Below are 72,089 nucleotides of genomic sequence, written 5' to 3' on the forward strand. Positions count from 1 at the left end.
GGCAGATGCGGATGAAGGATCAAGTCCAACAATGGGTGGCTAATGGATTGTTGGATAGAGGCTGATGATGAACTAAATCCAGCACTCTATCTCTTGAAAAATATAACAGGTATAAAAAAATAAAGTTATACTTTCACCACGAGCTATATATATAATTTTTGGTGTAATGGTAAGCGTTTGTTCTATGACCATGGTCCAGGATTGTTAATAAAACAAGCAATTCAATGTTACATTATATTCATGAGTGTTTAATTTTTAATTACCTTCATTTCTTCAATGAAGGATGGGAAGCCACCAATGGACATGAAAGTCATGAAGCCTGCAATGAATCCACCACACGCCCCCCTCGCCAGAATCGCATCATGGTTGGTCCCAACGTTGTAAAACACAGTGCCAACACATGTAGACACGATGATATACACAATTATTCTCAACCAATAATAACCGAAATCTCGAGACATGTTTGTGAATGATCTTCTTATCAATGTCTCGAGCTGCTTCCACCAACTTGCCTGGCTTCCTCCCAATCCTTCTATTCCAACTCCATTCTATTATATCACACGCACATCATAGTCACTTTTAGCAAATAATTAATACGTATTATGTATAATATCTCTTACCATGGATGATATCTCTTCAACTGCGGCTCTAGTTCGGCTGGCATACTTTGAATATCTGAATTTCTGATGAACCCTTGCTCTAATCTCCGCAGTATGGAAATATATAGTTGAACCCGACGACCATTTGGGATCCTAGTATTGTAAGAACGAGGGTATTAGGATGTCATGTAATGTTCTATTAGGGAGGGTGCTGAACTTAGCCCTTCACTAGCCTCTGTCCAACATGTTCATGTATTATTTGCATATGAAACAATGAGATTTTGCATAGATATATGCATGCATGCATGCATACCATATACGTACTTTTATTCTTCGAGACCCTATAAGCGTTTCAGTGACATTATCGAAGTCGGAATTTATGCAGCGAAGAAAATGATCAGAAGGGCTTCTTCTGCTCGGACATGGAAATCCAGAATCTGCAAAGAACTGAAAACACAACAAACTGAACAACAAATTATTGAATTTCCGACCACCTGAAAGTGATCTTAAATCGAGTTGAAAGCAAAAAGTGGTTGGAAATAGCAACAAGGGTTTTTCCGGATACCAAAAGTCGTCGGAACAAGGCTTTTGACTTGATTTAAGATCACTTTCAGGTGGTCGAAAATTTCAGAATTTCCAGTAGTGGAAAGTCTTGTAACGTTATGACTACCAAGTCATCAATAGTCTGAACAACTTGATGGGGTGTCCCGGGGATTAGAAAAAGAATTGTTTTGTACCTCTACGGCGGATTTGGCTTCTCCAAAATAAATAGTTTGGCCACAAGACAAGAGGCAAAGATCATCGAAGAGGGCAAAGACGTCACTGCTGGGCTGGTGAATGGAGCAGACGATGGTTCTGCCGCCGCCGCACGCGGCGTTCTTGAGAACCTGGAGGACGAAAAACGCGGCGGCGCTGTCTAGGCCGCTGGTGGGCTCGTCGAGGAACAGCATACGAGGTTGTGTAAGGGTTTCTAGGGCAATACTCAGTCTCTTCTTCTCCCCGCCGCTAATGCCTCTCAGGTGCCAATTTCCTATCAGCTGATCAGCGCATTCTTGGAGCCCCATTTCCATGATTACATTTTCTATGATTTCCTGTACCTCGGATCGTCTAAGGTTGCTTGGTAGCCGTAGTTGAGCCGAGTATGTTATTGTTTCTCTTACCGTAAGTGTTCCCATCAATAAATCGTCTTGTGTCACATAAGCCTATTAAATTAAATTGTAAATCCATTCATCTACTCATATATATAATATATAAATATAAATGCCCAATCTAATTATTAACGACTTTTAGTTGAGATGAAGCATATGCTTCAGTTTGGTATCAGAGCCAACCTCATGCCAAAGGTCATGAGACTATGATCCACGTGTTGTTTAGAGCTAGTCAAAAGTAACTGACTCGTACACGTGAAGAAGTGTATATGTGATTAACTTAGCCTTTTAGTTGAGATGAAACGCATCCTTCAATTTCGATTCAGTTCGTTGAATATGATACTTACAACTGCACCATTGTTGAGCCTTGTTTTTCTTCCATTAAGGATGACATTGCCAGTCATTACAAGATTTGTAGACAGTCTACCTGCAGATTAGATGTGCCAACTTTTAACATGATGTTTAATTTTATGATGAAAATTGAATTGAAGAACAATATTATTTACTCAAAATTTTTGTTACATTATTGCAGTGAAATCTCATTAATTAAAGTGGTTGATGGAACAAGAGAAGGAATTTATAGCTTCTTATCTACCCATCCAAGATACTAATGGGAATGGTAAAAAATTTAATACACTTCCATAGGTAGCTCACTTTTTCAGTTTCTATTTCCGTCTACCCTCACATGCCTGACAATAGTCCATTTTGACTGATTGGTTATTTTATTAATAAATCGATGGATTTGGTTTATAAAATTTTTAAAGAAATTCTAATATATATATTTTTTTTTTAAAAAAAAAACAATATCTTAACTCACTAGGAATATATAACTAAGTGTCTCGAACAAACAGCTCGCTCAAGTAATTCTTAAGTGACAAATTATGAGCAAAGACTATTGAGTCAACGTAATTTATCACATACACTAATCCTGTTACGCGGAGGTATGGAAACTCATGCGAGGAATTTCACTTTATGTGGGCAAGAATTTATAACTAAGTTTATGTCATGCATGATATTATTTCCCAGTAATCTTATGTATTCTCTCAATATATGTTACTTTATTGATAAATTAAAATTTAACTGAAATTTTTAAATTAAAAAAAAAAAAGTTTTTTGTACTCAGTCACACACGATGTTGGTAGTTGATTTGTTAGTTGTAAATTATAAATGTGAGTCGCTTAGATTTTAAATATTTGCTTATTAAATTCCGTTAGATATGGACAATGTCAAACAAATTAAAACCTGAAAATAATGAAAATTGTACTTAATATCTCAGTCTAAAGATTTTGTGCATGACACGTATAGACTTTTAGCTCAGTAGCATGACAGAGGCTTATGGAATCCTCTGAACTACGATGTAAAATTTGGTACACTATTTTAATTATTGCACCCACTCTAACTAACCATGTAAGCTGTCAAATTTCTTAACTATTACAAAAAAAAATAATAATAATAATAATAATAAAATACTATAGATAATCATGTATGATCACAACTTTTTAAGGAATGACAAACTCTCTTATGAGTATAAATATTACACTTCACTCATAAAATTTTCAACCCCAGCCTAACTCTACATTATTTTTTATTAAAAGTATCACTTTTTTTCAAGATCTTCTAAACTCAAGCATTCAAAACTGAGCTAGGGTTAGAGAAGATACATATATAGTTTGTATATAATGAAGTGAGAGGTTAAGAGAGAGAGAGACCTGCCAAAGAATCAAGAAGAGTGGACTTTCCAGAGCCAGAAGGGCCCATGATGGCCAAGATTCTAGCAGGTAGAGCATAACCAGTAACCCCATTAAGCAACCTTTTTGTTGGTCCATCTCCAAAGTTTGGAATCACCACCGTCACATCTTTCCAACCCAAATATGCACCGCCGCCCTTCTGATCATAATCTCCAACACTACTATTGTTTGACAAATCCCCAGGGTTTTCAAGATCCAACAACTCAGAACTGCCACCTTGAGAGAGAACTGCTTCAATCTCCATTTTTTTATATATACTTTTTTATAGCACAGATGAGAAAGCTCTACGATTTCTCTCTGAAGCTTCAAGGCAAGAGAGAAGTGTGAAAGAAGCTCTGATCTCTTGCCCATTTAAAGCAAGCTCTGAAAGTCTGTTTGAGGGATAAAGATAATTAACCCATAGGGGTGGAAATAATGTGGAATAATTGTTACCACCAAACACGCCTTTAATGCTGCCATATGTGATAGAATGTTAAGAGTTGTATTTATTCATCGTATATGCAAGGCTTTATACGGATTACAGAATCATAAAATAAGAAGTGGTTATACCTAAACCACAAGACTAGGCAAAGGAAAAATATTAATAATAAGGAGCCTAATACTAAGTCTTAACACGCCTTCGCAAGATTGAGGCACCGTCAGTGAGCCCAAGCTTGGACCAAAACGCAGCAAACAAACGATAGTTAAGCGATTTAATCAACAGCTCAGCAACTTGCTCAATTGATCGAACATAGCTAACACGCAAAGCACCAGAAGTAACCTGCTCACGCACAAAAAAAATAGTCCAGCGCCAAGTGCTTCATTCGCGAGTGAAAAATCGGGTTTTTATATTACACACATACGAGGCACTTAGGTTATCAGTAATTAATTGCGGTGGAGAACGCAGACGAACACCAAGCTCACACAACAAACTCTGTACCACAAAACTTCAGCAGCGGAATTAGCAAGTGCCCGGAATTCAGCTTTCGTGGAGGACCGAGACACAAAGCGTTGTGTAGTAGACTTCCAGGAGATAATATTGAAACCAAAAAACACATAGGTCGTGGTGGATCGCCCCTCGTCACCAACACCACCCCAGTCGGAGTCCGAATACGCTACAAGAGAGAAAGGGCAACCACGCAAAAGTATAATCCAAAGTGCAACGTACCCTTACATGTCTCTCACTTGATCAATTTCTTCCCTGAGTGTAGTTCAATCTTTCCACTCTCTCTAATGACTACAAACCAAATCAACACTTGCCTTATCCATCCCCTTGTATGCTTAGGTTGAAATTATTTCATACATGAAATTCATTACATAATAACCACATTCAGTACCGCCCTGTTGTACATATAGAGCACTACAAAAAATTACAATACAAGTAATAAAGGAAAAAGTGTCCAATAGGCCTCTGAACTTTATTCAAAAAGTCAGTTAAGCCCTTAAACTTTCTAAAGTTACAATTAAACCCATAAACATGTTATTTTGAAGCATTTAAGCCCAAAAACCGGTTGATAACCTGTAATTACAGGTTACCTAGGGTTTCGACGAGCTTTCCTACACTTTCCGATAATAATCACCGGCAATCGATGATCGAACGATTGCTGATCGCGTTGGAAGAGGCGACCAGTTAGTCTGCCTTCTCTTTCACCTGAGTTGGTCGCCTTCTCTGGCAAAGGAGAAGGCAAACCAATCAGTCGCCTTCTCTGGCAAAGGAGAAAGCAGACCAATCAGTCGCCTTCTTTGGCAGTTGGAGAAAGCAACCAGTTAGTCGCCTTCTCCTGTCGCCGGAGAAGGCGACCAACTGGTTTGCCTTCTCCTTGGATTTATATATGTGTCAATTATATTAGTAATGTCATTACATAATGAATTTGTAATAGAATCAAGCCAGTAAATTTCAGATTTTCACAGTTCCACAGTACAAACACAACAGAGATTTTGGCAACCATCCCAGCCTGGAAACTGGAAAGGTTTAATTAATAGATGGACATTTTTAGAGTAGTGATTAATTTCTTCTTTTTCGCAAGCAAGCCATACTGCCCGGAAAGACGAGTCGCTATCAACACATTTCCAATACAATAGAGATGGCATTAAGATGATGCGACGTTACACGTACGTGGCAACGTGACCACCTACGACATGCGACGTTTCGAACTGTTTGTAATCAATTATATTTCCTTTTTGTTTACTCGTACTGTGTCTTCTTGGCTTAGCTCGCTGCGTCTCACATCGCTTTCATACAATTACTGCTACATGAGAGGATCGAATATCTTTTGGAGGATCATCTAAGACATGAATGCATATCTGCCCTAATAGGGTTACATGGATATTGATTAACAATCTATTTTATTTTTGGTTACTTGACTGTTACATTATTTTCATATTTGGTTTTCGATCCATTTTGATTTGTTTTATTTTTAGCTTTATAAATTTTGTTAACATTAACAATTTATTTAAAATTCCAAATAATTAAATGACATATTGGTCATTTTGTAAAATTTTTTCAAATTCCATCGCCTGAATCTTCATATATGTGCTACTTTTACTACAAAACTCTTACTAAAATACTTGTCTATTTTAATTGATGAGGAATATATGTGAGAATCAAAAATGACAAGTAGGAGATTACTTTGTAACATTTTTCATATATTATTATTATTATTATTATTATTATTATTATTATTATTATTATTATTATTAAGTTTATTATAATAATAATAATATTAAGTGATTTTATGAGGTGCAAACTATTAGACTGAATAAGTATTAGAACTTAGTTTAGGTAATTGGTTACCTACATTGATGGGATGTAGGTATTTAGACTCTTAAGTCCTCTTACTGCTTAGTTGACACTCATACATCATCTAGAGTACTGAGAGAAGTGAGAGAAATGCTATCTGGTTTACGGTAATTTCACAGCAGCCCGATGAACTCCTGTCCAATAGACAATGGAGGCAACCAAGAACGCACGTTATGGTTGGAGGTTAGTGGGTTTATGCTTTATTGCCACGTATTAAATGTGTAACGTGGATTATGTGCTTACATTTGGTATCTAAGCCAATTCAATCTCTGCCTAGTTTATTTTGATTGCATAATCTATAATTTTTTACACATGATATATACTTTGTTATATAATTCAGAATTCATGTGTATTTTTTTGCAATCATATTTGTTTGGACTGCTGAAAATATTTATGTGTAAATTTTCCGCATTAAGAATTAAAAAAAAAATACAAATTTTTTTTGCAATTGGATTTATGTACTCCACTGTTTCATCGCCATTTTTTTTGGCCCTTCGGTTCGCCGGATTTTGGTTTGCCCGTGTTGGGAAAATCCCACTATCTGTGACAAATCAAAATCACAGAACCGACAAGAGCGCAAATACGAGATGGTACGAAATAGCCAAAAATAAAATAACAGATACAAGGGACACAAGATTTACGTGGAAACCCCAAAACCACGGAGAAAAACCACGGGACTACCACCACCAACAATTCCACTATAACAAATCTTGGGTACACAAGTTCAGGCTACCACATGAGCCATACATCCACAAATCATCAAATACACCAACACTAGGCCAAATATATATATTCTAATTCACAGGCTAAAAGGAATAATATCTCGTACCCAAAATATTCAACCACCACGAGCAAGGTGAACAGAATACAAATATTACGAGATTACCCAAAAGATGCCTGGAATAAATACAAGCTGACCTCATAATATTTGATGAAGATAATACCCAAGAAATCGGCAACCCTTCCGCCGTTGCTGCACGAACTGCCGCGAAGAAGAAAGAAAGAAAATGGAATTTTTCTTCTTTTTCTTGATGCCTTGCCGAAATGAAGAAAGAAGAAAGACAAAGTTTATTTTCTTTCTTTCTTTCTTACTGCCAAACAAGTGTGTAGAATAATGTGGGTGAAGAAATCTTTCTCTCTATTGCTCTGTTGAAGAAATGAGCAAAGCATCCCCTTTTATAGATGGGTTTGCCGACATAAGAGGGAGAAAGGGGGAGAGTGCATTTTGAAGGGAAATTATCTTCAAAATCGCATCCCATCAACTTCAACCCCAAACTCCTTTTCTCCAAACTTCCACCCCTTCAACTTCTACCCCATTGACAATTAAATAATTGTCAGAAACACTTCCTCAAGAAGCCATCAAATATTATAGTGAATATAAAATTGGCTTGGTCCAAATTGAGCTATTTACCACATAGGAGGAAAGCCCCAACCCAACAGCCCGTGGCCGAAGAAGCTGATTGACAAGTGGATCGCCCTTTTTTGGACCCCCGATCGCCCCTCATGCCTTGCTCTGAATTCAGCTACTGCCAGCCACCTCTTGCCCCTGCTACCTTTACTAGACTGGAGTTTTCTTAAATTGTAAATTTTGTGCGACGAGAGGGCTTGTACGGGTGAAAGTGGTTTGCGTTGGTATTCTTTTGTGTCTTTCCTAGTTTGAAAGAATTTCAAGTCTTTGAAACGTTAACATTGATCTGAGGATTGAGGAGGGAGATGACATACATATTATATATACATACCGCTCCTCATATTCATTTTACAGCGTCTCTTTCAAAAACACCCATCCACACCATGGATATTGAAGGGCGGCAAAGGCAATTAGTTCCTGTTCATCCCCGCCGTCGCTGCGCATTTTTCCCTTTCCTAGCTATTCCGCCACGGGAGGATCCCGTGATGTTGCATCATTTGAAGGTGGATAATTTATTTTTATTTTTTTCTCCGTGCGCGGTGATAGTTCAAAAGCTTATTACCTTAATTAATAGAAACTCTAAATTTTGGTAGTTGTTTTTTTATAAAATATACTAATTATTTTAAATTGATAAATATAATAACTACAAATTAAATAATTTAAAAAAAAAAAAAAAAAAAAGCCTTGGTGGACCAGATCATGCTAAGATTTTTTTTTTTTTTTTTTAATTTTTAGCCCCGCCAGTCCAATCCAAATTTAAATGGGGTAGTATAGTCTAGTCTAAATAGTAACTATAAACATATGACTAGCCGGCTCAGTCATTCTACATAAGAGAAGGATACAATTATACAAAGTAATGAAGACTAAAAACCTATAAAAAAATGGTCATGTTTGGTAACATAGTTAGCTTATCAGTCAATTTTAGTTTATTTGACCATTATTAGTTGTTTGACTTGGTTAAACAGTCAATATAAGTGGTTTGGTTTGCCGGTGACCAGAGATGACGGATTGAAGCCGATTGGTTATGGTTCTCCGGATTTTAGCACACCGGCAAACCATTATTGAGGGAGGAAAGGCGCCGGAATTCTTTTCATTCAGAATTAAAAAAAAAAAATTTGCTCTCCGGTTGTTCTCCGTTTTTTTCCGGTGATGACGGGTGGTTTGATGGCGCCGGGAGCACGTCGTGCTTTGCAGAACGACGACTGACGGTTCGTGACGCTGGTTCGTGAAGAGGCCAGGCGGTGGTGGCGAAACCGAGCTTTCCCGGTGATGACGTCGTTGCTGTCTCCTCCTTCAGGCGACCGTCGATGGCCTGCGCTGTTGCTATTCCGTTTGCAGTTCATTGAAGCATCTCCATGGCTGCTGCGCGTATCTATGATCGAAGATACACTGAATTGTAAGTTTAATATGTTAATATATTACAATTTTTCCTTTTGTTGTATGTAACTTACTCTTGCTTGTAGATCCCATAATTGACTACTTTGGTGCCAATATAGAGCATTTTGATTATTAGCATGGAGATCATAGCTCTATGATATGTCTTAGGCAATTGGTTAAGTCCCTTAAGTGTGATGATATAGGAAAGTCCAATTTTTGTTTAAATATGGGGATGCTTTTGTCTTAAAAAATCAAAAATTTAAAAATTGAACACTAAATATATATATATATATATATATATATATATATATATATATATATATATATATGACCTCATTTATGAGATTCCTAAAACTCTAAAAGCAAAGAAGTTGAAATATTTTTTGAAGAGTTAATACTCAAAATGATCCTCGACTATAGTGATTTTTTCAATTTCGTCCTAAACGACTTTGATGACTCAATGTAGTCCCAGAATTTTGTGTTTTTCCTCAATGTAGTCATCCGTTTGTTATTCCGTGAAATTGATGTTAAATAGAGGGACAACTAAATCATTTCAATATTGGCCTCTCTTTTTTCCCAAACCTACAAAGTGCGAAATCCCTCTTTCTTTTACGAATTACTCTCATACCACATGTCTCCATGTGTATGTCCGGTTTAGTGGAGGAAATATGAGAAAACTTTATAAAATGACCAATATGTGTTTTAATAATATAGAAATTCAAAAGAAATTGTTAATGTTAACAAAATTTATAAGTCTTGGACAAAAATTGCTACTTTACATATATTTAAAGGTGAAAATTTGTATAGCATAGTAATTCATGGATTGCATTTACAATATGGGTACAATTAATCGACTAAAACTCCTATTCTCCTTTATTTTAATATAAAATAGTATTTTTTTTTTGAATGCTACTAGCTCTATTACATTGTAGTATCTGTTCATATACTTTCTCAACCTACTGAAACACAGAGAGCTAATAACGCCTCCACTGAGGCTCGAACTTACAACCTTCCAAATGGAAGTCCAACCCGGATACCATAAAATAGTATTTTAATTTGATGTAAGTTATAATATTTTAGAACAACTTAACAATAGCTTCTACCATGCCGCAACAATGGTTCTTAAAGCTAGTTTTGGTGATAATGAACCAAAATCGATTTAATATCCTAAAAATAATATTTATATATACACATACAAGTATATAAAATATTATTGGATATTTATCTGAAATATATATATACACACAAATATATATAAAACGGACCCAAATGTTATATATACATGTATATCTACGAAAAAGATATACCAATATATATCAACCAAAATTGAAACTAATAATCCTCAGATTTTAAGTCCAATCCAACGAATATATCAAAAGAGGGAGAACGGATTTTTGCTTAAAAGCATAATCCAAAACAAGAAAGAAGGAGAAGAAGAAAGATTAGTACGAGTTAGGCGAAGTGCCTTTCTTTCCTTAAGACCTTATTTGCCACCTCCCAAGAGTGCTAGGAGCGTTGTGGCCTAGGTTTCCCAAGATAAAACGTACAACGGTTCGACGTTTGAGCACCCAAACAAACGAACCCGGCGAACAAGAGCACGGGCAAAACACAGCTTCAAGAATGGAGTAGAAGCAGAAGTATTTTGAGGCTGAAAAATTATTTTTCCTTGTTTGTTTAAAAAAAAGCTACTGCTCAACTCCTTCTTATATTGGGAATGAGGAGTGAATAGCCTTTATTATGGCATTTAGGGGCATCCCTACAACTCCTGTAACAGCAACCATTAACATTGGTTTTATTCAAAAATTAAAATTGAAATTAATTCAAAGAATTAATCCCATAACAGTTGAATTAAATCCCAACAGTCACAAACAGGAGCTTCAGGCCGAACTTTCGGCCTAAGTAGTAGTTTCGGCCACTACACGAAACATTGAAAGTGAAACAATTGTTTCATGTTTCATTTCGTGGTGGCCAAGGTGGCACACGAAACATGAAACAATTCTTTCATTTCGTGGTGGCCATGGTGGCACACGAAACTGTGAAACAATTTCACCAGTTTCATTTCGTGGTTGCCTGAATTGGAAAATGAGACCGAAATGAAACATGAAACAATTCTTTCATTTCGTGGTGGCCAAGGTGGCACACGAACTGTGAAACAATTTCACCAGTTTCATTTCGTGGCTGCCTGAATTGGAAAATGAGACCGAAATGGTAGCCTGCAAGGCCTGCGTGCCCGCAAGCGCGGGCGCACACGAGATAAGCCTTTTCGATCTCATTCTGGGATTTGATTTGCATCCCCACCCCCTTCGTGCCCACGAGATAAGCCTTTTCGATCTCATTCTGGGATTTGATTTGCATCCCCCCCCCCCTTCGTGCCCGCAAGCGCGAGCGCACACGCACACGAGATAAGCCTTTTCGATCTCATTCTAGGATTTTGATTTGCATCCCCCCCCCCTTCGTGCCCGCAAGCGCGAGCGCACACGCACACGAGATAAGCCTTTTCGATCTCATTCCCCCCCCCCCTGCGTGCCTGCAAGCGCGAGCGCACACGCACACGAGATAAGCCTTTTCGATCTCATTCTCCCCCCCCCCCCTTCGTGCCCGCAAGCGCGAGTGCACACGCACACGAGATAAGCCACTTTGACCTGACCTAAAATGGAAGTGGACCCCACTGATAATTGTACCACAAAATAGCCACTTAATATGTCATTTTATGCCATTTTAAGCTATTTTTTTCCAACAATCCCCCACATGAATGAAAAATTGATTTTCAGGGTATTATGAAATCGGAAACAACTGTGTTCAACGGTCGATCCCTACATAGGATAGGTAGGGATCACTATACCCTTTGAACCTTCCCTTGTGAAGACATGTTTACTCTACTGGCTGCACGGTAAAACGCAATGTCTTTGAACCGACTACCGTTTGTGTAGACGATAACATATCTCACACAGGAACCTCCCAACCGTGCTCTATTCTCATGAGTGTGCCCATTTTGGTCGTGGGTCACCGTCCTGGTTCTGCAAGAGTTTGTGAAGAATTGTGCCCATCAATTCTCCTTTGAAGCGACCCTCACTTCTCTCTCACATAGGTGATTCTTTTCCGAGTATCCCGCATACTCACGCATGTCAACCGACATTCGAATCACTAAAGCATTATCATGCTAACCTCGTGCAGGAGTCACTGTTCTAACAAGGAGAGGTAGGGAGTCCGAGACCCCCACAGTGACACGCTCCGTTCCATAATTTAGTTGTCCCATTGAACCTAGGTTCCAGCTATGTTGGGTATCCACTGTAGAACTTTTAGTCTAAGGGCTTTAGACCCATTCCTCGTTCCAACTTCTCCACACCCGTTTGCTTACCCTCGGGTTAGCGAGTTAGCGGCTGCTACGTTATCTTTTGATATCACGTAGTTAATAGAGATAACCCCTGTTGTGAGAAATCGTTTAATGGTATTCTGTTTACGACTTATAAGTCTAGACTTACCATTCCATATCTAACTCTGTACTTAACCAATTTGGCTTGACTATCACAATGCACACAAATTGGAGGTACGAGTTTCCCACTAGGAAAATTCTCGAAATAATGGCATAGCCATTCGGCCTACTCGCTCGCGGCACGAGTGTAAGGCTCTCAACTTAGATCCCGTCGGATCTTAGCTACCACAAATCATTTTGAGAATTTCCGTCCAACCGACTGCACTGGCCTACGTAAAGACGTAGCCTTTGATGGACTTAGCGTCCTTTGATATCCGTGCTATACTTTCCAAGTACGGCTAGATATCCAACGTTGTGCAGTCCAAAGTCACGAGCATACCTTAAGTATCTCATAACTTCTATTGCCTTCTAGTGCGCAACACTAGGGCTACTCGTATGTCTACCGAGTTCGTTAACCGCAAAGGCAATATCCGGCCTAGTACAACCCATTTGATACAATTAAACTACCAATAATCTGAATGTATTCTCCGTGAGAAGTACAATCTTCGTGATTGTTGGCTAGTTGTACGTTAGTATCTAACGGTGTCCAAGCCACTTGATTAACATCCTTTGGAAGGATTTAATCAACTCAATGAGATAGGCCTAACACGAGACCATACGGTCTTCCCATGATTTCAATCTCGAAGATTAAATCTGCCAAACTCACTCGTCTCATGTCAAATCTCAAATTTAACATGACCCTGGTAGAATTGATCATGTGATCGTTACTGCCCATGTTGAGATTATCGTGTATAGACAAATAGTGATAACCTTGTATATCGTACGCATTACATAGACATTTGTCACCTTTGTTTATACTAAACTCGTTACTCATCATTGTATGATCAAAACTTACATGCCAAATACTAAGGCAATTGTTTCGAACCATACAATGATCTCACCAATTACACACTTTCTTTTCACATCGTGGAACCACAAACCCTCAGGTCGTTCCAATGTAAACTAAGAAAGCGATATATCCATTTTGATGAACTTCCAAGTCTCGCTAAACGGCTTTGGCAAGTATCATACTAATGGATTTTATTCTCATCACAAGAGAATATTTATATCGAAGTAATTGTGGCACTCGCGTTGCATGTAATCTACAATTTCAAGCCCAGCCATTTTGCTTCAATATAACCAAATCGTTTTATCTTCCATTTAGGATCCCGAGGTTTTACAACCTGGAGGAAAAACAACCAGTTCCAAGTATGATTCTCTAAGATAGAATCTACTTTACTCTCGGTAGCCTCTTTCGGGTTGGTCCATTTGTAAAAGTCACCACTTCTACATACATTCGAGGCTCATTTTCTAACAATCATGTCAGAAAATCTGGCTTATTTTCTAGTAAACAAGTTAGAATATGTGCATCACATTCTAGTATGTTTGTTAGAAATCTGGACCAAAGGATTGTTCCAATCCTAGCTCTCTTGCTACGTCTAGCTTTGAGCACGGGTTCTCTTTCATACCCTTCAACCATAGCTATGCCGAAAGTTCCTTTCAACGTGCTAAGTCCTTTATTGAACCTTCACAAAAATACATCTTTTAAAGAACGATGAATTTCTTGATTCAATTTATCGTGTTCTTATGTACGTCCAGAACATAGGACACGTGTAATAAGAACCAAAACACACCTTTGGCAAGACACCCCCACATTTCAGGCATTAGTAGGAAAACTTCCTACGTACCTATAATTCGTAAGAATTTCATGCGGGTAACCTTATTTAAAAGGTACTTATTTGTCCAAAGTATTGTCTCACCCTACATACCTTGAGGTGGACCCGAACATATCAACGTCTTGATATTTATGTTCGGCAACAACGTTCAATTGAGGTGAATACCGTGTCGCACGCTCGAGTACGATACCAATGCTTTCACATAATTCACCAATAGGTGTTTCTTGTTCACCATATCGATTGTTCGTAACCGCATTAATCCACGATTAATTTGGTTTTTCTCTTTATTCTTATAAAGAATAAACATGTGTTACACGTTAACACATTGCTAACATATTAGCCCTCACGAATCCATTCGGGATTTGACCGAAAGGCCACAAACCTGAACCAGTGCTTCCGAAATTGAAGCACGAATCAGTGCTTAGTAATGAAGTACGAAACATGCTACACAAAGCATGAATCACTGCTGCAACTTAAAGCACTGATCTCAAAGCAATCTTTCATTGCTTTAAATTATAAACAGACAACAACCTTTCGTTGCTTAATTTATAATTACAGTGCTACTTAGCACTAGGATTATTAGTTAATTACACAATTAACCAAACCTCCTTTCGTGCTAATCACATAGCACTTTTACAATGCTAAATTTAATTAGCCTTTTTTCATAGTGCTAATTCGACATTTTGGACGTCCAGTGCTGTTAAGCGCTCCAATTAGCACAATGCTAAATTTAATTAGCGTTTTTCGTTAAGCTCATGCTTAATTTTAACGTCCCAACAATTTGTCTCAAATCACATTTCATACTAGTATAATTTGGAATTTTGATCAAGTTAATTATAACACAATTAACAAGAACAAATCAACCAAATTTCCGACTAGTTGAATCAAACTCATATAATCGTTCTCAGAATATTATATAAAATATTCAACACTTGAGCTGTGACGCTCATGATTATATAGTTATCCCAATTTTTGACAAATTGATCCTATTTTGAAATCTGTATTGTTCAACATGAACTAGAACCGAAGTCCTTTTACGGGATTTTAAACATGCAACACGTTTGTTACATTTCGTTCCGGTCGTTAAGCCATTTTAGCATTTTCCACATACTGCTCCGTGATGCACCACGCACCCATATTGAATTATTTCATACATTTGACATTATTCTAACAAATAATTCGTATGTACCAAAATTCAACTCAATGCAAAAATTATATTTTTTATTCAAATAAAAATATTACAAGGATACTACAATATTTATTCAAAATAAATAAATAGGAAAAACTACATTGGAAACAAATTCCTTATTCCTATCTCGTAGTAGTCCTTCAACCCGTGTGCCTTGTTCCATTTTCTAATCGTCCACTCCACGAAGGGTGGTCCATAGCGCACATCGGGGGTACCTCGGTTGTGACCTCACTCGTCCAACCATCCACATGTTTTAAACATAGCGAAGTTATCCTCAACCTTCTCACCAGGATGACGGTTCGCTTCATAGTGGCATTTCTCCTTCTTCTCGTAATCTTCTTGAAAGCTAAGCTTCCGCTTACCTTTCCTTTGATTACGATTGAAGTCATTGGTCACACTACAATAGTCCTCAAACCATGTAGTGATCACAGCATCATAGGATCCTTCATGGCTTTCAGCCGATCCAGTAGGCAACACAATAGGTACCAATTGTGTGCCATTAGCCACTAGTCGACCGGATCGTGAACCAAAGTTCTCCAGAGCACTATCGTGTGATTTAGCAACTCCCATGGAAACATCATTTCCAAAGTTGCTGCCATCAACTGGCATCACGGAATGTGCAAAATCGTTGCCGTTCCGACCATTTGAATGTGCACCTCCGGCAACATTCACGGATCCAATACTCTTGGAGTCCATCGACTTGTTCATTATCAAAAGATTATAAGGTTTTAAGATTGTTGGTGATAATGAACCAAAATCGATTTAATATCCTAAAAATAATATTTATATATACACATACAAGTATATAAAATATTATTGGATATTTATCCGAAATATATATATACACACAAATATATATAAAACGGACCCGAATGTTATATATACATGTATATCTACGAAAAAGATATACCAATATATATCAACCAAAATTGAAACTAATAATCATCAGATTTTAAGTCCAATCCAACGAATATATCAAAAGAGGGAGAACGGATTTTTGCTTAAAAGCATAATCCAAAACAAGAAAGAAGGAGAAGAAGAAAGATTAGTACGAGTTAGGCGAAGTGCCTTTCTTTCCTTAAAACCTTATTTGCCACCTCCCAAGAGTGCTAGGAGCGTTGTGGCCTAGGTTTCCCAGGATAAAACGTACAACGATTTGACGTTTGAGCACCCAAACGTACGAACCCGGCGAACAAGAGCACGGGCAAAACACAGCTTCAAGAATGGAGTAGAAGCAGAAGTATTTTGAGGCTGAAAAATTATTTTTCCTTGTGTGTTTAAAAAAAAAAAAGATACTGCTCAACTCCTTCTTATATTGGGAATGAGGAGTGAATAGCCTTTATTATGGCATTTAGGGGCTTCCCTACAACTCCTGTAACAACAACCATTAACATTAGTTTTATTCAAAAATTAAAATTGAAATTAATTCAAAGAATTAATCTCATAACAGCGGCCGAAACTACTACTTTCGGCCACTATACGAAACATTGAAAGTGAAACAATTGTTTCATGTTTCATTTCGTGGTGGCCAAGGTGGCACACGAAACATGAAACAATTTCACCAGTTTCATTTCGTCGCTGCCTGAATTGGAAAATGATGAGACCGAAATGGCATAACCTAACCCGCAAGCGCCAGCGCACACGAGATAACCCTTTTCGATCTCATTCTGAGATTTGATTTGTACCATCCCCCCCCCCCCCCCCCGAGTGCGAGAGAGAGCCTCTATGCTATACAATTTAATAAGCTTAAAAAGAGCTTATGTATAAATAGTGGGGCAAATCATCTTCCCAAACCAATGTGGCACAGAAGCTCACTTTTTCCCTTCATTTTCCAACTCAAATGGGTCTATTTTGAGAATCAATATCTCATTCACTAGTCTATTCCTTCAAGATTCTTTCTCCTTACACTTCCCAAACTGGCGAAAGGAGAGAAAAAGTGCGACTTTTTCCGCGCAAGTCTTTCGCCCGGCTTTTCTGGCGCCGGCGAGCCTCGGCCGGCCGTTCTGATTCGGTGAGAAGCCTCGACTCATCGAGGCGAATAAGGTGATGGGTGATCGACTCCCATTCACCATCCAGGAGACCCTGCAGGAGCTCCTAAGCCATACGCAATATTTGCGTCGCGAAGGTCTGGTCTTTTCCGAAGAGGCGATCAGGTGCTTCAAGAATGGCGATCCACTCCCAAAGCTTTCTAAGGCGTTCGCCAAGCCACGGGCATCTCAGCGCAATCAAGATCGGCGTGATCGGACGCCATTGGAGAAGCCCGATCGCGGACCTAGGGTCTCGGCCAGCCACTCGTCGCCGGCCATCCATGGCTCTGTTGGTCTCTCTTTGGAGTTCGGAGATGCCCAGGGGCTTCAGGGGAGAGATCGCGATGCTCAGAATCGTGATCGGATGCCGGCCGGCGATCCGGCGAGAATTGGACCTTCGACTTTTGGCGCGACGATTCCGATGGAGCAACGTCGCGATGGACCTTCTGGGCTTGTCGGAGACAGGAAGGGGACTCATGGCGAGGATCGAGGGGCTCAGGGTGAGGTTCGGAGGTCGACGGAGAACTCTGGCCGTGAGTCCAAGGTTTCGTCCAATCCGCCATTAATGGCGGTCCAACCTTCTGATGGCCATCTCACACATCTCGGAGCCGTGCAGGAGACGCCGGGGGTTGATCGGAAGGTCCAGGAGCCCAATCGGAGTGCAATCGCTACCCCGGCGATTAGTGGTCCCTCGACTTCTGGCGCGTCGATTCTGGCCACTTTGCCGGTGAATGAAGGTCATCTCAGGGTCAAGGGTGTGAGAGGGGTTGGAATGGAGCAGAGCCACCGTGATCAGGCTGCGGGCCAGTCCACGGAGGGGCGAGATGCATTGTGCGAAGTCGTCTGCGGGGAGATTCGCGTTTGCGCGAACACGGCCAAGGGTTTAGGCCTTCGCTCTGGTGGGGCTGTGATCTCAGAAGAGTGGAGGGAGGGGCCATGTGAAGGGCGGAACTCAGAGGTTGGCGCATTTAGCCGTGACGTTGTGGCTGGTGCTAAGGCCGTAGACAGGCCGAGTGCGGCGGGCCATGGCCTGTGCAAGGCGGAGGAGGGTCAAGCGTCAATGGTGGCCATCTCATCTGCGCAGCCTAGGCCTGGCATGGAGCATGGGGACTGGACGAAGGCGGCTATCATTCTTGCGTCTGTGAACGGAGACTTGGAAAAGGCGAAGAAATTGGTGGAGCCGGATGACCTCTGGGATCTACTTCGAGCAGGCATGGAGATGGAGGATGAGGGTCGCTGGTCTGGTGGTTTTCCTCTCCAGCCAAAGTCTAAGGCCCTCCGCGTCAAGAAACCTAAGATGAAGAAGCGCCGGGAGCCCTTGGTGACGGCGGTGGTCTCTCGGCCAGTTGCTCCATCGCCCAAGGGAGGCAGGAAGATGATGGGGTCCATGCAGCTTGATGGACCCAAGGTGGTCAATGGTGGTCCTGCTGCTACCGGAGACCAAAGGGGAGTGCAAGAATATTTGCATGTCTCCCGTGCGCATCGAAGGAGAAAGAATAGGCCACGGGTGAGGCCATATGGTGTCTCCCATGGCTGTGATGGAGTCTCGGCAAAGCAGCACCATTTACCAGGTAGTGCTCTAGCTCCTTTGTTTAGCTTAAAGGGTGGGGGTGAGCAGTCATCATCTAGGTGTTCTAATTGGCAAACTCAATTGGAGCAAGCTAGTCATAGAACTCTAGGTGATGTCTTTAATCGGCTGAGTCATATTGATGAAGCTGGTCATAGGGATAATGCTCAAACTCCACATGGCCTTAATGTTAATCATATGCTGCTTGATAAGGGGAAACGAAGTGTGGAGCCAGCCAACACAAGTGGTGATATGGCTAAAGGCCAAAATTGCCTAAGTAGTGCAGTTTCTTTGAAGTCATCTTGTGTTGGTGGGCTCCCTGCTTTGGGGGTACAAGACTGTGGGGTGGATGGCACTAAGGTTGCTACTTATGGTCGTGTACCCCATGGTGTTTTGGAGCCGGGTCAAAGCAGGCAAGGCTCTATGGATGCTATCTTAGACTTAGCTCTTCCCTCATCTAGTTGCAATGACAGTAATATATGTAGTCAAGGTGCTAATCGCATGCTTGATGCGCCAAATTGGAAGGGGAGACAAAGTGTGGGATCCATTGGCATGGATGGTGGGGGGACTAGCCAATTTGGTTTCATTGAGGCCATGTCTGAAACCGAAATACATGCGGATGGATTGCATACTTTGGGTTCTACCTTAGATGTGCAACGTGGTAAGGGTGATAACGCCCAATCTCTTGGTAAGGCCGAGAGCTTGCCCAATCCTAACTGTCTATCACACAATTTATGCTTGATTTTTGGGTGGAACTGCCCATTTTTGATAGACAATAAGGTGGGTTTGGTTGCTAATGTTGGTGTGGACAATATGCCAACATTAGACCACATGCCACCATTTGGCAATTTGGCTTCTAGTCAAGCAAAGTTGCTAGGTGATGTTTCGGCAGGCTTAGTCTATAGCACAATTGTGCATACTCTGCCTCTGTTTAAGGGGGGAAGCATTAATGCAAATGGTGATACTGCCCGTGAGGATCAGGGGGCAGAAATTGCAAGCGCAACGCATAAGATGGCTTTCAATGTAGAGGCCTCAATTCCGGAGGTTAATGGTCATTCACGGCTAAGTGGTGACCAAACGGCAGCAGGTATGCCTTTTACTCCTCTTTCTTTTGATCTCAACCTAAGTATGGGTGATGTACAAGATGCCCCACTTAGACATCCTAATCGGCAAGCTCATAATGGGCAAGCTGGTCATAGGATTCATGGGGGTGATAATCCTAATCGGCTAGTCCTTGGGGAATTGGCTGGTCATAGGACCCATGAGGGTGTTATTTTGGGTACATCTACTGCACTTAGAGGGCAAGATATGCTATATAAAGAAGGGGGTTTTGTAGCCAAATCCCTAAGTGAGTTTCTCCCTATCTTGCCTAGTTTGGGATGTGCCCCGTCCATTGCAAGCCCCACGTCCAAGGCCTCGGCTTTGGGTGGTTTTGGGGGGAATGGATTTGGGCAAGTCTTAAACGCAAATATGAGCCTAAATGGTGGTAACATGGCAAATACTAGCCAAGGGATGGGGCTTAACACCCCGATCCAATTTGGTCAAATTGGTGCCATGTTACCGGCATCTAGTTGTCCAGCTGGGGATATTGTTGGTGTGAGCGGTTTGAATGCTACACGAACTGATGTGCTTACACCACCATTGGACACCCCACAAGAGGGTGTGGTTAGGGGCAAGCAAAATTCTTTGCTAACCCCTAACAACACCCCAAATCCGAGGCATGACACCAATGAGAATGGTGTGCATGTCTCGGGTTCTGCCTTGCCCAATGCCATGCCCAATGCTTGGGCAAGGCTTGCTTCTCTGCATGCTAAGAATGCTAAGAATTCCACCCCAATGGTGGCAACACGTTTGGATAATACGGCCCAGGTAAGTAGCTCTGCATTGGCCGTGAGCTCAGGTACGACCCCAACTTTTGCTAGTTTATTTGCTTCTACGGGTCTGCCAGCTCAAAGGGTTAATGCAGATCATGCCCCGGGACTTTGTATCTCGGATAAAATGGTTGAAATCTATAAAGGGGAGGCCTGCATTACCTTTGAGGATAAAGAGGTGCAACAAATGAATAAAATAGGGGAGACCCTACTTATTGGAAAATTCTCTTATGGCAGGCCTGTGCTTTCCGTTATAAGAGAACATTTTGCCAAGCACTTGAAGTTGAAAGGAACTGTGAGTATTGGCTTAGTGGACCCACGCCACATGTCTCTTGCATTTTCTAATTCGGAAGATTGCATTAACACGTTAGTCAAGGGTCAAATTCACTTTAACGGAAAGTGCCCAATGCGGCTCTTTAGGTGGACAATGGACTTTGACACAAGGTTTGAGACGTCGTTGGCCCCGGTATGGGTGTTATTGCCTAACCTTAAGGCCAATTGCTTCTCAGAACCTTGTCTCAAGCAAATTGTCAAACCTATTGGAAAGTTTCTACAGGTGGACACGCCTACAGCTAAGTTTTCTCGGCCTAATGTGGCTAGGGTGAAAGTTGAGATTGATTTGTTGAAACCCCTATGCCGCAAAATGTTTATTCGATTAGGGACTGCGCGTCCGGATCAGGAGGCTGTGGGGTTTTGGCAAACGATTGAGTATGAGCGTGTTCCCCCGTATTGTTTAAATTGCAGAAAACAAGGTCATATGGCTAGTAGTTGTCGTGTCTTTGGTGGTGGAGCACGTGCTCCACGCACTACGGCATCACATGCGCCAGCACCAGTGGCTGATGCTGGCCCTCTCCCTACGGCTAATGGCCCTCGGGTCGAACCGCAGGGGGGCGGTCAGGACCGGGGCTCACCTATTGTGCTGGATCACCGGGATATGATTGCTAGCCAACGGAAAAAGCAAAGTAATAAAGAAAGACAGTTAAAAGGAAAGGCCCCGATGGCTAACAATAGTCAGGGGCTAAGTGCAGGAGCAGGTAATAAAGTGTGGCGGGCCCTACCTACTAGTCGGACCAACAACCCGGTGCCGGTTAGTAATGGGTTTGCCGCGCTTCAGGATGAGAGTCTAGCCTCTGAGGAGGCTGTTGTGGGGGTTTCGGGTGGTGGTGATTTGCCAGCCACCCCGATTGATAGCAGGATATCTGTTGGTATGGCATCGCCCAGGGTAGGGAGTGGCCAATCACTTGGTTATCTATCCACTATCCCGGAGGTTGATGAGGATTTTAGCTCTTCAGGAGAGCGGGCGGACCTGCAGAGCCCGCACCAGGTATCTTTCTCTTTTACTCCTACTCCGCATCCTACCCCTAAGGCTCCTTGGGGGCCTAGGAGGGGGGGGGGGGGGAAGGCGTGGTCAGATACCGACGTCCCGGTTGCAGATCGTGAGCCGGAGGAATGGGCCTCGGGATCTGAATCAGAGTCCGAGGACCTAGGCCTAGTAGGCATTGGCTCGGTAAGACGTCGGCTTAGTCACACCAGAAAAGGGGGGGGATCCCTCTCGTTCGGCTCCGGGAGTTTTGTCGTCTGTATGAGACTACTCGTCTGGAATGTGAGGGGAGTGTTCTCCCGGGGTTCTGCTCGCAGAATCCGTGTACTGTTGAGAATGCATGCACCTTTTATATTATGTCTGCTCGAGCCTTTCAGTTCGCCTGACTGGCTTGAGTTTTTCAGGATTCGTTTTAATTTTGATAATGTTTTTGCTTCTGATAATAATAAAATTTGGCTTTTTTGGAATAATGATTTGGCAGTAACATTTGAGAGTCAGACTGAGCAGTGCGTCACGATTTCTTGTGTGCACTCTACGGTTCTCACGCCTTTTTGGCTCTCATTTGTTTATGCCAAAACCAAGGAACACCTTCGGGACCCGTTATGGGTTGAGCTGAAAGCTGTATTTTCTATGATTCCCGGGGGGGTTCCTTGGTCAGTTGCAGGAGATTTTAATTGCTTGTTAAGTGTGGACGAGAAAAAAGGTGGGCTTCCGTATCCACATCGGAAGACTACTGATTTTCAAGAGTGTGTCAGTGCGTGCGACTTGATTGATGCGACCTATTACGGTTCCTGTTTCACCTGGTGGAATGGGCGACGTAAGGAGGCGGCTATATGGATGCGTTTGGACTGGTTCCTTTATACTTCGGTGTGGGAATCGGTGTTCAGAACATCTGTACGGCATCTGTCAAAGTCCACATCTGACCATAGTCCGCTTTTAATATCTTGTGATTTGTTGAGTACGCAGGTGGTATCGAAGCACTTTGTTTTTCTGAACGTGTGGATTAAACACGAAGATTTCTTGAGGGTGGTGCGTGATAGCTGGCAGGTTCCTGTTGAGGGGGCCCCTATGTTTGTGATTGCCACCAAGTTGAACAGGCTCAGTAAGGTTCTGAGCAGGTGGAGCAAGACTGTGTTTGGGGATATTTTTGTGAAGCTCCGTGAGTATGAGGATAGTGTTCAGACCCTAGAAGCTGCCTTACAGCAACACCCTGATGACGAAAATACTTTGTTTGAATATAAAAAGGGTGTTGCTCTTTTACAAAAACAGATTGCAATTGAGGAAGAATTTTGGCGGCAAAAGGCGCGTATCACCGAGGTCCAGGATGGGGACAGAAACTCCCGGTTCTTTCACTCCGTTGTTAAGGAACGCATGCGTAAGCTATATATACACAGGGTTAAAGATAGTGGCGGTGTGTGGTTGGAAGATAGGCAGGGGATTGCTAATCAGGCAGTTTCTTTCTTTGAGCATATGTTCACCGCGGAGATTGGGGGTTTTGATTTGGCTAGATTGGAGTGTGTCCCACGACTGGTTACAAAGGAAGATAATGAGTTATTGACGGCCGTGCTAGAGGTGGAGGAGGTGAGGGCGGTGGTAATGCAGATGAACTCTACGAGCGCAGCAGGGCCGGATGGTTTCTCGGAGGCCTTTTATAAGGCCTGTTGGGATATTATTCAGGATGATGTAGTCAGTATGGTTCGGAGTTACTTTGCAGGACGGGAATTCACCAGGGCTATCACGCACACATCCATTGTCCTTCTGCCGAAGAAGCCGAGTCCAGAAACCTTTGCAGATTATAGGCCTATCAGTTTGTGTAACTTCAGTAGTAAGCTGATCACGAAGCTCATGGTAGTTCGGATGGCTACAGTTTTGCCCCGGGTGTTGTCACCGCAGCAGAGTGGGTTTGTAACTGTTCGGTCTATTACAGATAATGTGCTTTTGGCGTCCGAGATGTGCCATGGATTGAGTTTGCAGAACCGGGACATAGTGCTTAAGCTGGACATGGCTAAGGCATATGACCGGGTATCGTGGTTTTTTCTGACTTCGGTGATGCGCCGCCTAGGTTTCAGTGAAGTCTGGATTGACATGGTGTTCTGGGCTGTGTCTAATGTTTGGTATTCAGTGATAGTAAATGGAGTCAAGGAAGGCTTCTTTACATCTACGCGGGGACTCAGACAGGGGGATCCATTGTCCCTGACTTTGTTTGTGATTACAGTTGAAGTCCTGTCCGTTTACCTTGCCCGGGTGTATGATGGCACTACGGTGCCTCGGTTTACACAGCCGCCAGGGACACCACATATACATCACCTGGCCTATGCGGATGATGTAATTATTTTTAGCACGGCCAGGTTGGGAGCAATTCAGGAGGTAATTAATGCTTTGAAGGAGTACGAGGAGATATCGGGACAGTTGGTGAGCTTTCAGAAGAGTGCTTTTTACACGCACCCTCGTACTCCAGCTCGTGAGATTGATGAGATTCGCAGGGCAACAGGTTGTGTACATAAACAGTTTCCATTTACTTACTTGGGTTGCCCTGTGTATAATGGCCACAAGAAATGTATATATTTTGCCTTGGTGGTTGATAAAGTGAAGGCTAGATGTTTGAGTTGGCAACGCCGAGTGCTTTCAAAGGGCGGGAAGGCAATTTTGATATCCTCAGTCTTGCAGGCCATACCATTGCACTTATTCTCGGCCTGCGCACCGCCTAAGCAAGTCATTCGGGACTTGGAAAGATGTTATGCTCGCTTCTTCTGGAAACAGTCAGGCGGCGCCCGGTATCATTGGAGTTCTTGGAAAACTCTTTCTCGTCCTAAAAAGGAGGGGGGAGTGGGGTTCTTAGACTTGGATTTGATGGTAAGGGCGGCCAGTGCCAAATTGTGGTGGAATTTCCGGACAGAACACACGCTTTGGTCAGATTTTATGAGGGCTAAATACTGTCGCCGGGTTCACCCGGTTGCTAAGTTAGTCCAGACTACTGATTCACACACCTGGAAGCGGATGTTGACAGTACGTGATGAGGTTGAGAGGGTTCTGACTTGGCGGTTGTTCCAAGGCCGGGTTAATTTCTGGTGGGACAACTGGTCAGGTCTGGGCCCGCTCGGCGGACTTTATCCACACCAGGGGGTTTCCTACTCCAGGGATTTGCTTCTGGACTATGTGCGGGATGGTAGGCTTGATCTGGCTGGCCATGATGACTTGGCTTATGCAGGGATTAATGCGGACTTGTCCCGAATGGGGCAGGGTCCGCGTGATATCCCGCTCTGGACCATGGCGTCCGATGGTATGTTTTCTTATTCCTCTGCTAAGGCCTTTCTTAGGCCTGCTCTGCCCACTGCACCGGACCCTCTCTTAGCTAAGTGTTGGCGCAAGCACCTCCCCTTTAAGGTGTCCTTCCTGGCTTGGAGAGTGTTCCGAGGGCGGCTTCCTACGGATGACATCTTGGCTCGCTTCGGTCATGTGATCGTTTTGAGGTGTTGGTGTTGTCTGGCCCCGGTTCCTGAGTCTATTGATCATATTTTTTATTCTGGGGAAACGGCAAAAGCTGTTTGGAGATATGTTTTGGCGTCCCTCGGCCTCTATACGCGACACCGGAGTCTTAGGACTTTAATTGTGGGATGGGGCCGGAGGGGGACGCGTAACCCTCTTTTGTCTTTTGTTGTTAGCAGGTTGCCGTATCTGGTATTGTGGGAGCTGTGGAAGCACCGTAATGGGTGCATGCATGGCCGAGATACTCCCAGCATTCCACGAGTGATGCATGGGGTAGCAAAGGGGGTAGCGGAATGTCTGTTTAGGCGGTGGCCTATGCAGCATATCCTGCCCTCTAATTGGAGGACTGTTGTGGCATACTTGGAGGCACATGTGCCGAGGCGTGTTGTTAGGACGGTCAGGTGGTCTCCTCCTGCTGCCGGTGCTTTAAAGATTAATTTATCTTTGTCTTTGGCAGTAGGGGGGCTGCAGCCGTGGTGCGCAACCAGGAGGGTGGCTTTTGTTATGGGGTTGCGTGGTCTGGACAGGGGGAGCACGCTCGGGGCATGTTCCGGGTCTTGTTCTCCTGTCTGGAATGGTGCCTGGCCGGGGGAAATACAGTGTTGGATATAGAGTCCACTTGGGCGGAGTTGGCTAGCTATGTTGATGTTTCTGTGCGCCCGCAGTGGGTTCTGGATAATGTGGTTTCCAGGCTTCGTTTCCTGTGTTCCTGTGGGGTAGTTACTGCTGCTGTGTGCCCGACTAGGGCCAATCTACCTGCACAGGCGTTAGCTGATTGGGTGGTTGGTAAGCCGGGGGAGGCCGTCTTTCGGAACCTCAATGATCTGCCGCGTAGGGTTCGTTCGTTAATGATACATGATGATGTGCCCTATGTGTTTTTTGAGATTGATGATCCCCCGTGATTGTGTTAGTACTTCCTGCTGTATGTTTTTTTGAAAGTGAAAAAAGAAGTAATGAAAAGAAAAAGAAAAGAGAAAAAGAAAAGGAAAAAAGAAAGGAAGAATGAATGAAAAAGAAAAGAAAAAGAAGAATGAAAAGAAATGGAGTGAAAAAGAAATGGAGTGAAAAGAATTGGAGTGGGAAAGATTTAGAGTGCAAAAGAATTGGAGTGAAAAAACGAGAGTTGGAAAGGCAAAAGAAAGAGTTGAAGTGAGCTTTAAACAGAGAGTGTGTGAGGTTTTTGGAGGCCATGAAGTCCTGTCTGCAGGATCGAGCCTCAACGTAAGGTGTTGGCGGTACAACATGGCACCCTAGTCCGGGCTGAACGGTGCACCGGGCAGGACTAGTCAAATCCGTTGACCTGGTCAGGCTTGCTGCTGGCCAATAGTAGCTGAGCTCCTTCTGGACTCCGGGGGGGACGGGCTATTATTTGGCGGTTGCTTTTTGTTCGCGTCAGCCTGTTAAAACCTTAAACACTCGCCCGAGGTAGAAAGTTGAAATAGTTGGGTCATGGGAACAGGATACTTGCTTGTTCTATCTTGTTTCTATTTTTGCAGGTGCTGTTTCTCTGACCTCCGAGGCGTGTGCTGGTCTATAGGCTTTTTTGGTTTCGCCTTTGCACGCATTTTTTGAGATAGACCAGGCCTCAACGTTGGTGCAAGCGGTAAGAAATTGCATCCTAGCCCGGGCTGAACGGTGGCCGGGTAGGGTTTTTCAAATCCGTTGACGGTAGTCCAGGCTTGCTGCTGGCCCATAGTAGCTAATCCCGTTAGGGTTGGTTATGGTTCGTGCTGGTGCTGCTCGGGAGTTCCTGCTATTGGCTGCCTTGTGTTTTGTTGTTTTGATTATTGGCCTGTGATTTACCATGTATCAGTTATGTATCTATTTGACTTAGGCCTGCGTGCCGCTGTTTCTGACTATTGTTAGGCCTTCTATCATATTTGCTGGGTGGTATATTATTGCTTTTTACAGGGCAATCAATAGCATCCCAGGAGATGTTACAGTCGTGGTTCGGTTAGGTTGCATTATAGTGCAGAGTCGCTGTGGTGCAACTTGCAGGGGGAGTGCTATGGCTGTGGCATGCAAGGTGTCTGTGCCTTGCTATTGAGCTTCATGTTTATATGGTGGACCGTGAAGCAGTTGGGTTGCACGTTTATTATATTTTGGAGCAGCTTCGCAGTTTACTTAGCTTGAATTTATATTCAGATGGTTTATGCTCTATTATGCATTCTAGTTAGCAATAACTAGTATGGGACTTGGGGCGTTTATGTTAGAGCCCCGGGGGCCTTCTTTATGTAATCTCGTTTTATTTACTTTACTTAGATTAGTTAGTTGGATTTAGGCCATGTGAGCCTAAGTCCTTTCTGGATTATTGGCTTAGGCCATTTTATTACTTAATAAAGTTCACTTAAAAAAATATATATATATCTCATTCACTCATTATCCGTTTTGAGCGTACAATATATCAATCTCTTCGTCTCACTACGAAGAATCCGAGTCCACTTTGACCCGACCCAAATCAGAAGTGGACCCCAATGATAATTGTACCACAAAACAGCCACTTAATATGTCATTTTGAGCTATTTTTTTCCCAACAGCTAGAAATAAAGTGCTTGCTCTGAAGGACAACAACGATGTTTGGGTCTCGGATAAGAATTGCATGAAAGCCATGATCCAAGAATATTTTGTTCAGCTCTATTCGGCAGGGCCGTCCCTGGGCAAGTCTGCCCAGGGCTGGCGCACAATTTGGGGGCCCCTTAATTAAAAAAAAAAATATATATATATATATATATATATATATATATATATATATATATATATATATATATATATATATATATGTATTAGGCTTTAAGCTCAACACGGAAGATTACAGTCTATGAACAAAGCCCAAAGCATATAAAACAAAGCCCACATACATTATATTATTGTAACAAAAATGGCAAACCTATTAAATATTAGTATATTATCCTAATCTAAAGCAATTGTTATGCTGTGCATCCATATACACCGTGCATGGTGCATACAGATGCAAAAACGACATCGTTTTGACGTTTAACTTAAAAAAAAAAAAAAAAAAAAAAAAATTGCATAACTACACATTCATAATTTCATAACTATACATCCAGAATTACATAACTACACATTCATAATTTCATAACTATAAATCCAGAATTGCATAACTACACATCCATAACTTCATAAATATACATCTAGAATTGCATAACTATACATCCATAACTTCATAACTATAAAATCCACAATTGCATAACTACACCATGCATAATTACACATCCATAATTTCATAACTATAAATCCAGAATTGCATATCTACACATCCATAATTTCATAACTAAATATTCAGAATGAATGAACTAAAAAATGAACAACATAATGTTGAAACTGATTTTTTTTAAGTAGAACACGCGTTTTGATGCAAAACGACGTCGTTTTTGCACCCGCATGCATGGTGCATACGGATGCACAACAAAATTTGCCAATCTAAAGGCTAAAGTATTAAGTACAACAAACAGAAAGAGAGACCGGTCAGACTGCATACACAAGACGATCGACGTCAAGTAGCTAGCCTAGGTATTTGAACAAAGACGAGACTCATCAGAGACAAAACTACAACAAATAGCTTACTGCCTAGCAACATAGGTATTTGAACTTTTATTCTTTTAATTTGAGGGTGCTATTATTTGTGAATTCTATGTATTTGAATCAATTCAAATATTGGAATATTTAATTTGAATGTTTGTGTATTTGAACTAGATTAGGTAATTCAAATTTGGGAAAGCCGACATATATATTCTACTCGTGTGCTGTTGATTCTTCAATTCTTAAACTCTCAAGTTCTTCAATTCTCTTGATAGGTAATTAAAATTACGTATTATTTTACAATTCTTGTATTGTTTTATTTACATGACTTAATAATTTTGATTTTAGAATAATATATTCAAGAATTCGTTTCTTGATTAATTATTTATTTATAGAGTTTCTAAATAAATTTTTATTTTTTCCTTAGGATTGTACGTTTCTAGCAAATATTCATCTGAGTTTGAGAAGCGTAAAAAGAAAAGAAGAATTGAGCAACTAACTCAATCTCAAAAGGGGGCTCTTGAAAAATTTATTTAAAAAAAAAAAAAAAAAAAAAAAAAAAAAAAAAAAACTCAAATAGATGAACAAAAAGAGAGATGAACAATGTGGTGATATTGACGGAAATGAATTATATTGAGCTAAAATTGCGTCTAAGTGTGCACGACGCATGTCCCTTTTTAAATGAAATTTTAGATTTATTTTTTATACAATATTTATATTTTAAATTTTTAACACAACTTTTTGAACAATTATTATTTATATATAAAAGTTACTTGAAAAAGGGGGGCCCAAATCAAAATATTGCACAGAACCCCAATTTTTATTGGAACGGCCGTGCTATTCGGCAGAGGCTGCGGACGATACGAGTAGAACGCAGCATAATGCCTTTCCTAGAATTGATGAAGATCAATGGAGATTATTAAATAAGGAGATTGGGGTTGACGAAGTCAAAGAAGCTCTTAACTCCATGCATTCGCTTAAAAGTCCTGGGCCGGATGGGTTCACTGCGTTATTCTACCAAAAGTCTTGGGATACTATTAAGGAAAGCCTCGTCAATTTGGTAAGGGGTTTCTTCGAAAAAATCGCAAATTATATCGTGCACCGCGGTGCATGATCGATCATGCACCGCGCATCAAAACGACGTCATTTTGTTTAACGAAAAGAAATAGAATGTTCGTAAAAAATAACTCTGTTCTTCAATTTCATTTTGTATATACTGCAGTTTCAGTTCAACACAACAACAGTTTCATTTTGATATAACTACAGTTTCATTCAATATTTATACACTCAAATATGTGAAAATGTTATTTTATTTTATATACACTATAGTTTCATTAAAACACAACTACATGATCATTTCAATATAATTACAGCTTCATTGTACAATATACACACAAATATGTGAAATCTTATTCAGTTTCATTTTATATATACTGTAGTTTCATTTCACCACAACTACAGTATCATTTTGATATAACTGCAGTTTCATTTGATAATATAAAAATAATACGTGAGACAATATCGGTTTAAACACACTGTAGTGTCACTCCATTATAACTGCAGAAACAGCGCCGTTTTAACGCGCGGTGCATAATAGATTATGCATCACGGTGCACGATATAACGACTGTTCAAAAATGGTACCCTTCCGTATGGGCTTAATCACACGAACATAGCCCTAATCCACAAGGTCAAAAACCCCGAGAAGGTCAATCAATTAAGACCTAATAACAGTCTATGTAATGTTGCCTATAAGCTAAATACAAAGCTCATGACAAATAGAATCAAAATGGTCATGCCGGATCTCATATGCCCGAACCAAAACAGCTTTGCCACTAACCGTCAAATAACCGACGACATTGTGATCTACCAGGAAATTCTCCACACGATCCGAACCACCAAGAGCAAGAAAGGCTTCATAGTGCTAAAGATTGATATGGAAAAGGCTTATGACTGCTTGAGTTGGAATTTTATTCGGACTGCGCTCCAGAAAATTGGGTTCAACAATAATTGGGTTCATAATATTATGAACTGTGTAGAATCGGCCACTATGTCGATTCTTTGGGAAGGGGAGAACCTCGAAACTTTCAAGCCTAGAAGGGAAATCAGACAGGGAGACCCTATATCCCCTTATCTTTTTGTTCTTTGTATTGAAAGGCTCTCCATCATCTAGCCTAGCAGATTTATCAACTCAGCATTCTTGTAACTGCCTTGTAACTACATATAGCAAAGTTAGTTAGCTTCAGTTTTATGATCTCCTGCTTAATTGTTTAGTTTTAGCCTTCAACCACCTTTTGTATATACAGACAGTTTTCCAAATAATCAGAAATTCATCTCTTCTTCCTCTTCCTCTTTCTTTGCTGAGTATGGTGTCCTCCATGTTTCCCGATAGAGAGGTTAAGCTTGATATATTATTCACTCAAAAATGAATAATGAGTTAATAAGAAATTGATTTTCAAAGTGTACCATTTGAGTTGGGGAAAATAGAGTTGAGAAGGTTTTCAAGTAGCATTTGACCCACATTGAAGTGAATCTGTACTAATATATATACAATTTAACTTTTTAATAAGAAGTTTGAATTGTGTATTATAGAGGTTTTTTTTCATGCAATTTTTAACACCAGATTCTTTTGGTATCTCTATTGAAACCTTCAAAATTCTGATTTTTTTTTACTCTTGCGGAACTCAATCGACTCTCTCACTTTACTTCAAGTAAAATTTCGAAGTCTTCACATTGGTTCAAGTCCATTGAAACATATATTTGAGTGGTCAAATATTTACATGTAATCCATTGTGTTTTAGGAAACCAATGGTCAAAGCTCTTAGCATCCTTAAGAGGAAGCGTATCAATTTTAGGGAATATATTTTTTAATTAAATTGATTCTCCAGGTATACTCGTTGAATTAGGAAAATGGAATTTGGCCAGACTTTTAAATAGCATCTGTCCACATTTAAAAGTATATAATTTGCATTAGTATAATGCAATTTAACTTTTTAAGCCATTTGAATTGTGTAGCATAAATGCTCTGTCTCACCCTAAGCCCTCAGGGGAGGGGGATACAACTCACACAAGGAGCTCAAAAAGCTCGAACTCGACAACAAGGTCCGCTGGAATGCGTGGTTGGCTGATTGGCGGGGCAGTAAAATTATTCAAAAAATAAAGTGGGTAACTATCCAGAGGAGAGTACTTTAATTTCTATAATACAGAACATGGTATGATTTATAAATTTATTGATGATATCCTAAGGGATGGGAGAGCTAAGACCCTCTTGGGAAGACAAAGAATGGAGCGGTTGGTGCCTTTTGGAAGGAAAAGATGGCTTCGCCGCCATGAATGAAGGCCGTTTCCTGAGGCGTTTCAGTTTCCTCTTAGCATAAACCGAACGGAGAAATGGTCCACTCCTCTCCTTCAACTTGAGAACCAGGAAGAAGGTGAATCTGTAGCATACAATAAGGCAATACAGGGCAAGTAAATCCCACCATTTGGAATGATCCAGTGGCAACCCAAACATATGTCGTATTACATCCTCTCCTGACAATTTGGATTGGCCTGGAAAAAGTGGGTCGAAATCCAGGCCGAGTAGATCGTTCTTGTATCCTCCCTGCATTCCAATTTCAAGGTTATATAGTAGAATTACGCCGGTAAAGTGCCAAGTCCAGTAATTGGTGGCCAGAGGATTATTGGACGGGAGTCAATCCTGCCTCTAGAAGGCTGGTAGGTGCTAGGAGGAAGAACAGTTGGACTGAGGGAGTAAAGACCAAATCCAACAATTGATGACTCGGGGAATTGGCGGCCAGAGGATTGTTGGGCGGGAGCCAATCCTGCCTCTAGAAGGCTGGTAGGTGCTAGGAGGAAGAACAGTTGGATGAGACCAGTAAAGGCCAAATCTAACAATTGATGACTCGGGGAATTGGTGGCCAGAGGATTGTTGGGCGGGAGCCAATCCTGCCTCTGGAAGGCTGGTAGGTGCTAGGAGGAAGAACAGTTGGACTGAGGCCAGTAAAGACCAAATCCAACAATTGATGACTCGGGAAATTGGTGGTCAGAGGATTGTTGGGCGGGAGCCAATCCTGCCTCTAGAAGGCTGGTAGGTGCTAGGAGGAAGAACAGTTAGACTGAGGCAGGTGCTAGGAGGAAGAACAGTTAGACTGAGGCCAGTAAAGGCCAAATCTAACAATTGATGACTCGAGGAATTGGTTAAGAACTTAAGACAGAACACATTATTCAGTGTACCTGTAGTGACCATGCCCCGTAACCTATGAACGAAACAGGATATCGCCAGATTGGCTTTGGAAGATCTGGCAACAAACGGAAAAAGCCAGCCGTCATCATCATAACTCCCTGCATAGAAAGATAATAGTGTTATTATGCTCATGATTCTGAAAAAAAAAAAAAAAAAAAAAAAGTTGGGCTACTAACAAGAACTCCAGCGCCAACAATAATTCCCATTAAGAAGTTGGGAACCAGTGCAGATACAATCATCATGCAGCTCTCAACCAATGCAATACATCCAAACAGATTCAGGCAGTAGAACACAAAATGAGAAAAGCTTGCTTTGTACACCATGTAAAACACAATGGTCCCAGTCATGACTGAAATCCCAACCAGAAATGGGAAGGAAGAGAAGAAGTTTGCTAGTATGAAAGCTCCAACCCCATAATGTCCATTCAGTCTTTCTTTGGTGAAAACCTGGTCATAACAAAACATTCAGAATCAAGCGTTTACCACTACACCAAAAGTTATAAAAGGTTCTGATAATGATCTTCACCTTCATTTCTTCTACAAACGAAGGGAAGCCGCCAATAGACATGAAAGTCATGTATCCCGTTACAAATCCACCGCACGCTCCCCGGGCCAAGATGGATGAGTATTTGGTCCCGACATTGAAGAACAGGGTGCCAACACATAGAGCAACAAGTATATAAATAACTATGCGCGACCAATAATATCCCACATCGCGGTTCATGTTCAAGAAGGATCTCTGTGTCAAAGTTTTGAGTTGTTTTCCCCACCCAGCCTGGCTACCTTTAATGGACTGTATCTCAATATCTTGCTGCATAATTTAAGTATAGTATGATGAGTTGCAGGAATTAAATCATTGAAAAGACATTAATTAAGCTTGACCCTGAACACTTACAATCTTGGAAAATTCTTGCAACTTGTCTCTGGCCCTAGTACCATATTTTGAGCTTCTATAATTTTGAACTAGCAGTGCTTTGATATCTGCTGTTGCCATATTCATCAGATAATCACTTTTATGAGTTTCCTGTTAACACAAACGAGCAAAGATAGATTATATTATAATGTCAGTGTAAAATATGTATGTGTGTATGTGTGTGTGAATTTAACAATTTCTATACTGATGACTCTAAAAGAGAACATTATGGCCTGTTTGGTAAAATAATTAGCCTATAGGTCAATTTTGACTTATTTGACCACTATTAGAGTATTAGTCATTTGACTTGGTTAAAAAATCAATATAAGTGTTTGGTTAATTAGCTTTTTATAACTCTAAAATGCTAAAATTGAAAAAGCTGCTCAAAGCAATTTATTAGCTTTTTGAGAAAAGAAATTATACCAAACAACTAACAGCTAATTTACCAAACATCTTTCTACAATCAGCTAATGTTATCAACTAGTTATACCCTCTAATTAACCCAATCAGCTAACAGCCATTTACCAAACATGGCCTATGTGAAACTACAAAACAACCCTTTTTTCTTGGGTGAAGAGGGAAACCGGCAGTCACACCCTCACAGGGTAAACCTCACCTTGTTATTCTAGTCGGAAAAAGGCCAAAGAAAATAAACCAATTGTTCATAGCTAACCGATTCAAATCAAGAAGGTCAATAGGCGGTAGAATGAAAGATAGTGTTAGGCGGATGCTCGTAAAAGACCAAGTCCAGCACCATGCCTCCCAAAAATATGTCGAAAAATAAAATTGGGTTCTTCCTACGAGCTATAACTTTTGACATAGCAGTAAACACTTAAATAAAAATTATACAGAGCAGGCTAGGAAGGGAGGCCGATGAAGGATCAAGCCCAACACCCTATAACTAAAATTGCATTCATACCTGAATTCTCTGTGATCCTTTCAATGTTGCTGTCACAATGTCAAAGTCGGAGTTAATACAGCGCAGATAATGGTCGGAAGGATTCCGTCGACTCGGACATGGAAACCCTGCTTCTGCAAAGAACTGAAGAACATACAGCAATGGTAAACCTGATTAGAATTGAATTCAGGTTTTCATATACAAAAACATCAATAAAGTTTCTTAAGAACTTTAAGTTTATGAGATGAATTCCTGGATATCCATACTTCTTTGGCCATTTTTGCTTCCCCAAAATAAACAGTCTCTCCTCCAGACAGCAAATAGAGGTCATCAAACTGTGCAAAAACTTCACTGCTAGGCTGGTGAATGGAAGAAACAACTATTCTCCCATCAGAAGAAATGTTTTTGAGAGCATGAACCACAAAAAACGCCGCAGCACTGTCAAGACCACTGGTTGGCTCATCAAGAAAGAGAATATGTGGGCGCACAAGAACTTCAAGAGCAATGCTTAGTCTCTTCTTCTCCCCACCACTTATGCCTCTCATTTGCCAGTTCCCCACGAGGCGATCGGCGCAATCCAGAAGCCCCATTTCCATGATTGTTTCCTCCACAATTTGCTTTATTTCATCATCAGTTAAGGTGGTTGGAAGGCGCAGTTTGGCTGAGTAAGTGATGGTTTCTCTGGGTGTCAGGGTTCCTAGCAGCACATCTTCTTGTGCCACATAAGCCTGTAGTTGTGGATATAAAAGGGTGAATAATTTATTAAAAATGAAGTGTATTATATGGCATGTAGTGACCTCTCCCATGTAGGAGATCATGAGATCGAGCCTCAGTGGAGATATTGTTGACTCTTTGTGGTTCATTAGGTTGAGAAAGTATGTTTGAACAGATATTACAATGTAATAGAATCAGTAGTATTAAAAAAATTGTCCAATGTTTGCAAATGGTCAGAGCTGCATTTGAACTTTAAAGTGCGGACTTGCGAGGCCCGCTGCTTAATGGGCCTAAAGTAGACAGGTCAAAGTCCGTTTCGACGGTTCTACCTTAAAACATAGCATTTCCATCATTTAAGGATAGCCAATGTTTTCTAATAGTTTGACTTTTAGATCAAAAGATAATAATATTTCTCTGATACTTATAGTGGTTAGATCAGAACTCAGAAGATTAACAAGTTTTGGAATTTTCAAGATGGGTGAGGAAAAACAATAACCAATTTGGTAAAATCTTGAAAATTTTTAGGGGCACTCTAAAATTTTCATAAAACATATTTTAAATAATAGAGTTTCTAACATCTTTTTTTTTTTTTTTTTTGAAAATCTCTAACAGCCATTTAATTGGCAAGGATTGGAATCTCTGTGGCATGCAATTCAATCATTATTCCATAGATAATGAATAAAAGGTACATTTTTAATATATGAAAGGAACATTATTTGTGTATTGAAGGTGTATTATTTAAATACTGAAAGTACATTATGTTGTATATTACCAAATAATATGCATTCAAGTATATAAATAATGTATTATTAGTATATAAAATGTACATTTTATTCATAATTCATAAGAAAAATTGTCCGTGGCAATTTGGGGCGTAAATTTACAACAATAATTGAATAATTGACTTGGGTATTTAATGAGAAATAAAGGACTAAAATTTCTAGAAATGTCTTGGGTATACTGGAATAAGCTCTCCCAACTTGGAAGACTAAGTTATAGAATGAAAAAATGTCCAATAATAAGCCCTCCAAATATTGTGAAAAAAGTAATTGACCTCTAATTTTAAGAAGTTCCAATTAAAACTTTGAACTTGGTAAAATCATACAATTAGTCCAATTGACCTATTTTTCCCTTTTTTTGTTGAGACACTCATGATTATTTACAAGGTAATATCTGTTCTATACTTTCTAAAATTTTTTCAACCCAAATAATCAATGCTCCCACCATCCGGATACGATCCTGTGACCACTCATTTGGAATGGTAACAGAGGTATTATCACACTACATAATAGTTGGCATCAGCCATATAAACAAAAGAAATTGTAGTATCATCAATTTTTTTACGGGTAACTTGTTCATTACCAGTAAAGACGATTTGATTGTCTTTTTTTAACGTCAAGGTTCTAATTAGAACCTTTTAAAGTTAGAGAGCATAATTGATATTTTTAACAATGCTTGGAGGGCTTATTTAACCATTTCCATGTCGTAGAACTATTGTATAAAATAAAAAACTTGAATTGAATGTACTTACAACAGCACCATAGTCCAGTCTCCTCTTCTTCCCATTAAGAAGAATATTACCAGTCATGACAACATTACTTGACAGCCTACCTGTACGAAAATCAAGCATTATTTGACATTTGAAATTAACAATAGCCTGTGGTTAGGCATTGAATGGAACAGTACAAAATTAGCTGGCTTTGAAGAAGATGAATGACTAATCATCTTTCTTTCGATCATTTACTCACTGTCATAAGCCTAGGTATTTTTGCCCAACTTAAATGAGCCAGTTTTGACTCATTTTGTTGTGGTAGCTGTTCAGAGTAATAATTTTTATTTTATCAGAAAAGGTTAATAATTGCAGGGAGAAATATCCAAAATTTTGTTTTTAATTAAGACAGTAAAAATGTTTGGAACCCACCAGATGGCATGTGTATCATGTGTATTAGTAGGCTATGTCAACATGTCTGGCAAATAGTAATACAATAATGACTATACGAGCTGAATACTTGATGTTGAGATAATGGGGTGTTTGGTAGGATGGAATTGCAATTCCATTCCTATCAAATTTCATGAAATTGTAATTTTATGATTTCGTTGGAGGGAATAACAATTCCCTTCAATCATGGAATTGCAATTCCTAGGGTCCCCCTAAGAATTGCAATTCCATACTTTGTGGAATTGTAATTTCATTGCAAATTACCACTTTACATTCATTATTATTATTATATTAATACTCCGTATTATATAAGGACATTTTAGTATTTATTCACCTCTTTCTTCTCAATTCCTCTTCACCACATTCCTTCCTACCAAACAATGTAATTTAAATTTTCACTTTATTCTTTTCTCACCGAATTACAATTACTTTCCCCTCTAATTCCCTCCGTCTAACCAAACACTCCCCTCTAATTCCTTCATTCCAACCAAACGCTCTGTAAAAAGCGAAAAATTTTTAAATATTACATCCACTTCTATTTTCTATTATCAATTTTTACTTTTATTCTCGAATTTTTGATGAGAAAACTTTTCTATAAATTTGCATGATGAAAATAGTCTATCTATCATTGTTAGAATATACTATTCGAACTTCTCTATTCTTGAGACCAACAGATGAAGATAACTTATCTATCACTTGTCACATCAGGAGTAAATGTGAGGGAGTAGAAAATAGGAATTTATGTAGTAGAACTCAATTTTTATTTTTTTTGCCACGTTAGAAAATAAAAGTTAAAGAGTAGAATTTAAAAGTATACATAGTAGAACTCGATTGAGGACTCATATTATTCATGTGATAATTAAGATATACTCTGCAGCATATGGTAGTTTGACTCCAACCACTATAGTCTATAGCAAAAGCAGCCAAAAGTCTGATGTTAGTTGGTAAGTTTGATGCAGTGAACTACCCTACTGAGTACTAAATGGAATCAGTACAAAGCACCCAGCATACATATTCCAACATTCTGATATGACACAGATAAGATGTCTCAAACTCTATTTTCCAGAAGAAGAAGAAAATGGAATAGTAATTAAGAAGAAAACAGAGTACCTGCTAAGGAATCAAGAAGGGTTGATTTGCCGGAACCAGAAGGACCCATTATAGCCATAATTCTACCAGGTTGGGCATAGCCACTGAGGCCATGGAGCAACTTCTTTGTTGGGCCGCCATTTGGCAACACCACCGTTAAATCTTCCCACACCAAGTACGCCGCCCCCTGCCTCCGCACCCCACCTTCCTCAATACTCGCCGCCGCCTCTATTTCCATATCCCGCCGCCGCCTATTTTGATCCGCCGCTACCCACAAAACTTGGCAGAAATGAAGTGGCAAGGTCCACCAACTGTATGGAAATTTGTATGATTGATTACCGAGTATAAAGCTTTTTGCTCGTAACTCAGAAAACTACAAAAGTGTGCAATTATTGAGTCTATATACATACATGTGCATACGCTAGATACATATAGAGAGAGAGAGGAAGGGGGGGTCAGGGAAGCATTGGTTGGTGGTGAGTGGTGAGTGGTGAGGGGCATAGAGGAAAGTTGGTCCAGCGGGAAAACTTAAAAGGATGATCATCACAGGATAGGCATGAGATTAATTAAGATAAAGCATAGAGTTAACATTAAAAGCATGGATATGGAGTATATTCCTTTAGTGGAAGAGAATTTCACACCACACCAACTAAAATGTATTATATGTCTACATGACACAGTTTCACACAATACTTTTTCTTATTTATCAACTATTAAATCTCCCAAATATAATAATAATAATAATAATAATAATGGATCAATTTTTCGAAAGTAAGTGTAGAGAAAGGATACAGTACAATCTTCAAGATGGTTACAAGAGTAGACATTTTGTATAATAATCTCGTGACTTTTTTAGAGTTCACATAGATTAAATTTTGGTACCATATATACTTAAAATATATATTCATCATTTGTGCAATACAAACTTTATTATATTGTCTTTATATAGGACAGTATGGGTAAAACAAAGCATAGCCAGTTTGTGACTTGGCATCATGAGGATCAAATAAGATAGTCAATACACAAGTAGCCCACCAAAATCATATACTGAGTTCTCACATAAAAGTCAAAATCTTTGTATCTCAAAGATGTTGGAGGATATGTTAAGCACTATTCCAATATTTCATTATAGGATGAGCACTAGATGTTGCTAACAATTTCATCACAAATATAATATCAGGATTGATGTGATTACGGAACTTCTGGTCCCAAGGTAGTGCTCCAACGATAATAAAGTAATGAACTTTTGGTCTTAAGGTATTCTCATTATCCTCTTCGAGTCTAAATGGTTTCTTATCTGCTTCAAGACGCTTTTCAATGTAGGCTAACTGGTGTGTAACATTTCTTCAGGGAGATATTCAATCTACAGGTCAAGACAATACTTGGTTTCCCAAGTCTTTCATTTCAAACTCTGTCCATGCCCTTCCAATAGTTGTTAAGTCATCGACATAGACTAAGCTAATAAATAAATAACTCCATTAGCAATTCTTCAATGAACATATAATGATACATATTATTTGCATATTCCTTCTTCAGGAAGAAAAACACTCAGTCAACTGCTAACTATTTCAAAACACATAAAACCTTCATAATTTAACATTATACATGTTGCAATTTTTATTTTCTCTTATCCCAAGAATTCTAAATCCATCAAAGACTTTTTCAAATAAATATTAGCGTCTAATGACCCATTAGTATACGGTCATGACGTCTATCAACTACATATCCAAATTTATTATTTACTGCCAATGATGTTAAGTAACGAAACTTAATGTCATCTATTGTGGGAGAATATATTTTACCAAAATAAATTATGGGTCTTTGCGTGAACCCTTAGCTACAAAACTCAATTTATCACACCACCTCATTATCTTATTCCTCTTACGTGCAAACACTCATTTGTAACCAATAGGGTTAACATTCAATGGTGTACATGTTATAAAGGGAATTTATTTTATTTTAGCGAATTGAGCTATGCCTTAATTTCTCATTTATATGTTAAATAATCATGGCACTTCTAGTGTCTAGCTACGAATCCAGATTATCATATAAGGAGGGCAATTTGTAAAGACGATTATGTTGTCGAAAATCATAATATTTTCATAAATAATGTCTCTCATATTTATAAAAGTCATGACAATTTTTAAAACAACCAGATTCCAGACATTTCCCAAAGATAATTTGATTTGATCGCTCTGCATCCCCAATATGATTATTTGGTACACCTATAGGTTTACTGAGGTTTTTCGTCTTTCTGAACGAACTCTCCAGGACATAATTCTTCAAGATATTTCAAGAGTGACAATGTTTCTTTACTAGATATAGTATTAAGATTCTTATCTTTTGCATCAATAGGTCTCCCACACTTATGGCGTCAATGAGCATCGGTAGATATTTTTAGTCTAAGTTGGGGAAGGTATATGCAAACCTAGTCACTATTTATTATTAGTATGATCAATATATATATATATATATATATATATATATATATATATATATATATATATATATATATGGCAGATTATTTGCTAAAAATTATAAATTGATTATCTTTTGAACTTCTAGTTTAGTCTAACTAGTACGTAGATTTAAATAATAAAGATTTCTTCATTCCATAGAATTTCTTGACATTATATTCTATTAAATTTGGGCTCATATCTCCCCCTAATGCCATGAAACGATCTTCATTAATTATGCAGTCAGCGTACATAATTATATATTGATCCTCTATCATGGGCTCTAGGTATTTAAACAACAGACGAAGGTTCATAACCAACATATATACCTAGTTTCTTTGATAGCCCCTAGAGTTATGCTATGGTGGTGATACATAAAAATGGACTGCACACTACTAATGAAACGCAAATGGAGAAATGTTTGATTCTAAACTACGTACTAGATGTTAGGAGAAATAACTATGATATGTAGTAAGTCGAATTTGGATGAAAAAAAAAAAAAAAAAAAAAAAGTAATATGTCAAATTGGAAGTTCCCAAAATAAAACAGATAATTTAGAAATTTCCCCTTCACATATGCTTTCAAAAATACTCATGTGGATAAGACAGACTACTACTGTTTGATATGCATACGTACGTACGTACATTGAAATATATATATATATATATATATATATATATATATATATATATATATTAAACAAAAATATAAGAGCACTCAATAATAATAATAACTTAAATATCAAATAGAAGTACAAATCATTCAAGATCTCCAAAACTCCTAACCTCAATTTTTGGGAAATCATCATCAATACTCACAATTTATTTGCCTCAGGCAAAATAGTATGATGTGATTCACTTTAGTATTCAAATTAAATTTATAACTAATTGAAATGAAATTGATTTATAGGCATTGCTCGACAAACTAATCAAGTTCACATATTATGCTAATTAAGTTTGGGGTAACTTGATAACCACAAAATTTTAAGTTTGACTTTTTATGAGAGATGTCTATTGATCTTTTATATTTGAGTTTAGTTAGCTATGAGCGATTTTAGTTGGTTTACCGCCTTGGCTTCTTGTGATTGTTTGCCAGCTAGAATCATAATGTAAATTTACCCAAAGTGCACTTTTAAGTAACGGAACTCATATTGTGATTCTTTGTTAACTAAGATCACAAAGTGAGCTTCACTTAAAGCATACTTTTAAGTAGCATTGCAGGCATTCTCATAAATCAAAGTTTGCATGTTGTCCTGGATAGTTCGTAAAAATAAATGCATTTATGTTACTTCTCTTTAAAAAAATCAATACATAATATTTAATATTCATTAGCTAATGCGTGATTACTGTATTGAATTTTATAAATATTTGATTATTGTGTATATTTTTTTTTTTATTAATGTGTGATATATTCAACTAATTTATTTTGATTAATACTATATTAGATAGTGATTAGTATGTAATAATTTTTGCGGAGAAAACTAGTATTTTTAAAAAACTTTGAATCTTTATCAATCTGACTAATAAATCTCTAAAACAAATGTTTTGTGAAGACTGCCTTTGGTCACGAGTAATTATCATATTTATGAGATTATGATCTTCCAAGTCAACGTTATATGGTTGATGGTTAGACGGTTAGATAACATTTAATGAAGTTAATTGACAGGGAAAAAAAAGAACACGTTAATTATTTGTTAAGTACCCGTTATTAAGGAGAAAATTTTTAACAAAGTTATGTTATTTGTTACTAATAATTATAACTTTTAATTCAGTGATAAGTGCTTAATTTTATCAATTAGTCACTATCAAGTTACTAGTTCAGTTGAGATAGGATTATTGGATGGAAGCTTGAAAAATTGAATAGCTTGAAAAATTATTATTTCAATTATAGATTTTTTATTTACTATCATTTTAATCGACTTTGTGGTAAAGTAGCACTGAGTTGCTCCCCCATATTGAAGATTGTGAGTTCGAGTTTTCAGTTTTATATTTTAATTAATACTTTAATAAGTTAAAAAAAGTAATTATAAATAAATACTGCATTATAAATTTATAACAGAGAATACTCAAAAAAAAAAATTATTTTTTTTTGAATGTTATTGGCTCTATTACAATGTAGTATATACTAACCTACTGAAACACAAAGAACCAATAACGTCTCCACTAAGGCTCAAACTCATAATCTTCCAAATGGAAGTCCAACCCGGATACCATTAGACCACATAGTCTTGGTAAAAAACTTCATTTAATATTGCTTAATTATCAATTTTGAGTTTTATCAAAAAAAAAAAAAATCAATTTTGAGAGTTGAGACAATAATTAGCATTTGTCCTATAAAATTGAAGTGTGCATTTATCAACTGGGCTCTATTCATCACATCACGTCGACAAAGAAAATTCTTTCCTTATAGCAATTTTTTTTTTCTTTTGAATTTTCATAATCTATTTAAAGTGCATCAGACAAGAATATTTCTGCCAACTAGGTTTCTGGAGTTTTCCTTATCATTTTACCTGGCAAATTATATCGTGCACCGCGGAGCATAATCGATTATGCACTGCGCATCAAACGACGTCGTTTTGTTTAATAAAAAGAAACGGCATCCGTTTCTCGCCGTTACGCACCCTTCCGCAAAAAGTAACTCTATTATTCAGTTTCATTTTGTATACACTGCAGTTTCGGTTCAACACAACTACAGTTTTATTTCGATATACTACAGTTTCATTCGATATTTATAGACTCAAATATGTGAAAATGCTATTTAATTTTATTTTTTATACACTATAGTTTTATTAAAACACAACTACATGATCATTTTGATATACTTACAGCTTCATTGTACAATATACACTCAAATATGTGAAATGTTATTCGATTTCATTTTATATACACTGCAGTTTCATTTCACCACAACTACAATATCATTTTGATTTAACTGCAGTTTCATTTGATAATATTAAAAGGAATAATGTTCAAATTGACCACTGAACGTAACCTGAAAATGCAATTAGGCTACTGAACGAAAAAAAAAAAAAAAAAAAAGTGTAATTAGGCCACTAAACACTCCAAAAACGTGCAATTAGGCCACTGAACACTCCAAATGTATGCAATTTCACCGGATAGCAGGTTACCATCAATTTTAGCAGGCTACCTGATTACGTGGCACCTGAATTGACATTTTTAATAATTTTTAAATAATTTTAATAATAAATTTAAAAAAATTGAAAATAAAATAAATAAATAAATAAAAAAAAATAAAACGACGGGGTGGCCGCAGTCATTTAAAAAAAATTTTAAAAAAATTATTATTAAAAATTATTAAAAATGCCAACTCAGCTGCCATGTAAGCAAGTAACCTACTAAAATTGATGGTAACCTGCTATCAGGTGAAATTGCATACATTTGGAGTGTTCAATGGCCTAATTGCACTCTTTTTTCGTTTAGTGGCCTAATTGTATTTTCAGGTTACGTTCAGTGGCCAATTTGAACCTTATTCCATATAAAAATAATAGTGAGACGATGTCGGTTTATATATACTGTAGTGTCAGTTGGTAATAAACATACAAAAAAATGCGCACTCCGTTAAAACTAACGGTGCGCCGTTTCTTTACTTAAAGAAACGACGCCGTTTTGACCGCGGTGCACGTACACCGTAGTCCACGATATAACGATCCCATTTTACCTAATCTTGGCCCTGACGTGCGACTAGGATGACAATATAGGGCCTCAATTTATATGTGTGCGCGCGCGTGTGTCTAATTTATTATTTTTATATTTGGTAAACTATACTTCTAGAGTTCATTAATTAATTTTTAATTGTAATTAAAAATGAAACTTTGATAGAGATTAACATCGAAAGTTTAGTTAATGATTTTGTTTATTATAAGTTAAAATTTTAATTTTATTTTTCTTTATTGAATATTTTATGTATTACATTTTGACAAAAAATAATAATAAATATTATGTTTTTATTTTATATTTTACAACCAATAGCTGTATTCTTTTTCCTTTGATTGATTTTGATATAATTGTCTTAATTAATGATTTTTTAATGAGACAGTTAGTGTGACACATGAACACACATATCATGTACTCTTTCCTCATTAGGTTTTTTCCCACGTACTGAGTTTTTCTAGAGAGGTTTTAACGAGGCATGAGTATGATATAGTAATGTCCTAGGAGAGGTGTTGTAAATATATATATATATATATATATATATATATATATTACTAGAGGAATTGTAGTGTGATAATATATCTTCATTCTTTATAGATTTATAGTTATACTGAATTTTGTATATCTTGTATACATTATACTGAAGGATATGATGATTAATAAAAGATTGATGATTCTCCTTGTATATGTATTCCTCGTCTTCTCCTTACTTTATCATGTCAATTACTTTCCTGCAATCAGTATTATGCAATTGTTCACGCGGGGATCCGTTCAATTTCACAACAACAACAACATTATTATTATTATTATTATTATTATTATTATTATTATTATTATTATTATTGTTGTTGTTGTTGTTGTTGTTGTTGTTGTTGTTGTTGTTGTTGTTGTTATTATTATTATTATTATTATTATTATTATTATTATTATTACGTTTCTAAACTAGCTAGCTATACTACTAAGGATATAATTATTTATTGGGGGAAGGATATAATTATTTATTGTTTCTTTATACAAAAGAAAGATAAATTATTGAAACATTGATTATACTAACCGACAATTTCATGTTTCTCATTATCATCTTTTGCGGGCATCCACATACATTTGTGTAGTATTAATATATATGAATTGGTCATGTGGAGTAGTTTTTATTTGACACCCAATTAAGCTTATGTTCACATAATGTGGACTGCCAATAAGGTAATGTCAACAATGTGTATTTATTACGCACTGTTTGCTATTGATTTCTGTCCTTGTAGAAGTCAATCTCGATATGACAAGGAACCAAAATATACATCACTTAATTTTGTTTGAAAAAAAAATAAATCATGCATTTTGATCTTATATTCTTTGTTAATCACTTTTATAACTATTATTAATATAGTTATAGTTGTGCCATGAATATTGTGTTTTTAGTCATTCATATTACATTTGAATTACTTTAGTTTAAGAGTCACACTTGTGTGAAACCGTCTCACGGATCTTAATTCGTGATACAAGCCGGTCGAATCTAAGATAGTTGCTTGTTACTTATGATAGTAATCATAATACTTATTACAGAAAATTTAATATCAATTTAAAATAAATAAATTGTTACTTATAATAGATATTGTAATATTTATATGTGAAATTGTAATACTATTTAAGGTAAAACTAGTCATTTCTATGCGCAATACGCAAAAATTTATGCCTAATATTTATATTTTTTAAAATAACTAACAAATCCTTATTACTAATTAAAATCTAGAGAAAACGACGCTATCAATTGATTTTAGCCCCTCAATTATTTTACTTTTAAAAATTTAGCCCCTATCAATTGATTTAAACAAATCTAACCCTTTAATTATTTATAATGTAACACATTTGGTCCCTTATGTTATATAATTAGAATTGTTTTAAATAATTTATATAATTTATTTATTCAAAATTAAAAATATTTTTAATTATAAATAAATTCATAAATTAAAAAAAAAAAAAAAAAAAAAAAAAGAAGAAGAACCGCCACCAGCTGTCTGCGCCATGGCCGACGAAGGAAGACGGCCGGCCATGGTCGTCTTCTAGATCTGGAACGAGGGCTACGGCCTTCGCCGCCGCCCTCGTTCCAGTCTCCTCCGTTTGGAGCGAGAGCGGCGGTCATGGCCGTAGCCCTCGTTCCAGATCTAGAAGACGTCCATGGCCGGCCGTCTTCCTTCGTCGGCCATGGTCGTCTCCATGAAGAAGACAGCCACCGGCTGTCCGGCGTGGACAGCCGGTGGCTGTTCTTCTTCTTCTTTTTAATCTTTTTTTTATTATTATTTTATGTATTTATTTATAATAAAGAATATTTTTAATTTTGAATAAATTAATTATATAAATTATTAAAAACAATTTTAATTAAATATGAGGGACCAAATGTACCACATTATGAACAATTAAAGGGTTAGGTTTGTTCAAATCAATTGAAAATGGCTAAATTTTCAAAAGTGAAAGAACTGAGGGGCCAAAAGTGTCGTAGGGGTATTTTTGTCCAAAAAATTGTATAGTATAACTCTAAAAGCACAATGTACAAAATGATTAGCACTAAAAAACATGGACATAAATTAGGGATATAACTTTGATTGAGACTTATTATGTTTTTAATTAGATGATTGTTACTGTTAAAAGCTAGAAAGGGTTTTTGTATTGTATCTAACTTCAAGTTACAAGTCTATATATAGGTCTACAAAAGTAAACAATAATAAATAAAGAAACTACTCATCTCCCCAAGGCTTTAATTACTGAGGCTTGTGAGCTGCCCATTTAATTACTAAGGCTAGTGAGCTGCCCAAGACTTTTAATATTCCAACACTCCCCCTCAAGCTGGAGCGTATAAATCAAAAGCTCCCAGGTGTAACAATGATGTAGAACATGACTCAACTGGATGTCTATCCTCTTGGGAATCTTGACGATTGCGTCGTTGGTAGGTGTACAACAACGGTGGAATATGTCCTTCCTCTTGAATGGTTGGTGTTGGAATAGTTCTTTCAGGAATAGGTATGGTCCTTTCAGGAACAGTGGGAGATACAGGTTCTGAGAAAGTAGGAACAGGGAGAATTTCTGTGATTTCAATGGGTTCCCCTAGGAAATTAGACTCAACGGAGGTGGAAGAGAAAAAAGGTGTTGTTTCAAAAAAGGTAACATCGGAAGAGGTATAAAACCGGTGTGTTCTAGGACAGTAACACTTAAAGACTTTTTGGAGGCGAGAATACCCAAGGAAAACACATTTTATTGCCTTGGCATCAAGTTTATCACGCCCTGGAGAAGTATTATGAACAAAGCAAGTACACCCAAAGATTTGCAATGGAAGCTTATGGAGAGGTTCCTGTGGACGTAAGATATGAAGAGGAATTTTTCCTTGCAAAACAGAGGAAGGCATACGATTTATGAGATAGCAAGAGTGAAGTATAGCATGCCCCCAAAAATTCTTAGGTACCTTGTTATGAATAAGCAAAGTACGAGTTGTTTCAACAAGATGACGAATTTTTCGTTCAGCAACTCCATTCTGTTGAGGAGTTCTAGCACATGATGATTCATGAAGTATTCCATTTGAGGAAAAGAAAGAAGTGAAAGGGTCAGAAAAATATTCTCTTGCATTATCACTGCGTAAGATTTTGAGAGATGCCCCAAATTGATTCACAATTTCATTGTAGAATTTTTGAAACACATCAAATAATTCAAAACGGTTCTTCATTAGAAAAACCCAAGTGCATCGAGAGAAATCATCAATGAAGACAACAAAATATGAGAAACCCAAAGTGGATGAAACTCAACACGGTCCCCAAATATCAGAGTGAACTAAAGAAAATGGGGTATTGACCCTCTTATTCACTCTACTAGGATATGAAGCCCTTGAGTGCTTCCCAAGCTGACATGATTCACACTCTATGGTTTTTAAATTCGACAATCCAGGAACCAGTTGTTTTAATTTATTGAGGTCAGGATGTCCTAAACGACAATGGTTAAGAAGGGGTGAAATAGAAGCCGAGCAAGCTGTTTTGGTATTGGCAGAACATGAAAGATGGTATAGACCTCATGATTCATATCCTACACCAATTGTCCCTTTTGTTTGACGGTTCTGAATAATCATCGAATCAGAAGAAAATGTGACAAGGCAATTAAGTGAGTGAGTAAGTTGATTAACTGAAATCAAATTGAAATGGCAACCAGGAATGTAAAGGACATTGGATAAAGACAAAGAATGAATGGTGACTTTTCCAATTCCTATAGCTTTTCCTTTTGATCCATCACCAAATGTGACATCGGGAAGAGAATATGAGAACTCAATATTAGAGAAAAATGAGAGATTACCAGAAATGTGATCAGTGGCTCCAGAATCAAGAATCCAAGATGAATCAAATTTTAATGCAAGAGCAGTATGAGACAAGTTGGTCCTTGCAACTTTCAGCATGCTGTTTAAACTCTCATGTTTTGCCATAGCTTTCAGAAAAATATGAGAAAATCACCATATAATCGCAGAAAAGGGACAAACTGAGTTGGAAAATTTTGTCGGAAAAGGGATGATGAACAGTCACCACTATTCATCGGCTGTAGGTGTTTGAGAGAAATTTCAGGCCCCAAAAAAGAGGCTTTGATACCATGTTAAAGCTAGAAAGGGTTCTTGTATTGTATCTAACTTCAAGTTACAAGTCTATATATAGGTCTACAAAAGTAAACAATAATAAATAAAGAAACTACTCATCTCCCTAAGGCTTTAATTACTGAGGCTTGTGAGCTGCCCATTTAATTACTAAGGCTAGTGAGCTGCCCAAGACTTTTAATATTTCAACAGTTACTAATGATAAATATTGTAATACTTATAAGTGAAATTGTGATACTTACAAAGTGTAAATATTGTAACTTATATATGAAATGTTACTTATGAAAAAAAAATTGTAATACTTATTATTGTAGCAAATTTAATATCAATTTGAATTAAAAATAAATCGTTACTTATAATAGATATTGTAATACTTATATGTGAAATTGTGATACTATTTAGGGTAAAATTGATTGTTACAAATGATAAATATTGTAATGATTATAACTGAAATTGTGATACTTATAGACCCAATTGTATACAACCCGACCCGTCTCACAAACACTGTCTGTGAGACGTCTTACACAAGTTTTTGTCTTACCTTAATATCTCCCATCTACTCTTGCTGATCGTTTCTGATGAAATAATTACGAACGGGTTCGGAGCGGAACAATACGGAGCGAATCGTACCCGGGGCACCGGACCCGACTTGACCACACGCACGGTGGTCTGCCACTCTGCCACCCCGGGGTCGGCCTCCTCCAAGGTTCGCCATCACGTGGTCGGCCACTTGGCCGAGCTCCGTGCTCGGCCAAGGGGCAGGGTCCCGGCGTTGTCAGAGTCTTGCGGCGGCGACTGCGGTCCAAGACGGTTGAGGGGACCTCCACCGATTTTTCGGGGTTGTTGGGGCGACATGGAGTATAAAAATTCTCATTTGTGTCTTGTTCAGACATCTCTTGTCCTAATCACATACTTTGTCTCGTTATTACATAATCATTACCTTTGTAATAACATTTTATACACAATTAATACAATACTCGTCCCCGTGACGTATATTCGTGCATATTTCGTCCCGTTGTCACATTCTTTTATTCTTTGAATCCTATTCTTGTCGCATCCCTTATTTTAATCGGGTTAATTGATTCAGACCTTCAGATTAATATAATCCATCAGTTTCCTAAATTAACAACATAGACAGGCGACATTAGAGACGGGCGACATATCTAGCCCCTTCTTACTTTAATTTCCGCATGTGCTAGTGCTTCTAGAGTATCACTTTATTTGGCACGGGGAAAAGGTCAAATAGGCACTCGAATTTTAGCTTAAAAGTTAATTAGACCTTTAAATTTTTTAAAGGTGCAATTACACCCATCAACAATTTATTTATGTGCTATGAAGCCCAAAAACAAGTAAATGACCTGCTATCACAGGTCATTAGAGTTCAGGCCACCTTCCGGCGAATTTTCTGACAAAAAAATGTGACCAACAACCGACCCAGATTTGCCGAAAATTTCGCTGGTCACTTCTTTTGTTGAAAATTTCGGCGGTCACTTTTTTTTTTTTGTCGGAAAATTCGCCGGAAGGTGGCCTGAACCCTAATGACCTGTGATAGCAAATCATTAATTTGTTTTTGGGCTTCATTGCACTTAAATGAATAGTTGATGGGTGTAATTGCACATTTAAAAAGTTTAGGGGCCTAATTGACTTTTAAGCTAAAGTTCGATGGCATATTTGACCTTTTTTTTTCCTTTGGCACCGTGCAAGTTGGACATGGTTCTATGTTCATAATTATTGAATTCTATGTTCATAAATTTTGAACTTCATATTCACAATTATTAAACTTTATATTCACAATTACAAAACTCTATGTTTATAATTACTGAGCTTTATGTTCATAATTATAAAACTCTATGTTCATAATTTTTGAACTTCATATTCACAAGTATTGAACTCCATATTCACAATTACAAAACTCTATGTTCATAATTATAGAACTCTATATTCACAATTATGACAATTTTTTAACCGTGTCCACCTTGTGTGGTGGACACGGTTCCACAACATAATTTGTCTTATTTGGCAAGTATGGCCCTATTTGTTTAGTTGTTGGATCATATATTTAATACATTTTGCTCTGGAACGTAACTTTGATAATGACCCAGTTGAATCGGATGACTACTTGGGGCATCTTAAATAATGGGTTTGGTATATCTGTTGGTTCTAACCCAGATTTTCCCACTGACATATTGTTTTCATTTTCTTGTGAATAGTGATGTTGTCGCATGCTAATCATTATATCATAGACTATGATTTATATTTTAAGTGATATTAATTTATTTTTAGTTTTATGAGAATTTACCTTTTGAAAGCTCATTTTTAATGTAATAAAATATGAAAATAAATATTTAATATATTAAAAATAAATATTTATTGGTGGTTCACATTGTAATGTGGACGTCTAATCCATTTCACGTATCTATAGAAAGGATTTTGATGGGACAAAGCATTGTAGTGCTGATGACCTGTGCAAGTTTATTGTTTCTGATTTTTGGTAAAAGCATATATGTTTTGTATTGCTGCAATTTTGAAATCTTTCTCAATTGAATGAATGAATGTTGTCACTGTTGAAATGTAATGTTGAGTGCTACATGGAAAGAGACTAATTATTACGTATTGGTCTTTAATTTGTTTCAAAGTTGAATATTTATCATCCACTTTTGAAGTATTATATATTTTGTTGTTGTAGACAGGTTGATTGTTAATTAGTAACTCACTTGTTTTTATAGATTTTTACAAGGCAAATTATGCCGTGCATCCGTATGCATCATGCATGGTGCATACGGATGCAAAAACGAAGGCGCGTCTCACTTAAAAAAAAAAAAAAATCAATTTCAATTCCCAGCAACAACATTATATTCCACTTCATCCAATCGTCGACTAGACTAGTTAGGAGTCGTTTGAACGCGGGCTTTAGAGACGGCGACGATTGGATGAAGCGGAAGGGGAGGTGGACGGGGAGGGATTCCATGTTCTCGGAGCCCGGCGGCAGGCCGTAGTGTTCCGCCGCCGCGTCGAAAGGGATTTCGAGGAGGCGAATGGCGGAGCGAGGCGGGAGAGACGACCGGAGCTTGTTGATGTTTTGGGTGGTGTTCACAAAGCTTATCGCAAAGCCTCTTTCTTGCTCGAGCTTGAGGGCCAATGCGAGGAAGGGGATGATGTGGCCTTGAGCCATGAATGGGAAAATCACTATGTTTCCCTTTCTCGATGATTCCATTTTTGCAGGAGATCCAGTTCACAATCGAGATCGAGGACGCCATTAAATTGAATTGGTTCTAGGATGCTTGCAAGGCAATGATGAATTTCAAGATTTGTTACGTTTTAATTTCCATACACGGTTTTCAAAACAATTTCCATACACATACTAGGAAGAAAATAATTAAGGTTAGTATTTAATGTGGAGTATCAATCATGCATCCACTCCATGCAGGATGGATTTTCAAGAAGGAAGATTTTTAGAATGATTTTTTTGGAAATGGACAAAAAAAAACTACAATTTTACTTACCTTTTTAATGAAAAAGTTAAATTTTATCTTTCCCCCATTACTCTATGCTACACCAATCATTATTACATGGACCATACTCTACACAATTGTGTAGATCATAAAAAAAAGTACATTTTTAATGTATTAAAAGGTACATTATTTATATATGTAAGATACATTTTTTGAAAGTACATTTTTAATATACTAAGGGAACATTATTTTATATAATGTACATTCAATACAAAAACAATGTACTTTTAATATATTAAAAATGTATATGATATTCATAGTCCACACAATAATTTGTCATACATATAAGTTCAGGCCTATTTAACTAAATAGGCTTTAAAATAAGTATAAGTCTGACATTTTTATTAAATAGGTCAGGTCGGCAAATTATGTTGTGGAACAAGGTGGACACGCTTCCAAAACAGTTCATAATTATGAATATATAGTTCAAAAATTATGAACATATGATTCAATAATTATGAACATAGAGTTGTGAACATAATTATGAACATATAATTCTGAAATTATGAATATAGAGATTCAATAATTATGAATATGAAGTTCAAAAATTATGTATATATAACTTTATAATTATGAACATAGGTCATAGGCTCCTATGAAGCAACCGTTATGTTGTGGAACCGTGTCCACCTTGCAAGGTGGACACGGTTTTATGTTCATAATTACTGAACTATATGTTCATAATTATAAAGCTATATATTCATAATTATTGAACTTCATATTCATAATTATTGAACTCTATATTCACAATTACAGAACTCTATGCTCATAATTACTGAACTATATGTCCATAATTATAAAGCTATATATTCATAATTTTTGAATTTCATATTTACAATTATTGAATCTCTATATTCATAATTACATAATTATATGTTCATAATTATGTTCACAACTTTATGTTCATAATTATAGAACTATATGTTCCTAATTTTTGAACTATATATTCATAATTATAGAACTATATGTTCATAATTTTTGAACTATATATTCATAATTATGAACAGTTTTGGAATCGTGTATACGTTGCAACGTGGACACGATTCCACAACATAATTTGCCCCTGTGAAGGGGTCTGGTCTATTTTCATCCAAATTCCTGACTGCTGAACACCATCCTAACTCCTAAGTCAAATATTGTATCAAACGTGTGAATATTTTCATGCCTTTTAAATTCTCTTAAACGTTTGAACTTTTCTAGCTACCAAGCATGACAATTTTTGCTGTGAACCATGGCCCATACACCTTTGTCGACCATGAAGGCAAAATACATTCTTAATATATTAAAAGTACATTATTTGATGATTATATACAAAATAATGACCAGGACTATGTGGTCCAATGATACCCGAGTTGGACTTCCATTTGGAAGGTTGTAAGTTCGAGCTTCGGTGGAGGCGTTATTAGCTCTTTGTGTTTCAGTAGGTTGAGAAAGTATATGAACAAATACTACAATGTAATAGAGCTAGTAGCATTCAAAAAATATACAAAATAATGTATTTTTAATAAATTAAAGATATATTTTTTGAGTTCTACTACATAGACTCTCAAATTATACCCCCTAAATTTTACTCCCTGATGTGACGGGCACTGATAGGCTAAATTTTTCATGTGCGTCCCAATACAAGTTCCTACATCAAAATTTTATGTAGTGTAGGAGTAAAAAATAGAAGTACATGTAGTATTTTTCATAATTTTTTATTGGGAAAAGGGTCAAATAGACCCTCAAACTATTGCTTAAAAGTCAATTAGGCCTTTCAACATTTTAAAGAGGCAATTACACCCCTGAACTATGTATTTTGATGCAATGAAGCCCAAATACAAGTAAATGACCTGCTATCCCAAGTCATTACAAATCCGGTGACATTCTGACATATTTTCAGACAAAAAAGTGACCAACGACGATCGCCGGTCACAAAGACCCCTCCCGGAGAAGGCCACCACTCGCCAGAGAAGGCCACCACTGGTGGCCTTCTCGACTGGAGAAGCCAACCTAGATCTGGGTTGCCTTCTCCGGCGGGTGGCCTTCTCCGGGAGGGGTTTCCGTGACCGGCCACCGGTCGCCGGTCACTTTTTTGCCTGAAAATATGCCGAAATGTCGCCGGATTTGTAATGACCTGGGATAGCAGGTCATTTACCTGTATTTGGGCTTCATTGCATCAAAATACATTGTTTAGGGGTGTAATTGCCTCTTTAAAAAGTTGGAGGGCCTAATTGACTTTTGAGCAATAGTTTGAGGGTCTATTTGACCCTTTTCCCTTTTTTATTTATAATCAGTACAGTTATGTGGATCATGGTTCATACAATAATGATTAATCAAGCACCATCTTTTAAGGAGCGTTATGTTGTGCATGGTACACACAGTTGCAAAAACGACGTCGTTTTGACGTCCGACTTTAAAAAAAAATTCAGTTTTCGATTATCGTTAACAGCGTTATGTTGTGCATAATTTGAACTATATAGTTTATTCATTCTGGATATATAGTTCAAATTATGCACAACATAACGTCGTTAACGACAATCAAAACTGATTTTTTATTTTAAGTCGGACACGTTTTTTTTAATCAAAATAACGCCGTTTTTATAACATAGTGCACACTGTTGCAAAACATAATTTGCAATTTTTTAAGGCAATCATTTACTGGATTTATGCAACATCGGTGCAATAACCATGGAAGCCCATAAAAAAGCCCAAATCAATACTATTTTCCTACTTAAACTAGGAAAATGATTTTCTATTTCAAGTTGTTATCTAGTTAGATTGGTAAAAGGTTTCTTATTTTCTATTCCTCCTCTAAATAGGACTAATTATTCACACCATCCTCATCTATAAAATGGACATGAATCTCTTTTTGAACATGTATTGAGGACTATTCTCGTGAAGTTAGGACATTTTGTTCTATCTCTTATTTGTTAAATTTGAAAAGTTTTTTTTTTTTTTTTTTTTTTTGGTACATGTTTAAACATTCGAGCATAAAATTAAGTTCATATCATTTCGTCTTCCCGCCGAGACAAAGAAATTATCTCTAGACAAAGACAGGGAAAGGGTAAGTTTTTTGTTTTGCTTTTTAATTTTATTTTATTTAGAATTATTATAATAAATTAATACTAATAATTTTTAATGGGATGACCGCTATGTTAACATAATAAATTTGTCAATATCGATTTAATTACATATTTTTAGATTGTTTAGACGCTTAATTATACTTTTTTAATTAGATGGCACAATTATTTTCGTATAGTTTAGTGACTTGAACATTATTCCTATTTGCTATAGACTTCTCTTATATTTCCATTAAAAATTTCCATTGTGGCATCATTTATTGAATTATTTGATAGTTAAATTTATTTTTTAATTAAAATGTGATAAGTTAATTCATTGACACCTAATATAATAAATAAAAGCTACTTTCATATTAAAAAAAAAAAATGGAGGGGAAAATAACATTTTCCTTACTATTACGGAGTATTATTATTTTTGAATTTTGAATGTTCTTCACTTTCATCCTCTCCTTCCCCTCCTCGTCTTCCTCTACACGTACTGGGTTTGCAACTTCCGTCCTCACTCGATTCAGTCCACCGGCGCACCGCAACTCATCTCCGGCCTCCTTCGCCGCCGCGGGGCTCGATCCATGTGTCTTGGCAGCTTCCCGATCATCCTGCACCATTTGTTTGGAATCGACGCCGAAAACTTAACTTCGAAGAAGCGGAGTGTTGCATCGATCTCACGATTTTTCAGGTTAAGGTTCTTCCTCACTGTTACTATTGTTTTCAATAGTGTTTGGATAAGTAAGGAGGTAGGAGTTATCCAGATCGAAGGAGAGAAAAGGTGCGAAGGAATGGTAGAGAGAGGGGAAGAGGCGGAAGAGTCTAGAACATATAATAAAATTCCCTAAAATAAGCTTAAATAAACTAAACATCTTAATTAATTTTCTAAGTAATTTAATTCTTGTGTTTAATGTTTCCAGATTAAAGCATATTAATTAATTTTTACTGTTTTAGTATGTCTTCCTTCCACATGATTTTGTGTTGGGATTAAAAACTCATGCTTACATTTACCTAATAAAACTTTGACAGGTTTTCACTTTGTCCATCATTTGATGAAGATTTGTTGTAGTGAGAGAAGTCTCACTTCTGGGATGCCTAGGAAGAGATTGTTTGGTTATAGTAATGATAAGTTTCATGGATCCCCATCTAACCTCAAGAAACAAAAGATTAATGTTACCTCTAATTATCCTGAATATTTTGATTCCTGGCATACAAGTACTGGGACTGTTGTCCTAGCCCTGCCTTCAACAAATCTTCCACACATCAAAGAGATTGATGCTTCTAAGCCAAGAACAGACAGCAAGGGAGTAGATTCGCCAGCCACTCTGAAGGGGACAAATTCATATAATGTGGCAGCAAGTGAAGACTCTGGAGATTCAGAACAGAATCTAGTGATTAGTCCCACTTTAAGTAATGGTTCTGCCTCAGGGTATGTTAACATTGCTCCCACAAATGAGGGTTCCCCAGTTGACCATCGCAAGCGAGTCTTGGATGTTTTGGAACATTTCAAACAAGTGTACAACAAGTTTTTGGAAGAAATCAAAGGCGATTCAGTTGGATCTGCAAAAGGAGGTGTGCCAATGAAAGCTGCATCTTTCCTAAAGAAACAACGAAAATGGTTACAAGACAAACCAACCTTTGGCGATATTCCCGGGGTTAAGATTGGTGACACCTATCAATTTAGGGTGGAACTTGTGATTGTGGGACTCCATCTCCAATATTTTGCCGGCATAGATTATACAGATTTGGATGGAAAACTCCATGCAACTAGTGTTGTGGATTCTGGTCCGTATAAATATGAGGTTATATCTCTTGACACACTCATCTATGTTGGTTCATATAAGAAAGTAGATGATCAAAAGCTTGAGAAGGGTAATCTTGCCTTGAAGAACTCCATGGATGCAAAGCTTCCTATAAGAGTTATCTGTCTTCAAAAAACTCTAGGTATGAGTGGCCAGGGATACACTTATGCAGGGTTGTACACTGTGAGCAACTATAAGCAAGAAAGAGACCGAAGGGGCAACTCGGTGTTCAAGTTTGAATTGCGTAGACTTCCTTCGCAGCCAAATCTTACTCTCCCAATGGTTTGGGACTGGGAGCCAGTAGAATTGACTGAAAGAGAAGGTGGTATTAACAATCGAGTTGTGGTAGATGATGTGTCACAAGGGAAGGATAAGTTTCCCATTCCTGCAGTGAATGATATTAATGATGAAAAACCCCCATCTTTTACTTACATAACCAAAATGGTATATCCTTGTTGGTTTCATTGTCCTTTGCCAAAGGGTTGCAACTGCAAAAGTGGATGTTCAGATTCAAAGCCATGTCCATGTACACGTAGGAATGGAGGTGAGATTCCATTCAACAATAGCGGTGCTGTACTTAAAGCAAAGCAAGTTATCTACGAGTGTGGTCCATCTTGCAAATGTCCCCCTTCCTGCAATAATAGAGTTGGCCAAAATGGTCCACAATATCAATTGGAAGTTTTCAAAACCAAGTCTAGAGGATGGGGTGTCCGATCACGAGATTATATCTCTTCGGGAAGTTTTATATGTGAATTTCTTGGAGAGCTGCTTGATGAGAAGGAAGCTGAAAAAAGAATAGACTGTGATGAATATCTCTTCGATATTGGTAACTATGATAAAGGAGAGGATACTAATATCGTTGATATTCGCAGAAAGGATAGTGATGGATTCACGGTTGATGCAGCCCAATTGGGAAATGTGGGGAGATTCATCAACCATAGTTGTTCACCCAACCTTTATGTGCAAAACGTGTTGTTTGATCATGATGACAAGAGAGCCCCTCATTTATTGCTGTTTGCTCAAGAGGATATACCACCTTTCCAAGAGCTAACTTACGACTATAATTACAAGATGGATCAAGTTCGGGATGCAAATGGAAACCTCAAGAAGAAGAACTGCTATTGTGGGTTTCCCGAGTGCACCGGAAGAATGTACTAAGGAAGGTTCCTTTCTTAAGATCCATCATACTGTGCCAATCTCATGCATTGTAAGTGGTCTGAGTTTCCTCTCAGGTAAAGATAATATAGTGTAGGAAATGTACTCACTTTTGCACTTATCTATAGATAGAACAAAGATATCTACACTCTCATTAGGGTTTTTGGAGTCTTTTTGGGTTCTATTTTTTGTAAACAAGTTTTGCAATATTGATGACACATTTTGAGTACCCTTATGAAATGGAATTTGATAAAATTAGTGATTGATTGTAGCCTTGTAGGGATACCATTCCCCGGTCTTTTTTTTTTTTTTTTTGGTCAGACCATGAGGTGTCTTGAGCAGGTTATAACGGTAGGAGGCACCTTTAAGCCCCTAACATACTCAGACTAATCTTTATTTGTATTGGGCCGGGCCAATTAAGGGGCAAAGTGAGGACAAGATTGGTTTTTTTCAATCGTTATATCGTGCACCAGGGCGCACAATGCATTGTGCGCCTTGCTCAAAATGACAAATCTAGAATCAAGATTGAAAATGAAAATGACGTTGTTTTATTTGTTAAGAGTTTATGTGTATTATGTATTATGTTAGATTATGTATATTATGTTATGAGTTTATGTGTATTTTACTATACAATTTTGTACATTCGAAATATGAGATTTTTTATTTTTTTTAGAAGTTAACGATAGAAACGGGAAATGGAATTTCTAAAAAAAAAAAAAAAAAAAACATATATAAAACGACGCTGTTTTGGTCAGGGCGCACAATACATGATATAATTTACCGATTTTTCCATACGAGAATGCACGACCATTCAAGTCAATCAAACGGGTTATTCCCCGGCCTCTTTCCCCTCTTTCCTCCCTCAGTCCAACGCCTCTCTACCTTCCTCTTTTGTATTTCTATTCTACCCTAAATTCCCGATCCCCATATCATATCCCTAAAATTCTGCTACAACTTGGACTAAAGTCTATCCATCCATACTACCACTAACATATCATTGCGACGACATTAATTTTGTCGCGAATTCCGTCATTAATTTGCAACAGAAACTATTATGTCGCTATATTGCGACAGAATAATTTTCATCGCAATTTTGTGTCGCGATTCGCGATTTTTCTTGTAGTGGTAGGAGGGTCTCTTTGCATATCTCTAAGCTCCTTGAGAATCCTCCTGGAAGCCATTATTCCAGCTGATGTTTGCTAAGACGAGAGATACCAAAAACTACAAAAACAGAATCTCACAATTTTTCTGAAGAAGGATATATGATGGAGTTAATTACAGTTTTGGTCCGTCGACTATAGCAAAAATACCAAATTGGTCCTCGCCTTTTTTTTTTTATTAAGTTATCAAGTATTGATTTTTTGTCCGATTTAGTCATCCGTCAATTTAGGTGTTAATTGACTGTCTCTTTTGAGGGCAAAATAGAACTTTCACTCTTCTTCCTAATCAACTCTCTCGTCATCCCCAATCATCGCCCTCTCTGCCCTCTACCTAAACTAGTCGCAACCACCACACTCAAAATCTCAGCCAAAGAGTGGTGAATTCGGAGGCTGCGCAGTTGTGAGCCAAAAGGAGATGAATTTCCCACAAGGGCTTGTCGGCGGGGAGCGGCAAGGAGACGGCGAGGTTTGCCAGGTATTCGTTGACGGCATCCTCGTCCGACACGGTGTCGCGGTCGTTGAGCGGCTCGCGACGGATGACGAAGTGGTCGTCAAGGTTGACCCGGGTTCTACGCCACTGTTCGCACCTACACCTCGGAGGAGATTTGCGATTGACTTTTTCTCAACTGGGTGGGGGGGTCTTCTTCTACTTAATTTTGTTTTCCTCCAATTGACCGTAACCAAGAGGCTAGAAGAGCCGGTATGGTGGCCTCTTCGAATGGCATATCGAGACGGAGACATAGAAGTGATAGAACTAACAGTCTTCGAGACTCCCCGGGTTTCCCTTCAAATCCCTCCCATTCTGATTTGTTTTCGATTTCGGATTTTCAATTCAATTTTCACCTAAAAATGAGGATACCACCGCCCACATCTACCACCAACTCCACCACAGTAGCAACGCCGGAGGCGGTGGAGGACTGAGGTAATCGCTGCTCCGTTCCAGAATCGCGATTTTGATTTCGCACTACTTCTGTGTACGTCGGTAGCAACGTCGCCGGTAATCGTCGTCTATCACCATTTGCAGCTCGATCAACAGGACGGTGATGGTAACCGTCATCCATCATCAACAGGACCGCCGCCCAACACCATTTGCTCGCGTCGACGGAGATGGTACGTGACGGTAATAATGTTACCGGAAATATAATATAAGAGTAACGAATAGTTGTATTGCTTTTGTCTCAGTATAGAAAGTACAGTGTGCCCCCCGCTCAGCTGAGGGAAGTTCTATTTATGCCAGGTCCTAACGGTAACAACATGAAGAGACATCCTTGGGGAGCTGAGCTAACGGCAAGAATATGAAGAGTCATGAATGAGGCGTTGAGGCTTTAACTCTCTCTCATCAATGGTGGCATCAAAGGTGGCTTCAATGACAATAAAGGTGACACCTGTTGGAATTCTAACCGTTGGAGTTCTGCCCGTTGGGTTCCCATGTGATGCTGAGTCAGATGCTCATTTGTGATCCGGGTCGGGTGCCAGCCCTATTATCCTGTCACCAGTCCCCCCTACTCCTGAGTCAACGGATGTGTTTGAGTTGACTTGGGAGTAAGGCTGAATCTATCTTGATCCTGTGTAGAATCCTGCTTGATTTAGGATATGTGATTTTATTTATTTTTTAAAATCACATATGATTTTATTTTATTTCTTATGCTAGCCGAGATAGGCTTTGGCCTAGGTTGGCAGAGTGGCCGAGGTGTCGCCTCGACTGATCGTGGCCGAGGCGTCGCCTCGACCGATCGTGGCCGAGGCGTGCGCCTCGGCTGACCGTGGCCAAGGCGTCGCCTCGACCGATCGTGGCCGAGGCGTCGCCTCGACCGATCGTGGCCGAGGCGTCGCCTCGACCGACCGTGGCCGAGGCGTCGCCTCGACCGTTCGTGGCCGAGGCGTCGCCTCGACCGTTCACGGCCGAGGCGTCGCCTCGACCGATCGCGGCCGAGGCGTCGCCTCGACCGATCGCGGCCGAGGCGTGCGCTTCGGCTGATCGCGGCCGAGGCGTCGCCTCGACCGATCGCGGCCGAGGCGTGCGCTTCGGCTGATCGCGGCCGAGGCGTAGCCTCGACCGATCGTGGCTGGGGCAGGCTCCGGCCTATTTTTATTATATTTTTATTCTTTTTTTTTTTTTTTTTGCCGAGACGAACTTCGGCGTTGGCCGAGGCGGGCGCCTCGGCCAACCATTGGCGAGGTGGGCGCCCCGGCCAACACTTGGCCGAGGCGTGCCTCGGTCAGACTGTGGCCGAGGCGGGCGCCTCGGCCATCCGAGTCGAGTCACGTCTCGGCCAACCTGTGGCCGGGGCGTGAGACTCGTTCCTTTTTTTTTTTTTTTTTTTGCAATGCGGCGTCGGCCGGCTTTTGGTTGATCGAAGGTGGTGTTGAGAACCTTTTATTTGAGCAAAGTAACCTGGGCAGACCATGATTACAAAATATTGTTTACAGGTCTGGGCGGACCATGACTACAAAGTATTACTAATAATATCTAACTAAATGTTCTGAGCTCCATACCCGATCGATCATCCTTGCAGATGGTGTGGTCTTGTAGATCCTTTCTGCCAATCTTTTTGCCTTCTTTTACATAACAACTGCGGGCTGCTCGCTGGTCTCCTCTGACGACCCCTATCCCATTCGGAGTATGGAACTTCATACACAAGTGTTCCACCGACACTATGGCCTTGAGGTCCTCCAGTGCCAGCCTCCCCAATATGATGTTGTGCGCACAAGCGAGTCTTACCACGATGAATTCTACGTCAAGTTTGCGAATGTTAGGGCTCGTGTCTATCTCCACTGGTAAGACCACTGACCCCTCTGTCTCCACTGAATCACCCGTAAATCCAGAGAGTGGGGTACATACTTCTTTGAGCTGGTTCCTAGGTATCCCTAACTTGGTGAAGGCATCGTAATACATCACATTGACTGAGCTTCCTGTGTCGATTAAGATGCGGTGGACCATGACATCGTTGACGTCCATCTTAATCACCAGGGCGTCACGATGGGGTAACGGACCCTCTGGGAGGTCATCATCAGAGAAGGTGATGGCCTCCTGTCTCTGTTTCTTTTCTCTAGGAAGACTCACCACTTCTCCCACGTATAGCTGCCGGCTCCACTTCTTTCTTTCCGCGGGCGTGTCGCCCCCTGCGGGTCCACCATAGATAAAGTGTATGGTGTGCTTCTTTTGTCGTCTGGGCGCCACCTCGGTTTCTTTTTCGCTATCATTCTGCTCAGATATTTGGTCGTGGTCTCTTTTTTTGCGTTCGAGGTGGACGGCTCGGTGCCATCCTCATTCCTCCAGACATTTTTTGGTGGATTGTGCTGCGGTTGTTGCTGCTGCTTGGATCGCTTGACGAATGTCGGAAGTAGCCATGTTGGATGAGTTCTTCTATTTGTCTCTTCAAAACGTGACACTCATCCGTATCGTGGCCGGCTTGACTATGAAACCTGCAGTACTTTGTTTGGTCTGCCTTTGGGGAGACCTTCATGCACTCCTCGGGGAACTCTACCATTCCCATCTCCTCAGCTTGCTTTAGAATGACACTGACGGGATGGGTAAGAGGAGTTAGATTACGCAAGGGGACCAGGCGAGATCGTTCGTGGTCTTGGCCTTTCCCTGCGGTCGGGTGGTTCGAGGGTGGTGCCTGGCTGGGCGGACCCGCTTTCCCAGGCTTCCCACCTTTCCTTCCATCCTCTTTGTCCTTCTTTTTCCTGTCGACGTCCCCTGCTTCGGCATAGCGGCTAGCCGTCCTTATCAGATCTTCGTAAGAGTGGGGGTGGTGGGCGTTCAACTGCTTGTGGAAATACCCTGATTTTAAGGCATGGATAAATATCGGGATCGCCCCCTGGGAGTCGAAGTCGTAGACATTATTGACTTCCTTTTTCTATTTTACCAGGAAGTCTTTGAGGCTCTCGCCTCTATCTTGCTTCACTACACAGAGGTGAGAGAAGGGTTTCTTACGCTGTATGCTACCGGAGAAGTATGTCAGGAAGCTCTTGGACAACTCCCCAAAGTTTTGGATCGACCCATCAGGGATGGTGTTGAACCAGTCTTGGGCCGCTCCATCCAGGGTGGACAAGAACGCTCGGCACATGATGGCGTCCCCTGCCCCGATCATTACCATAGCAGCCTTGTACCTCGTCATGTGGACTCGTGGGTCAGTGACCCCCGTGTACTCCTTGATGGCGGGCAACCTAAAGTCCCTCGGCAAAGGTACGTCCATGATGCTTGGGGAGAATGGTGCTGCCATCCGTACCTCGGGTTCCGGCGACTGCTCCCGTGCCTTCACCCTTCTTGCTAACTCCTCGATTCTTCTCTGCAGCCTCTCGACCAGGGCCGACTCATCAGGGTGTCGGCGCAGGGCCGGCTGCCGCTCCTCCAAGTGTCGGTGTGGAACCCGCTCATCAACGTGTCGCTTCCCCGCCGAGTGCCGTCGCGGAGCCGGCTCTTCGACGCGTCGCTCCTCCAAGTGTCGACGTAAGGCCGACTCATCAACGTGTTGGCGTGGGGTCGGCTCCCGAGACTCGCCCACCTCCTCTGTGGGTGATTTCTCGGCTTCTCTGTTTTCGTGTTGGCGAGGACCTCTGGTAGAGGATCCCTCGGCCCGTGATCCTAATCTTTGCCGCACGGGCGCCCTTTGTCCCAATCGTTCTGGTGCAGATTGGGAAGGGCCTGGTTGTCGTCTGGCCGGTCCACTTCTTTGGGTCTCCACCCTTATTTCCTGAGGCCGCGGCGGGAGCACTTGGCCTTGCAGTCCCACCGCCACCTGATTTAGCGCCGCCGTCACTGCTTGCTGAATGACATCGGCGGTCGCCTGGAGGTTCACGGCTTGGTTCACCCCTCCATTGTTGAGTTGGTCTCGAAGGTCCCCGGGCCTCCCATTGTTGAGCTGTTCTTGGAGGTCCCCTCCGCGATTGTTAATGAGTTGGTCCCGGAGGTCACCTGAGGCATTGCCATTGTTCACGTCGCGGGAACCATGGGAGCTGCAGGACACCATTCTTTCAAGCTTGCTGTTGAAAGAGGAATGAGTTGTGTGTGTCGTAACCTGCTTGAGTATTGGACTCAGGCTCTCAATGAAAGCACCAATGACGGTAATAATGTTACCGGAAATATAATATAAGAGTAACGAATAGTTGTATTGCTTTTGTCTCAGTATAGAAAGTACAGTGTGCCCCCCGCTCAGCTGAGGGAAGTTCTATTTATGCCAGGTCCTAACGGTAACAACATGAAGAGACATCCTTGGGGAGCTGAGCTAACGGCAAGAATATGAAGAGTCATGAATGAGGCGTTGAGGCTTTAACTCTCTCTCATCAATGGTGGCATCAAAGGTGGCTTCAATGACAATAAAGGTGACACCTGTTGGAATTCTAACCGTTGGAGTTCTGCCCGTTGGGTTCCCATGTGATGCTGAGTCAGATGCTCATTTGTGATCCGGGTCGGGTGCCAGCCCTATTATCCTGTCAGTACGAAATCAAGAGTCCGACAGCAGAGAAGCTAAACCCAGGGCTAGTAACCGCCTTTCGCCTCCGCTTGGCTTCTACATCCTTGACACTCTACTCCCACTGAACCTCCAACTGGACCAGGTCCTCCACCACTGTCGCAATCCCATCCTTCCTCTTCTTTCATAAATAGCTCTCTCTCTCTCTCTCTCTCTCTTTAAAGTTGGTTGTGGCGGTGGTTTGGAGTTGGCTTTGGCTGAGAATTTGAGCGTGGTGGTTGTGCGGAGGTTGCGATTAGTTTAGGCGGAGGGCGGAGAGGGCGATGATTGGGGATGACGAGAGAGTTGATTAGGAAGAAGAGTGAAAGTTCTATTTTGCCATCAAAAGAGACGATCAGTTAACACCTAAACTGACGGAGGACTAAATCAGACAAAAAATCAATACTTGATTACTTAATCGGTCAAAAAAAAAAAGTCAAGGATCAATTTGCTACTTTCGCTATAGTCGAGGGACCAAAATGACAATTAACTCTATAGATGTTTGTGTGTGTTGAATTTGAAAGATCTAAAGGCCTGGTGGGTGGAGAATAACAACCACCCGCCGACTCCGGAAGCAGAGATGAAGAATCAATATAATGAATGAGAAAATTTATATAAGACTGAAAAATTATAACATATTACTATAATTCTATGTTTCTAATGAAGAAACACCATACAAATATATAGAGATACATAACTCTTAAGTAAGCATCTATTCATAAACAGACACAACATTTGTTTTTCAACACTCCTCCTCAAGTTGGGACATATGGGAAGTTCCAAGCTTGGATTAAAATATACACTCCACATTGCTCTAAATTACAAATGAAGGATAAAATGCAGTTAGAGGAACAATGCTGGATGGTTTTGGAGAGAAGACGTTATGCACAACCTTTGGGAATGAAGATGAATGCACTAAGGGCGAAACTTAACACGAACCGCCTCACAACAACATAAACACTTTAGGACTTGCCAACAACAATTTTTATCAAGAGTGACAGAGCAAACAAAGCATGAGCAGCAAAGGGGATGTAGTAGAGCCCATAATAATGACAAATACACCTAAAAATAAAGTATGAACACCGAGAACTCTAAATGGTTGTTGTTACGTTACGTTGTTTACACCCCCTTATAGGATAAGTGAATAAGAAAAGGCTTCCGAAAATAAAAAAGTACCAAGCTTGAAAATCCTCGGGAATAAATATGGTATACCAAAAATAAAGAAGCAAATATGGTTATACAAAGTACCCCAGAAAGAAGTTTGGCAACAAACCTAAAAAGCCTTAAAACTTCACCAAAAGGTCCAAAGAAAGGCAAAACAACAATCTGAAAATTTTCACTGAAAAAATGTATCACCGGAAAAGCACACGCGTCAGCGCGTGAAGGCTGCAGTATCGTGTGACTTCAGTGACGATGCAAGATGACAACGAAATTTTTCAGATAAGGTTGCAAAAAGGAGAGGAATCTAACAGTGTAGGATGTGAGATCACAAAATCACCGGAGAAGAAGAGATCTGAGAAAATCCAAACAGATTCCCGACAATCCGTGACGGCGCGTGCAGCGGCGGATGACACTAGCATTTCTTAGGTAATGTCGCAACGTGATTCCGAGTGTGGATGTGGTGGTAGATTTTGATGTAAATCATCATAGACACGTCAGAATCCAAGAAATAGTTGCGGGCTTTTGTTTACGATGGAAAATGGAAAGGAAAATACCATAGGAAAGTAGGCTCTGATACCATGTTGAATTTAAAAGATCTAAAGTTCTGGCAGGTGGAGAATAACAATCACCCACTAGTTAGACAGAGATAAAGATGAAGAATCAAGAAATGAGAAAATGTATATAAGACTAAAAGAGTACAATACATTATTATAATTCTATGTTTCTAATAAAAAAACATCATACAAATATATAGAGACACATAACTCCTAAGTAAGCAACTATTCATATATAAACAGACACAACCCTTTATTTTTCAACAGTATGATTTTTAGATATCTGAAGAGTGTGCTCCACACAATCATAAAGAGAGCTCATATGCACATACACACCCAAAAAGAATCAACCATTCAATTCAACAATTGCTTTGATGCACTGCCCATGGTATAGTATAGATTCTCTATGCAGAAAGAAATAGGGAATGGACCATTTCTTTAAAAAAAAAAATTAAAAAATAATAATAATAATAATTGAATTCTGAGATACTCCCCTTTGGTATTGAAGAATTCAAATTTAATTTTATGCATTTGTAAGAAATCTTGCAAGTGAGTCTAGTTGACTTGCCCTACTAGTCTTACACTCCTACCCTATGAAACAGGAAAAATAATTTTTCCTGCTCAAAAGGCACCAACTTTTATACCAAAGGTTACTGGGATGGCCACACACGAATGTCAAACATTTTTATTTGTTAAATTGCTGATAAATAACTTTGTAGTTAGGTCGCGCTGATTGTAGCATATTTTAACAAATAAATAAATACCGGGAGTATCAGATTATCGATCCACAGGAAAGCAGGGCATATCAAGCACTAGCTACTAATCTATTCACGAGAAGTTAATCCAATCGAAAAGGGTGGTTGATTGATTGTAAAAGTAAACTAATTAAAAGGGAACAAGGTGAGCAAGTTGATGAAAACAATAGAGAAAGAGTGAGATTTATGAGGTTCAAGTGCGTAATCACCTAGTGCCAATCTAAAGTGAAATATTTGATTTATGTTCAAAGAAGTGTGAAAATGCATACACGGGAAGGAATTACTCCCATAATTCCAACCTAAAATAATGTGAGTGAATATTCATTCCCATGAGATAAACACTCTAACAACTCAAGAACAAGAATTCAAGATAAATCCTTAACTAAAATGCCATCTCCCAATGAGCAATAATTAAGTGCAATTGTGGGTGCTCTAAAATATGCCCTAACTCCCATCAAGATATAAATATAGCAATGAAACAAGTAATTTAGACCTTTAATTACTAACATCAACAAAATAGAACACAATTGTAACACAAGTTATAAAACTCAAATATCAATATATCATTGAGGAATTTAAGAACTAGGCACATAGGTTCATAAACACTTTCACCCAAAAATCCCTAAGATGTTTTAGTCACTCATGGCTAGAATAACATTCATTACAATAATATTAAAGAGTTCACAAGCAACAAAGAAAGTAAAAGAAAAGGGGAAGAGGTTCTCCCGAATCTTCCTAGCTTTTCCTCCTCCTTCCAAGGTAACTTGTAGCTCTTTGATATGATGCCTTCTTCTCCAAGTGTAGCTCTCACTCTTTTTTTTTTGTCTCAAAAAACGCATCATAGCCCTAGGGTTTGAGGAAGACGGGCCTTTTATAGCGAGAGCCAAATAGGGGTAAAACAGGAATTTCTGCACAGCTGAACTCTTGCGCAATACGGATTCTCGACGCGTCGAGCCTTGAACATTAGGTTTCTTCAGTCTATTTTGGCTCCAAACTTATCTTAGAACTTCCCTTGCTTTTGCATTTGATCTACAATGATTTCAAAACACTAACAAAAAACCATAAAAACACTCAAATTAAGCATTAAACCATCTCTACATACATTAGAAAGCAAGGAAATAGGCACTGGAAGTGATAATTCAATGAACTAAAGCCCAAAAGAAGACTCAAATTAAGAAGAAAAACACGCACAAATAAGCTCATATCACGCGCAAGTTTGACAATAGCATTTGAAATTGTATACCAGGAATTGGTCTGTAGAGTGATATCAATATATCATACATTCTAATGTCGTGATCAAACATTATCGCTTGAACTCGAGTTCCCTACATTTAAATATACCATTTATGATTATGTCATTTATATATATGCTTTGTTACCCTAAAAATTTCCCCTCCCACCCATTATTGTCCGATAAAAAAATAATAGTACAATATTTGTAAAGTAATTTATTTGTAAAGTAATTTATAATTGTATCATTATAGAAATACAGACAAAAATTATTAATACCACTATGACCTAAATCATTCCCAATAATGCAAAAGCATAGTTAAGATATTGAATTCTTGTTCTAAATAATCAAAAGAAGATTAATTAAAAAAAAACAAAAAAACTTTAACATATATTTATTTTTTTTTTAAATACAAGAAAATGATTTTCAATGTTTCATATTTGTAATATTTAATGCTCAACTTTGCATGCTATGTATATAGTCTGGCTAATTAATTGACCAAAGCGCTAAATTTATATTGTATTTTAAAAAATACACTCTAACATATTAATAGTATATGTTCAATAATTATGCCAACTTTGTTTTGGATGAGGTTCAAAAGGCATTCTTTATGAAAATCAATTAGTAAGTTAAGAAGAATAAATAGTTAACGAAATATTCCATTACTAAAGTTTTTACTGGCGGAGTGTAGGTGTATTTAGAAAAGGTAAATGATATAATAGAGGGTATAGTAGAAAAAACAAATACTAAAATCTTTATAATCTAAACCATTCATTTCATCAAATAATTGGACGGACATTTTTTTAATTCATGTTATAATCTTAATATTATTGGCTCTTATTAGTATAGTAGATTATTATTGTTATTGTTATTGTTATTGTCATCATCATCATCCTATGTGGATTGCATGGCTTAATTTTCTTGTTGTTTTTGCCTTTCACGACGTTTGACGGGTGGAACCCCGGTGCTCTTGACGTGAGTCTAGCATTGAAACCCTCAGCTCTTATAGTAAGTCATACACCGCATGTGTGAGCAGTCCTTCTTGGCTTGGTTGCCCCACATGCAGTGTATGGATTCGTTGAAAATCGAAAGTCAGAGGATCACTGATGGTTAATTCAAAGTTTAGGACTAAACATGGTGAAATCACCATATTCGAAAGACCGCAGAGGACATTAACTCTTAATAATTACTCTCAAATTTCAGTGATGCACTAATATCATTAGGAAATTAAGGAATAAGGTTCAAATTGACCATTGAATGTAACCTGAAAATACAATTAGGCTACTAAACGAAAAAAAAAAATGCAATTAGGCCACTGAACACCCCAAATGTATGCAATTTCACCGGATAATAGGTTAACATCCATTTCATCAGGTTACCTGCTCTTGGATGGTGAGTTGGCATTTTAAATAATTTTTAATAATAAACTTCAAAAATAGAAATAGAAATAAATTAAATTAAAAAAAAAAAAAGGTCCCACCCGGCCACCCCCTCCTCCTTCGTCTCCGGGGAAGGAGGTGGCGTGAGACGAAGTACCTGTCTCACGCCACCCACCTTTCCCCCTTCCTTCGTCTCCGCCGGAGACGAAGGAGGAGGGGGGCGGGCCAGCCACCCGGCGTTCTCTTTCTCTTTTCTTTTCTTTTTTTTTTTAAAAAAAAAAATTATTAATTTTTTTAATTGTTATTTTATTTTTAAAGTATATTATTAAAAATTATTAAAAAAGACAGCTCATCATCCACATGAGCAGGCAACCTGATAAAATGGGTGGTAACCTGTTATCTGGTGAAATTGCATACATTTGAGGTATTCAATGGCCTAATTGCACTTTTTTTTTTGTTCAATGACCTAATTGCATTTTCAGGTTACGTCCAATGGCCAATTTGACCCTTATTTCGGAAATTAATAATCAAGTAATTTGCACAATAGCATATATGTAACTATGGTATAAAATCGTGCCCATTTTGCTAACTATTTAAATCACATTTTCAGTGATTTGGGGAAATATTTAATACATAAAAAGACTGTATCAAATATGGTATGTGGAGCCAAATTTCCAAGGAAAATTCCTAGCAATAGAGTTAGGGGAAACCATCGTAGCTAGATTTCTTGGGTGTCCCTTCGTTTTTGATCAACAAAATATGGTATGGAAAACCATATTATAATGCAATCACTTCTGTATTATTATTAAATTAATATTATATTAGAACAAATGAAATTATTATGATTTATTATTTAAATAATCAAGGTTCACTTATTATTAATAATATTTTAAACAATTACGGAGTATTATTTTATAATAAATATGACACATATAATGTGGTATAAATGTATAATTACTTGACGTAACGATGATGGAAGTAGGACATGATAGGTGAATGATATGTCGATGATGATTTGATTGAGTGTGCGATGCGACAATAACAATTCAAAAGTAACATATATATGACAAAATGGTACCACGACAAAAAGTAATACTTTATTTTAATAAATAAGTTTTTTTTTCTTTCAAAAA

General features: G+C 38.8%; 4 protein-coding genes across 5 annotated transcripts in view; 1 reads left to right on the plus strand and 3 right to left on the minus strand.

Moving 5' to 3' along the window:
- The window catches only part of LOC109154345 (ABC transporter G family member 15-like), a 6,584-nt gene extending 2,695 nt beyond the window's left edge, over positions 1-3,889 (minus strand). The window contains exons 1-6 of the mRNA XM_019302159.1: positions 3,457-3,889; positions 2,095-2,174; positions 1,337-1,801; positions 924-1,046; positions 621-752; positions 264-548 (exon numbers count right to left, since the gene is read on the minus strand). Coding sequence (XP_019157704.1) covers positions 264-548; positions 621-752; positions 924-1,046; positions 1,337-1,801; positions 2,095-2,174; positions 3,457-3,739 — 1,368 coding nt within the window. The 5' untranslated portion in view covers positions 3,740-3,889. The remainder of the gene's footprint in view (positions 1-263; positions 549-620; positions 753-923; positions 1,047-1,336; positions 1,802-2,094; positions 2,175-3,456) is intronic.
- Positions 3,890-32,352: 28,463 nt separating this feature from the next.
- Positions 32,353-39,491, minus strand: LOC109154568 (ABC transporter G family member 15-like). Of its 2 annotated transcripts, none has more exons than XM_019302347.1 (9): positions 39,024-39,491; positions 37,506-37,585; positions 35,527-35,988; positions 35,282-35,404; positions 34,345-34,473; positions 33,976-34,260; positions 33,627-33,896; positions 33,441-33,548; positions 32,353-32,808 (listed from the first exon to the last, which is right to left on the minus strand). In XM_019302347.1, exons 1-9 carry the CDS (start codon positions 39,238-39,240, stop codon positions 32,449-32,451), a joined length of 2,034 nt encoding a protein of 677 aa, XP_019157892.1. In that variant the 5' UTR covers positions 39,241-39,491; the 3' UTR covers positions 32,353-32,448. The 2 variants fall into 2 exon arrangements, with proteins under 2 accessions (XP_019157892.1, XP_019157893.1); XM_019302348.1 differs by having other exon boundaries at positions 37,506-37,581; positions 39,024-39,131.
- A 9,686-nt stretch (positions 39,492-49,177) lies between these two features.
- On the minus strand, positions 49,178-52,958 carry LOC109154390 (beta-D-glucosyl crocetin beta-1,6-glucosyltransferase-like). Its single transcript, XM_019302192.1, has 2 exons — positions 52,594-52,958; positions 49,178-49,556 (listed from the first exon to the last, which is right to left on the minus strand). Exons 1-2 carry the CDS (start codon positions 52,956-52,958, stop codon positions 49,178-49,180), a joined length of 744 nt encoding a protein of 247 aa, XP_019157737.1.
- Positions 52,959-56,715: 3,757 nt separating this feature from the next.
- Positions 56,716-59,495, plus strand: LOC109154571 (histone-lysine N-methyltransferase, H3 lysine-9 specific SUVH5-like). The gene is made up of 2 exons (XM_019302350.1): positions 56,716-57,003; positions 57,349-59,495. The coding sequence occupies exons 1-2, from the start codon at positions 56,888-56,890 to the stop codon at positions 59,261-59,263; spliced, it is 2,031 nt and encodes a 676-aa protein (XP_019157895.1). The 5' UTR covers positions 56,716-56,887; the 3' UTR covers positions 59,264-59,495.
- Positions 59,496-72,089: the final 12,594 nt, after the last annotated feature.

The sequence above is a fragment of the Ipomoea nil genome, unplaced genomic scaffold (assembly GCF_001879475.1).
Source record: "Ipomoea nil cultivar Tokyo-kokei standard unplaced genomic scaffold, Asagao_1.1 scaffold2647, whole genome shotgun sequence".
Classification (NCBI taxonomy): Eukaryota; Viridiplantae; Streptophyta; class Magnoliopsida; order Solanales; family Convolvulaceae; genus Ipomoea; species Ipomoea nil.

What these genes read in the sequence shown, in the direction of transcription:
- LOC109154390 (XM_019302192.1), bottom strand. Translation starts at nt 52,958, where the DNA reads ATGGAATCATCGAGAAAGGGAAACATAGTGATTTTCCCATTCATGGCT. An exon ending in TGGATGAAGTGGAATATAAT is followed by an intron (nt 49,557 to 52,593) that starts GTTGTTGCTGGG and finishes GAGTTTAAACAG; the next exon opens with CATGCTGAAAGTTGCAAGGA.
- LOC109154571 (XM_019302350.1), top strand. Translation starts at nt 56,888, where the DNA reads ATGTGTCTTGGCAGCTTCCCGATCATCCTGCACCATTTGTTTGGAATC. An exon ending in CGATTTTTCAGGTTAAGGTT is followed by an intron (nt 57,004 to 57,348) that starts CTTCCTCACTGT and finishes TCACTTTGTCCA; the next exon opens with TCATTTGATGAAGATTTGTT.
- LOC109154568 (XM_019302347.1), bottom strand. Translation starts at nt 39,240, where the DNA reads ATGGAAATAGAGGCGGCGGCGAGTATTGAGGAAGGTGGGGTGCGGAGG. An exon ending in GACTGGACTATGGTGCTGTT is followed by an intron (nt 35,989 to 37,505) that starts GTAAGTACATTC and finishes CCACAACTACAG; the next exon opens with GCTTATGTGGCACAAGAAGA. An exon ending in CGTTTGTAGAAGAAATGAAG is followed by an intron (nt 33,897 to 33,975) that starts GTGAAGATCATT and finishes TGTTATGACCAG; the next exon opens with GTTTTCACCAAAGAAAGACT.